This window comes from Azolla caroliniana, unplaced genomic scaffold, assembly GCF_043228905.1.
Source record: "Azolla caroliniana isolate FFs.n. ecotype wild unplaced genomic scaffold, voAzoCaro1.0.p SCAF_15, whole genome shotgun sequence".
Classification (NCBI taxonomy): Eukaryota; Viridiplantae; Streptophyta; class Polypodiopsida; order Salviniales; family Salviniaceae; genus Azolla; species Azolla caroliniana.
The window spans coordinates 10,548,092-10,608,206 of NW_028230450.1; the positions used below are offsets into that span (position 1 = coordinate 10,548,092).

At 41.3% G+C, this 60,115-nt stretch overlaps 2 protein-coding genes across 2 annotated transcripts; one reads left to right on the forward strand and one right to left on the reverse strand.

Moving 5' to 3' along the window:
* The first annotated feature begins 8,208 nt into the window (after positions 1-8,208).
* Positions 8,209-10,083, forward strand: LOC147854584 (uncharacterized). The gene is made up of 3 exons (XM_087331260.1): positions 8,209-8,610; positions 8,779-8,993; positions 9,207-10,083. Exons 1-3 carry the CDS (start codon positions 8,481-8,483, stop codon positions 9,741-9,743), a joined length of 882 nt encoding a protein of 293 aa, XP_087187386.1. The 5' UTR covers positions 8,209-8,480; the 3' UTR covers positions 9,744-10,083.
* Positions 10,084-25,505: 15,422 nt separating this feature from the next.
* On the reverse strand, positions 25,506-28,201 carry LOC147854585 (putative glycerol-3-phosphate transporter 1). Its single transcript, XM_087331373.1, has 3 exons — positions 26,944-28,201; positions 26,237-26,847; positions 25,506-26,063 (listed from the first exon to the last, which is right to left on the reverse strand). The coding sequence occupies exons 1-2, from the start codon at positions 28,028-28,030 to the stop codon at positions 26,297-26,299; spliced, it is 1,638 nt and encodes a 545-aa protein (XP_087187499.1). The 5' UTR covers positions 28,031-28,201; the 3' UTR covers positions 25,506-26,063; positions 26,237-26,296.
* Between the last annotated feature and the right edge of the window lie 31,914 nt (positions 28,202-60,115).

Genomic DNA, 60,115 nt, shown 5'->3' on the forward strand with positions numbered 1-60,115 from the left:
CCCCTCAACATTACTTCGGTGATCTTGTGAACCCCCGAGTATGGCTTCTTTCTCTATTGGGGTTGTTTTCTGTGACCAAGGATTTATGGTCATTTAAGTTGGACTCATGCTCCTTTCATCGTGCTTCTTTATGTAGAAGACTCGACTTAAGCATGTCCAATGTCAACTCTTTTTGTTGTGTTGTAGTCCCAAGTGTCACAACAAGGGTTTCCCAATTATCTAGGAAAGAGCCTAACAATAACAAGGTCAACACCTCATTTGCTAGAGGTAATATAAAGAGAGAGTTTGATTTATTAGTCCTTGAAACGTATTTAGATGCTCTGGCATACTAGAGCCATCTTGATATCTAAGTCTTACAAGTTTCCTAAACACGGATACTCTATTTAAGGCATTTTTGGTTTGAAACATATTCTTGATTTTCCTCCATAACTCGTTTGCTTTGGTTTCATCATCGAAGTTGTTATATGGACTCATGTCTATAAAACAGTGTATGTATGTTGTTGTTTTTAGATGCATTGCTTCCCAAGTCAATTCATCTATTTTATCCGGTTTGCCCTCACCATATTGTACGAGCAAACACAAATCCTTACATAACAGCATGTCCCTCATTTTGGACTTCCATATGAGATAGTTGGATCTAGTTAGCTTAATCATCCCACCTAATGATTCATCCATATTCCAAATTTTGCGAAGGGTATGAACCACAACCCTGATACCACTTGTTAGGAATATGGGACTAAATCGGGATGAGCTTTAGACTTCCAACACGATATAAGATAGACACAACGGAAACAAAAATCAGAGTACACCAAATTTTAATGTGGAAACCCCAAATAGGGAAAAACCACGGGAACTGTAGGTTCTAAATAGCTTCACTATGTTCTAAGTACAACTGAATACAACCTCCAAACAACTTGACTATGTTTTGAATACAATTGAATTTGCAAGGCTTTAATCTTGCTTATGATGAACTAAGTGATGCAAGAATTGTTCACTTGAAAGGTATGTTTGTTATCAGACTACACATTCCTATAGAAGCAACTTTAGATGTCAAGGATGCGGAGAGAGGTAAACACAAGTCTTATTTCAGTGTCATACAAGTTGCATTGTGTGTATACATGTATTTTTCTAAGAATGTGAATGAAGGTGAAAGAGTGACAATTATGGTCATTGTGATTGATGTCCATGGTAGAGCAAACCTCGTGATGGTAGGTTTAGTACTTCCACTCTAAAATATAGATTTTGTGTTTGGATTCTTTCATTGTTTAAAAATCGCGTTCACATCTCCAAGTTTTGATTCTAGAAATCTATAGTAAAATCTGTAATTCATTTTCAAATTAAGTTCATGTACCAATACCATGGTTGTAACTTCAGATATGTACACAAGAGAGTAAAATTCAACAAATTAAATTCTGTTAATTATGTTTATTTGACCACACTTATTGCATGGTTTTTTTGGTTATATGGCTACATCAATATCGATGAGTTGGGAGTTCCTTGGAGTATTGTTTTGAATATGACATCGAGAAACTGGGACGCCATACGCAATAGATAAAGGCATGTACCAATCAACAAACTTACATTCACGTAAAAACCAAATTAAAATTCAAAAGTTCCAATTTTAAAAACAATTATTGAAAAAAAGTTTCAAAAAGTTTATTTCATTTTTTTTATCGTAACACATAAAAATGCATCAAGAATGGCATCACACACTGATAATACATAAGCGATGCAATTAGTGATGCCCATAGCAACGTGTTTTTGTTGGTAAGCCCCTATTCTATATAAATATTAGTTGTTTCAGCTGACATTTTGGTTGTGAACAAGAGCGTGAGTAGAGAATGTGAGTTGAAGAGTCGGAAAATACATTGAGAGTGAGTTTCGGAGAGTGTGAGCAAGTTGAACAACAAAAGTGTGAGTATGAGCGCGAGAGAGAGAGCATCAATTCAACAAACATTGGTCTTTGTAGGGTGTTGCTTGCAACGCTTCAACAAAAGTTGCACTACAATGCGCATGCTTTGTTGTGTGACATACAAATAATGTCACACAATGATGTCATTGTTGCATAGTGTGAGCATTTGTTTTGTCGATAATTGTGTCATATAGAGACAATATGGAAATAGAGCAATAAACAACGTGTTTTTGGGTTGCTAACGCCCTATTTTGGAGTAGTGTAGCTAGGTTAGAATATATGGTTGGGTTAGTTTGGCCAGATTATATAATTATAGCTGGTTAGAATATGGTTACCACATTAGAAGATCATCAAGTTAGAAAATATTAACCGGGTTCGAAATAAGATGCCTACGTTTGCACTTTTTCAAGCCAACTTTGATTTAATGGTTCAAATTTCACACGAATCCCGATGCAAACTTCAAACCGTCCAAGGCACATATCACCTCGCTACCCCTAATTATTATCTAGTTACAACTTACATATAAACATGAGTGATTTTGCATGGATTGGTGAGTGTGGTTTACAAATTCAAAGAATTATAATAGTTATGTAGTTTGCATGAACCTTCAACATGTACTCCAGAACCCTCTACATCGCATGCTTTTATTTGGGAGTGATCTGGTCTCAAGATGTAGCAACATGTATGATGTTTGAATATTGACTTCAACATAGATGTTACACTATTCCCCACACATTTGATTCACATGCGAGGTTAGATATAGTTATGACAATGCACACATATGAGATGGTGCTATCAACCAAACAATTAGTAGTAAAAAAATCTTTGAATTGTTTAGGTTGCGCAAGTGAGATGTAGATATTGTTCCTTTTCCACAATGTAGACATACCGACCCTAAGGAAATATTTAGTGTCCCCACTAAACCTGTAATTGGAAAAACTTTGAAGTTCTTTCTTAGCAACTTGTAGCTTGGTTCATTCTTTAAGAGATTACACCTACTACAATGAAGGGGCTTATCAATGTCTCGTTTCTTTACAAAATGTTCCGCAAAGAAATGCAAAAGGTGGGTGTCACTAATATGTTGCTTATTGATGCTTGCAAAATGTATGCAATGTTTGCACACTTGAACACGTCACATAACAATTTTTTTATAAAACGTGTCCCTATGCAATGACCTTTTCAATTTCATTAAAATAAATATAAGGAAACGTGCAATTCATAATGTGAAATGCACAATAATCCCTCTTTTCTTATTTCTATTTCCCTACTGCGATCGAGATGCAATGAGCAGAGTGATGTTTTCAAAGATCGAATGTGATTCATCTTGATTTCGAACTACATGGTCTTTACACATATTAAAGTATCTCAAACAAATGCTTTCATTTTATAGGCAAAAACAAATCATTACAACATAACATCTAGGTTTCAATGGTTTAGTTTAAAGTCATAGCTTAAATTATCTAGGATAACTTACACCCTATAACATTAAGGTTGTCAAGCAAAGGCTTGAACAATGGGTTTTGTTGTTATGGCCATTATAAATTTCTTCATAAGTTAGTTAGAGATTATGCACACTAATTGGTCACTTGTGAGAATTTCTTTACATCTTTGATATTTTCACATTTCCACAATCCAAAGTATGAAGATAATCACATCACTCTCGTCTTGGTAAGCAAACCGAGTTTTTGGAATACCCACAATCTAATCTCTAGCAAATCAGAACTATGATGTTGAATGTGGTGCTTTGTAGGTTGACATCATGAGCAATTTATTTATTTATTTCCAAAAAAAACTCTTTCCATTAGTTATAAAATTTTACAGATGAGATTAGTATATACAAATCCCTATAGGGACACGATAGGTCCATCTTATGTGGATGCCCATCGACTCAATAAAGGGGGAGGACGACCATTGTTGGATGAAGGCTAGTCGTTGTCTTTCAGCTCCATCGAAGTCACCCTTGAGGCCATCATATTGGCTCTTTAGAGTGGCTACCACTTAACTCCATATCTCTTGCATTAACACTATTGGTTGCACGGTTTGGTTAGAAAAGACCCGTCTACACCGTTGTTTCCATAGAATCCAAAGAATTATTGGGCTGGCCAATTCCAACACCTCTTGAGATTTGTCATTAAGAGGAGTGGAGTGGACATTGCCGCTGGAGGAGAAAAAGACCTCTTGTGCTTGTATCACCAAAGTCATCCCCTCCTCTTGATGCTCATAATTGCCAATTGCGGTCTGCCATAATAGCCAATATATATTTCCCCACTTGATTGAGCCTTGCACCTGGCATAATTGCAACAAGCGGCCAACCCCCCGCCATATTCGATGGGATCTCCATAACACTCTTCTCCTTTTTTATTCCCCTCGCTCTTTTAATTTTTTGGTTTCCCGTGTATTTCTTCTCTCTCTCTCTCTCTCTTCCTCTATCTTTCTTGCTTTTATATCCTCTTTTCTCTCTCTCTCTCTCTCTCTCTCTCTCTCTTCCTCTATCTTTCTTGCTTTTATATCCTCTTTTCTCTCTCTCTCTCTCTCTCTCTCTCTCCTACCTCTACCCCTCCCTTTACTTAATTACAACCCTACCCCTACCCCTACCCCTACCTAGCTCACACCAAGTGTATCAAATGATTTGGTTGCGCTCAAATCGTTCTTGGTGATCTTTTCACTTCACCCCCACTTTGTCAATTTACCCCCGCTACCCCCCCCCCCCCCCTTACCTTCCTAAATTACTTTTCCTAAATTACCCTCCTACCCTTCCCCTTAATTTTTTCAAAATTACCTTTCTACTCCACTCCTCCCACTTTTTCCTATTACCACCCTACCCCTCCCCTAAACCCCCCCCTCATTTCTTAAAAACTAAACACCTTACCCCCACCTCTCCTCTCTCTAAATCTTTTCCCTTTTATTTCTCTCTCACACTTAAGCTATCACTTCTCCCTCTCTTAGTTTTTCCTTCTCTCTCAAAATCTTTTCCTATCCTATTTTATCCCCCTTTCTATTTTTGTTTTTCTACCCTCACCCATGTTTTACTTTTTCTTACCCTACCCCTCCCCATCCTCTTCCTAAATCAATAGCCTTCATCTTTATCTTTTCCTCTTTCCCCACATTTGTCTCTCTCCCTTACCTCTCTCCTCCTTCCTTTCTCTCTCTTACTTTGTCTAGTTTACACACGCATCTCTCTCCTCTCTCGCTAGTTCCCACCCTTGATCTTCGTAGATCTACTGACTCCCCTTATGTCTCTACTCATTCCCCCCCCCCCCCCCCCCTCTCTCTCTCTCTCTCCTCTTTCCTTCCCTTCTTATCATCTCACATATTTTCCTTATTTCCCCCTCTCTCTTGAGTCTTAACTGGCCTTTTAATATTTCCCCTCTTATTACATTTCATTATCCTAACTCTCCCTTTTCTTCCTCTCTCTTGAGTCTTAACTGCCCTTTTAATATTTCCCCTCTTATTACATTTCATATCCTAACTCTCCCTTTTCTTCTTATCCCTCTTTTACATTATAACCTCTTTTTACTTATACCCAAACCCCCCCCTTGTCACATTAAAACCCATAATCTCCTTTTTCTTCTTCTCCAAATCTTCCCCTTTTCAAATCATATCCATAAGAACACACCCCCACTCCATATTGTCTTTTCTCTAAAGCCTCTCCTAAAACTCCTTATATAAACCTATCCACCCTTAATGGTCATTTTCGCACTAATGAGCCCCGTAGGGGGCGAAACTACTTTGCTCATGATCATATCCCCATATAATTTCTTTTCCAATCTTAATGATAATTAGTAATAGCTTTGCTCTTAATCACTCTCTCTCTCTCTTAACATGTTAGTAACATTTGTTTTAGTCTTTTTAAGTAATACTTAATGAGTAGCCCTCTCTCCCTTTCTCACTATATTTTTAGATTTTTTAGTTATATTTAAGTTTTTAATCACTATAGTAATTTAAGTTATCAAGGTTTAATCTCTCTCTATCTCGTGCTCTCTAAGCCATGCACCAAAGACACACCATTCGCACTCCTTGTCAACGATTGTATGATCAACATAACTCATAAAGTCATAGCTTAAATTATCTAGGATAACTTATACCCTATAACATTAAGGTTGTCGAGCCAAGGCTTGAACAATGGGTTTTGTTGTTATGGCCATTATAAATTTCTTCATAAGTTAAGTTAGAGATGATGCACACTAATTGGTCACTTGTGAGAATTTCTTTACATCTTTGATATTTTCACAATTCCACAATCCAAAGTATGAAGATAATCACATCACTCTCATCTTTGTAAGCAAACCAAGTTTTTGGAATACCCACAATCTAATCTCTAGCAAATCAGAACTATGATGTTGAATGTGGTGCTTTGTAGATTGACATCATGAGCAATTGATTTGATGTTTTGTGCATTCAAATTAATTTCATAATTTTTCTTGGGTGTGCATTACTTTGGTTATAAAGAATTTACTTACTTCATTTGAATGGCCAAATGTTTTAGAACACAGAGAAAGACAGCAAAGGTAGCCTAGATTGGGATCATGATTCACCCCATTGGTGGTTTAATATAACTTTCATGAAGCATTCAATTCAAATATGGGAAAGAGAAAGACAGCAAAGGTAGCCTAGATTGGGATCATGATTCACCCCATTGGTGGTTTAATATAACTTTCATGAAGCATTCAATTCAAATATGGGAACCTTCAAATGAATTTCAAACATGATGTATTTTTAATAAATATTAATATCATTGTTATGCCTTAATGATTCAATTGGTCAAATACTATGCCACAAAAAGACTTGGTCGGTCATCATGAGAAATCATTGTCATTCTATGAGCCCAAGATTCAATTCACAAGATCAACAAATATATAAAACACATAATGCAACAGTTTGGGAACTTGGAAGTGTTTATATTGGATTGAATATAAGCATAACATCGTTGCAGTTGATAGATATTGGAGGAAAACGTCTAAAGAGTCAAATCAGTTATGAATCCAATATTTGATCTGAGACGCTTTTTGGAGCTACGAAAGTACCAGCATTCCATGAGAGCAAAGTTACCCGCATGTCAAGGATAATGAGACTCTCTGTCATTTATTTGTTTTATTTTAAAAAACAGATTATTCATAAGTTACGAACATGGTAATATTTGGTTCTCAAAAGCAAGTTGTGGATCTTTAGGCGAATGGTTTGCAATGATGAGTAAGTAAACGACGAAGAAATGTAGAATGCAGTGAGTTGTTGTTTTCGTGCTCTCGAACAGAAAAAGGAGAGGATGAAGGATCGATTGGCTAGGTTACACACTCTTTCCCTGAAATTCCAATCGGGAGCCGGCAAAGACGAAGGATTTGGTATGTATAGCCGAATGTGTATGTGTGTGTGTGTGTAGGTAAAGTAGGATGGGGGTGGTAAAGCAGTTGATGTGGGTGGTTGGGAGATCCTGCCATCAAAATAAGAGCGTGTTCCAAAAAAAGAACGTGTTCAAAAGAACAAGTCAGACCCATCCATCCCATCATGTATGTAGAAGTTGTACATACATATATATATATATATAGATAGATAGATAGATAGATAGAGAGTTTATGTATGTATGCATGCTTTTTTTCTCAATCATCATCATCATTGTCGTCATCGTGAGTGAATGAGTCGTCGTCATTCATTCGATCGTAAAGAGGAGGAGGACTCAGGAGGATGAGGAAAAGGAAAGGGAAGGGAAGGGACTTTCTTAGTGTCTTACCTTTGGCCGCGTGGGAACATAACATACATACATACATACATACGCACGCTGCAACCAAAATCTCACTCACTCACTCACTCACTCAATATGTTTATATGTATGTATGTATGTATCCAATAATCCAAACCTCTAAAAACGAAAGGAAGAAAAAGAGAGAGAAATAAAAAGGCCATCGATGACGTGGCGGCCCTCGCCCGCTGCTACCACGCACGCTTCGAGTGCCTGCGGGCGCTGGCGCGTGCCCTGCCCCTTCTCCCGCCCCTCCTGACCAATCGCGCCTCCCCACGTCAGCCAGAAACTGGCCACATCAGCAGTCCCTGCTGGAAAAGCACAGCCACGTCGGCATCCCCCCCCCCCCTTCTTGTAAAATAAATAAATAAATATAACGCACCCAGAAAAACCACCCCCGCCCCCCCCCTCCCTTCCTTCCTCTCTGCGTCTCCATAACTTCAATCCTTCTGCACGTTTTCTCTCTGATCCTCCATCTCCATCTCCATCTCTCTGTTCTCTCTCTGCCTCTGCCTCTGCCTCTGCCTCTGTCTGTGTATACCCCACCTCGCTTCCCTTCAGTCGCAGCAGAGGGGTGGATTGACCTTCCCCCACCTCCTCCTGCTCACGCAGTCAAAAGGGAAATTTACTCTTCCATCCGTCGAATCACACACACACACACACACAGAGTTAATTATTCTGCTTCCATTCATCGATTCCGAAGGTCTCCAAAATTTCTTGCTCGTTCGTTGGGTTCCCTCCTCATCGGAATAACCCCGAGTCAGGGTTTGCTGAGAGTGCTTTCCTTCTCCTCATCTCTGTTATATCAAACTCGTCGAAATATAATACCAAATCATGTCAGAATCTCTTCTCCATCAATATGGATCTTCCACGATGGGGATGTCTTCTGTTTCTTGTCATTACCACATCAAACCTCGTCAGTCTTCTCCTTGCTCGTTCTGCTTCATTCCGAATTCTTCAAAAGGTAGTAACTGTCTGACGTCTCTAATTCTTTTTTCTTTTCTTTTTTGTATTTTTAATACATTCATGCTTCTCCAAATCGTTGATTGCGAACACGATGGCATAGTTATTTTTCATTGTTATATTCTATCTTCATTATGGCTTATCCCCTTTGGTTTCGGTATCTGCTCAGGATTGAAAAACTGTATAGCTTTGCACACTACTCCCAATGTTTCTCCTGGACGAACTAATGCACTGGCCACTGTGCGTCAGATGACCTCCTGGAAGTCTGGCTATGCCCAAAGCGATGCTTTGGCTATGTTCAAAAAGTATGAGAATGACGCAAAGAATGTTAACATCCAAGATGCCAGGTCTCCTGATCGATGGATGGAAGAATTTGCATGCGATGTAAGCTTTTGTTTTCCCTCGTCTTTACTAACACACACACACACACACACAATCATATAGTAATAGTGCCCTGCAGTAGCGTTAGTTTCAAGCTCTGTATTTACTGTTTGTACATAGTCCTAGCTAGTTAAATTATGATCGTCAGAAACGTATTGCGGTCTCCTAGCCATCTCCTTCATGGTCATTAAATGTCTCTTTCTCTTTTTTCCGCAGATCGTGAGGAACATAAATGAAGCTCCGTTCTTGCACATGCTATTTGATTCGGACGGCAACAAGACAACGGAGTTATCTCAGAGACATAGAGTGAGTCCTTCTGCTGAGGATGATCTTACCAGTGCAGACGAGAAATGGAAAGGTATGAAAGATTGTGTGAGCAAAGCTGCACCTGATGGAATGATTCTGGTTCATCATCTGGATGATGAATCTATTTTGGATCGCGGCTTCTATCTTGGATCATCAATATTGGATAAGACAAAGGTTAAAACAAATTCTGATGATACGGAAACGAAACAAAGATACGAAAGTATTGGTAATAGTAGTGGTAAAACAGATTTTTGGGGGATTTTAGTTCTTGGAAAAACCATAACGAGAAGTGCATGCTATATACTGAAGACAACCTCGGTAGCATCATCTTTTGGCACCATTACGGGATTCTGCTTGACCAAAGCTAAGTGTTTTGGGCCTTCTTGGCATGATCAGATGCAAAACAGTTGGTTGTTAGATGCTGAAAAACGCCAGGATGATAGGTAGGTACGGTGACATGACATCTCGGCAATGGTTGCATGACATCTCGGCAATGATTATTTGATGAACTGGCAAATGATTATATTTTGAATTTGGGACAACCAAATGATCAATTGGCTATGACTATATGCTGAATTGGCAAAGGTGATATCATATGATTCGGCATTGATGTCGTTGATGGATGAAAAACATCATGGGATGTTGTTTATCACGTGATTTGTATTTTTTTGGAAGTCCCTCCAAGGTATACATATGGGGGGTCTTATAGAGAAACAAAATCCATACAGAAGTGAAATCTTACATGTAATATGATTCTGGTTTAATGTAAATACAAACAATTGCTGTCCATATTGATAAAGTGGAAGGTATTGCTTTGCTCAAACCAAAATCCATACAGAAGTGAAATCTTACACGTATATGATTCTGGTTTAATGTAAATAGAAACAATTGCTCTCCATATTTATAAGTGGAAAGTATTGCTTTGCCCAAACCAACCACAATCTTCTTTATTCTTATATGCATGAAAGTACGCTGAATATGTAAACTATGACAGTTTATCGTAGTGCCAACCATTCTAGTGGATGATTAGTGGGACTAGTAACACGCAAGAATCTAATTTATCCAAGTATTCCCTGATATTCTAAATCTATTCTGAAGCGTGGTTTTTGCCCCCCTCTCATTGACAAGGGTAGGACATGTGGGTGTGTTGTAGCTTCATTACGGATTTTTGAAATTTGGCAAATACTTTCTCAAGAGTTTTGTGTTCCGTGACGCAATTTATTCATAGATTAAGTGTCATAGGTCAATGGCAGTTCCATGAGCTCAATTGATCATCAGAGTTCCACAGCCTATTAACATTTGTCAAATGAAAGCAATCTGTTGTACATATATTCAATTACCAAATTCAGTTATGAGTAGGAAAAGATGAAGGGCGAGGGAAAGGTTGAAAAGGTGTCTTTGTGTTTGGCGTGTCTCCATTTTTTCAGTACATATATGAAGGCCAATAAAGTCATAAGTGGGATAGTTCTTTCTCAGTTAACCTTAGCACTATATGAAGGCAAAGGTCTTCCTTTCTTATGTAACTTCAATATAGGATATACAATCTTTGGATAGTCTTCTAGATGTGATCTTGTCCATCCCGTACTATCAAGAAGTCCTCTTAAGTTCTCAAGGGTTCTTGGGAATTTGCCATTTATCACTAATTTGGCTATAGCAAGATCAAGATTTACACCTTGTGATTAGGTTATCATTCACAAAATCCTAAAGAGGTAATTGTTGATTTGCATCAGTTTTTCCTGGAAAATGTGCTATGGGCTTCTCATCTCCACACGAAGGAATTTCTTTGTAGAGAGTGATTAAGCTTGAGTTTTGGCAAGCAACAATGCAATTTGTTCCCCATCACTATATAAGAAGACAAGGATATGAATACCTTTGCGCTAATCACTTGCAATAATTCTCTTTTCTAACCTCCATCTCTTGATCCTAGGTTCAGTGCCAAACCTTTTCAACCTTCCCCTCGCCCTTCACCTCTATCTCTTACACACTGAACACAAAGAGGCGGGGTGGACTTCACGTTTTGTGAAATCCATGTAAGAATCCACTATAGTTCTCCCATTCCTTGGACAGTTGTAACATGAATTATATGTAGCCGCCCTCCCAAGGATGGGGTATGAATTCTTCCTTCAATTGTAAGTTGGGGCCTTTAACTTTGTCCTTGGGAATATTGACCCCTTCTAAGCCATTGATGTGATAATCGGCTTCCCATGTCTCCACGTAGAAGCTGTATCTGACATTCGACGGAGAGGTAGCAATTTGAAAGTACTTGTCTGCAAATTCTTCCACATGTTCACCCTCACCTTGGCTACTACATGAGGGGAGAGAGAGAGAAGGCCACGCGATCCAGGTTCTCTTCTGTCTGTCTGACTCTGTCTCATATACAAATAGCATCTAGGTTCCTTTATATGTTGTTTCGTCAATCCATCAGCCATTCCTTTTTGGCCATGGCTGATTGTTCTATTTTTCCAAGGTCGTCATCCTCGGTGATGGAGGAACGGGTTAAAAAACTTTCGTCAAGATGCACTTGATACGAGATATGAGGCGATGATAGAGTGTTGGGGGACGAGGAAGTAGCGACCGAATTGCTGTTTTTCCTGCAGTAGACAACAGAGAACAAGAAAGACATAGAAAAACACAGAGCTCACGTAAAAACTTTTTTGGGCTGCAATTTACACCAAAAATCCTTTTCTCAATATGTTGACCTATATATATTATGTATACACCCTAACATTAGTGGGAACTACGGTGTTGGCCTTTCACATTATGTGTCAATCTCCCACTAAAGGCGAAAAGAATCGTGAAACTGATGGGAAGATTGTATAAGACTTCAACCTCCCACCTAATAAACATGTTACACAATCTATATAAGACAAATTGTGTAATATGAAGATCTAAGCAATTCCCATAAAGTGACAACAATGCTCTAGCGCATCATGCAGCAGAGCTTTGGTTAATGGATCTGCAACATTTTCTCAAGAAACAACCTTCTCAAGGTTGATGCAACATTTTCGTATGAAATGGTATCCCACTCTAATATGCTTGGTCTTTGCATGGTAGAGTGGGTTTTTAGCCAATGTAATGGCACTCTGACTATCGTGTCACAATACAATATGGGTACAAGCTAAGGTATGCTCATGTCACAAGCTAGTCTAGAAAGCAATATAGCTTCCTTACATGCCTCACTAGCTACAAAATACTTTGTTTCTGTAGTAGACAGACTAGTACACTCTTGGAGACGTGATCTCCACAATATGGCACTTCCCATAAATTTAAAAATTTACCTCAAAGTAGACTTTCTGCCACCCAAACATAGATCTAGTGCCACTTAGATACCTTAGTATCATTTTACTAAGGTGCTCACAGCTCCAAGTGCAAATGCAACATCTGGTCCATCGCTACCATAGCGTACATGAGACTACCAACAACAAACCGGTAAGGAATTATTCTCATAAACTCCTTTTCATCATCAGATTTGGGATATTCATTGTTGCTCAAGTTTACATGCATAGACAATATTGTGCTCAAAGGTTTTGCACTTTCAATATTAAACCTCTTGAGTATTTTGGATACATACGTAGATTGAGACAAATACATTCATCCACTACTATCACGAGTAATACACATGCCAAGGATGTATTTTGCATTTCCCAAATTTTTCATGCGGAAAGTTTGACTCAAAGTTTTCTTTAGCTTCGATAACTCACCCTTGTTTTTATCTGCGATGAGCATCTCATCTACATAGAGTACCAAAATTACATATGAATCATCTAGACATTTCTTCATATATAGACACGAGTCTTCTTTGCACCTATTATAATTTTGGGACCTCATAAAAGCATCGTATTTTTTATACCACTTTTGAGGAGATTGCTTAAGACCCCATATAAACTTTTGAGGAAGTAGCGGCCGAATAACAGTTTTTCCTGCAATAGACAAAAGGTAGAGAATAGAGAACAAGAAAGACGGAAAAAACATAGAAAGGTCATGTAGGATTTTTTTGGGGTTGCGCACACTAAAAACCCTTTCTCATATCTTCATTTATATGCATCCTAACATTAGTGGGAATTATGGATTTGACCTTTTACATTATGTATCAATTGAGGAGATAATGGGAGGGGCTGACTCGAGCAAACACCTTAGTTTCCAAGTTAGAGCTTACCAAATTGGCTCAATCTCGCGACGAAGAAATTCAATTCATTCCTGATGCCCCTTAGAGAGTAACTTTCTCTCAAGGCACATATGGACTGATGTTCTATTATATCCTTGTCGAAGCATTGGCCCTATGAATATGGCAAGACAAGTGATGTATTAGTGTTGGTTTCTTCCCGTGACAGCAAGTTACAAGAACTGGAAGAGGCCTATGAAAAAGAAGAGCTTTTCTTTGTATTCATCCTTGTGAGTGTTTGTAACTTATCTTGTATATGTACAATACATGTGGTCTTTGAAAAATAGGTTGAGGTAATCAATACTGGAAATAAATGAACAAGAACTCGTGTTAGTGGCCTGAAATAGTGAGAGAGGCCATGGGAAGATCCATATACACCCTCCTCTAAAAGCTCCCATAAGGAACACTTCTCCAAATCATAGTTTTTGGAGGTTTTGAATTTGGTCTATCATTATATCAAAGTTTCTATGGACTTTTTTGTGTATTGGTGATTAGTAGTATATATTCAAGTGAACTGATTGATTTCGGTCTTGGATGTGTTTTAGTTAAAGTTGGCGATTATTCGTCCAAACACGGTACAAGGAGTGAATGGACTGACAAATGACCCCAAAGAGGTAGTGCATAATTATTTACAAAGTTGCTTCACCCTAGACATTATTGTCGTGTTGCCTATGCCTCAAGTTGGATTACTGGAACCATTTTTTGTAGTTTATGTGCAATTTCCATTGATGTTTTCAATTTTGAGATGAATTCCATTATCACAAGTGCAATGTGCTTGAGCCTCTTTACAAAACTAACAAAATGTAGGGTTCTTGAGGTTTTCATAGAATCAATAAGCCATGAGTGTTTCAAATTTCCAACGAGTGATCACTAATGTTGATGATATAGGCATCAAGTAAAAGTGTAAGGAACATTAAGATAGTGAAAAAAAAAACCTTCTAAATGCGTGTTATAAATCAAACTATCATATATTGATTAGATAGTTAGAGCCAAAATCCTAACATTGACATATTGATATTAGTCCATACAAAGATGGCAAAATGTATAGATCCCAAAAAACACAAACATGTCATATCTATGGCTTTATGCATGGCATTATGTCTTGCTTTCATTAGATGATGGCTTCTGTTAATATATGTGTGCATATGTAAATGTTTACACATTTGATCTATTCTTCCTTGGGTGGTGTTTTAAAAGTGAATTAGTAAGTGTTTGTGAACACACTATAAAGACCACATTGACAAGTTTCAACAAGGGAGAGAAGAATTGGAATAGATCGGTTAGATTATATAAAAATTTGACAGAGGCTTGTTAATATAAGGTGTATTTAGTGTGAGAAGACTTAAGCAAGAAAATATAATGTCTCCAAATTTTCAAAAGACTATAATAACTTACGAGACTCTAGCTTCCTAAAACTATTAACTTTATTGATATATATCATGAAGTGTTTTTTTGCCTACTTACTCTAAAGAAGGTTAGCATTCTTGAGTTTGGATGTAGTGTTTTGTATCACACATGCATTCACTATCCCTCGTTAATTGTCATATTTAGATTGGATGATACAAATTATTTGACATATTTCATGAACTTCATTTGTTTGGTTCAATAAAAAGGATAGTTTCTTATCTATATGTTGCATTGTCGCGAAGTTACGCATGTACATAACCATAAGCCATTAAGTCATTTCAATTGTTTAAACTATAAACCATTAAGTTGATAAAGGCCCAAACTAAATGGAAGCAAAACTAGACCATAATAAATATTCAAACTTAAATAGAACAGAATCAAACCATTTGCATTATTAAGATGTTAAATCGTGATACTAGGTTACCTTTGACTTTGCATAATCTTTGACTCTACATTACCTTTGAGTCTAAGAAGGCTTGACTTCAAGTCACTTAACACCCCATCCTCTCTTGTTAAAATCCCTAGTGGTCTAGCTCAAGTAGCACATGAATACTTAATTTTAATAATTCTTGAACATTTTCATATAAGGATCATGTATATGATTCCATATAGGATAAGGGGTGAAAACTCATATAAGTGTTGGTGTTAGATCAAGAGATTTGGTCCTCAGGAGCGATGCCAAATGGCTTGGTGGAGGGAATGATCTATCTCATCCCTAAAGCGGCAGGGCGAAGCCTCGAGCTGCACCAATGGCGTCCAATCGCGATCCTTAACACGATATACAAGATACTCGCAAAAGTCCTAGCTAGGTGAATAGCAAGCTTCCTACCGGATATCATACATGAGAACCAAACAGGGTTTATCAGGGGTAGGTGTATCTTTGATAATGTGCTGCTTCTCTGGGAAGTTATGGCATTGGCAGATCGCACCGCATTGAGCTCGGCTATTCTGATGTTAGACTTTGAGAAGGCCTACGACAGGGTGTTATGACCCTTTTTGGAAAGAGTGATGAGAGCTATGGGCCTTCCCCAGTAATGGAGGAATTTCACTTCTGCACTCTATCGGACTGCTACCAGTAGCGTGTTGGTATCTGGTGCTAGGGGCCCCGCCTTCCAACTACATCGCTCAATGAGGCAAGGTTGTCCTCTAGCCCCATATCTCTATCTATTTGTAACCGAGGCTTTCTCGGCCTACTTACAAGCACCAAGCAACAGACTGAGGGGATTGCCCATCCCCAATGTGACTGAGGATCTTATGTTATCTTAATATGCCGACGATATGGTTCTTTTCTTGCAGGGCGATGATGTAAATTTACAACGAGTTGAACATCTTGTTGAAGACTTTTGTCAGGTTGTTGGTGCCAAGATCAATTGGGATAAAACCCAAGGCCTCTAGTTCAACGAACAAGAGAAGCCAAGGTAGCATCCCCATGCTAAGTTTGCATGGGTCCCTGATGGGACGACATTCAAGTACCTCGGATTTACGATGGGGAGGGCAATCCCCAAGGGAGCGCAATTGTCCCATGTGCAAGCCAAACTAAGCAAGAAGTTGAACCAATGGAGCAGGTCTAAACTATCCTTCACTGGTAGGGTTCTTATTGCGAACCAAGTGATGCTCGCCACCATGTGGCACTCAATCTCGTGCTAGATTATGGACCCTTCAGGCTTGCACGCGATTAAGGCTACCATCATGGGTTTTATATGGTCAAGTAAGGACAACCCGATGGTTGCCGCCAGAGTGTCATGGCATTGGTTAACACAACCGCGGGCCAAAGGGGGGGGCTTGGCCTCATAGACCCCCTAATGCAGAGCTGAGCATTGCTAGCCAAAATGGTGGTTCGTTGCCTCCTGCCAGGTGAGGGGTGTTGGAAGGTTCTACTTCGCAATAGGTTGCAGGCAGGGACTCCCAAGTATGGTAGGCCTTGGCCCGACTCCTTGAATTGGTGTTGTACGAGCGGAGTTCCTCCCAAGATGGCTTTTCTTCCAGAGGAGAGGGTCACGAACTCCATCTTGCGGGCATGGTGTCACATACGACATCATTTGGTCAAGCACACGCCAGAGACACTAATCGAGTGGTCTAGACAACCATTATTTTGGAACCCTCAGGTGCGAACAAGTGACGACATGATGTTAGGCCAGCTTAAGGGCCTAGCATGGGGAAAGCTGGCGCAAATAGGGCTTCACTCTTTAGATGATTGGAGACGCACGATGGCTTTAGGAGGAGCCTAGGGGGTCCCACTTCCTCCCCTCAAGGGAGCCATGAAAATGCGGAGATTGATAGCTGAGGCAGTTGATGAGGTTCCGATGGGGGAGGTGAGAGAAGATGCTTGGTTCGGTCTCTTTGATGAGGCCGGAAGGGTTAAGGCGCTGAAGGGCATGAGCGGATCGGGAAGAGATAGGATTTTTGGGGAGAGTCAGAGTAGAGGCTCTTGGCACCCAATCCGCGTGGTGGCGCATGTTGGTAACATTTGGAAGACAGACCCGGATGTTGCTAAGGTGGAACCCCATTGGAAGTTATGGGTATATGGTTGTCGTCCCCTCATCGAACTAGAATGGAACCCAGGAGATTTCAGGTGGAAACATGATGGCAGATTTCGCCATTTCTTCGAGTACAACACTAAACTGGGTCAGACTTTTCAATTGCAGCTAGACGGCCCCTTGTTGGAGACGAGGCAGTCTCTGCGGAAGATCAAGAAGCATTCGATTCTTCTGAGTACCTGCGTATGACAGATTGTAGGTCGTTGCACAGAGAGAGAGAAAGAGAGAGAGAGAGAGAGAGAGAGACACAAAAGACTCTTTATTTCTCAAAGCAATAATACAACAAGCCAACCTTACAAAAAGGTTACAAGGTCACTATATATAGTGACCGACTTAGGGCAACTGCCCTTTATGCTAATTACATAAATGGCCAAAACGGGATAATGTGAATACGTCCATTATACACGTGTATTCGACACTCCCCCGTAATGGGCGTATACATGGGTTATCTAAGATTACAGGTATAGACTTAGGTTCTTGGACATATCAGCTTTGTTCGAGTCGGCAGGGTCCGAAGGCAGAAGACCGAACTGGTCGGGTCGGAACAGTTGAAGCCGATCATTAAGGAACTGATGTCGGTTGTCGGGAACCATCCTGCTCTGTGTCCGGCTCTAACCGGACTGGTTTGTCGTTACGCCCATCTGATGCCGAAGAGACCGAAAACGGTCTGCCGAAAGACACTTGGTCATTCCATCTGCGACATTGTCGGTTGTGGATATTTTCTCTAGACCGATTTTCCCTGAAATGACGCAGTCCCGAACGAAGTGATATCGAACGTCGATATGTTTGGAGGCGTTGTGGTGAACCGGATTTTTCGACAAGGCAACAGCACCTTGACTGTCGCTGTAGACAACTGGAGCCGAGTCATGGTCGACTTGTCGAAACGTGTGCGCCAGCCGACCGAGCCACAAAGCTTCTTTTGCTGCGTCGGACGCAGCTACATATTCTGCTTCGGTCGTTGAGGTTGCTGTGCACTCCTGAAGTTTCGACTTCCACGAGATTGCTCCATTGCCGAATTTGAAGTAGTATCCGGTTGTTGATTTCCGACTGTCTATACAGCCGGCGAAATCCGAGTCGGTGTAACCGACTACGCCTGAGGTTCGGTTCGGACCGAAAAGAATGCCGTGTTCTTTTGTGCCAGCCAGATATCTGAACACATGCTTGACTGCGTTCCAATGCGATCGGCCAGGATTGTGCATAAATCTGCTGACGACTCCTACGGCATGAGAGATATCAGGCCGTGTCGCGACCATCAGGTACATAAGGGAGCCGACTGCCGGTGCATACGGTACCGACTTCATATTTTCCCCCTCCGGGCCGGATGTCGGGCAGTCTCGCTGAGAGAGCCGAAGATTCATTGGGAGCGGGGTTGAAGCAGATTTGGCTGATTGCATGTTGAAGCGTTCTAAGACACGTCGGATATAGTCGGTCTGAGACAAAAAAAGATGTCGTTTATCGCGATGCCGACTAATCTTCATGCCGAGTATGTGTCGTGCCGGACCGAGGTCCTTCATGGCAAACTTCAACCGCAGTTGCCGAACGAGATCGGCAAGTTCGCCCGCGTGGCGTCCAGAAATTAGCATGTCGTCCACGTAGATGATGAGGAAGATGGGTGATCCATCTTGAGCTGTATTGGTGAAGAGACAATGGTCCTCATCGCTTTTGGAGAAGCCGATCGATTGGATGAAGTCGTCGAACTTCTTGTACCATTGTCGTGGTGCCTGTTTGAGGCCGTATAGACTCTTCCTGAGTCGGCAGACTAGATGTTCTTGGCCGGTTGCCACGAAGCCTTTTGGCTGCTCCATATAAATTTCCTCCTCGAGATCACCATGGAGGAAGGCTGTTTTGACATCTAGCTGAATCAGCTCCAAGTTGTCGGTTGCCACTACGCCGAGTAGAAAACGAAGGGTTGTCATTTTCACCACTGGTGAAAAAATCTCGTCGAAGTCGACGCCATATTCTTGTCGGAAGCCCTTCGCAACTAATCTGGCCTTGTACTTTGGGGTGGTAGAGTCAGACGTCTCTTTTAGTCGATAAACCCACTTGCAAGGAAGAGCACGTCGGTTCTTAGGTAATTCGACCAGATCCCAAGTCTTGTTTGCCCGAATGGAGTGCATTTCCGACTCCATCGCCAGATGCCAGGTGGCTGAATCGACAGAAGTCGATGCTTCTTCGTAAGACGTCGGTGAAGAAAATTCCAGGAGAGTACCTCTCCGGAGGTTGCGACAGTCTCTCGGATCGTCGAGGTATGATGGGACTGGTCGCATCGGGTATCGAGGTCGGATGGTCCGAAAGCGGATTGTTCTGCTGTGCCGAGTCGGAGTTGTCCGAGTCGGTAGTGTAAGGTTCAGCTACCCGTGAAGCTGACCGTGTGTTAAGAGCGGGGCCTTCTTGAAGGGTCGGCACATCGGAGAATGTTACCCTTCGGACTTCGATCGGTTTTTCGACTGATGGATTCATAGCCGACTCGTTGAACACAACGTCCGAACTTCGAACGATTTGTCTGCGTTCGGGGTCCCAGAGTCGGTATCCCATTTCGCCGTCGGATCCATATCCGAGGAAAATGCATTTCCTGGACCGAGGTGCAAGTTTTCGGCGATCATCTTTCGGAATGAGGGCGTACGCCTCGCATCCGAAGATCCTCAGCTTGTCGTAATTCGGCTTACTGCCGATCCATAGTTCCTGAGGAATTTGAAGTCCTAGAGGTCTACTTGGCGACATATTGATTATGTGTACTGCCGTGAGTAGAGCCTCTGCCCAGAAGCCATCCGACAGTCCGGAGTGTTGGAGCATGGAAACTATCCGTTCTTGGATTGTCCGATTCATTCGTTCTGCAATCCCGTTTTGCTCCGGACTGTGTGGTGCCGTAAATTCACGTCGGATGCCGCGTTGTCGGCAGAATTTGACGAATTCGTCGGATTTGAACTCTCCCCCATTGTCGGTCCGAAGGCATTTCAGCTTTCGGTCGGTTTGATTTTCTACCATAGCGAGCCAATCGGAGAAGATCGAGAAGACACGATCTTTGGTGCGAATCGGATAAGCCCACACCTTTCGAGTCGAATCGTCAATAAAACTGACGAAGTAAGAGGCACCGCCAAGAGACTGATGCGGCATTGGGCCACAGACGTCCGAATGGACCAAATCGAGAGGTCTTGTTTCTCTTGGTGCTGATGTCGGGTGTGATGCGGCTGCTTGTTTGCCATACTGGCAATGCTCGCAAAATTGATGGTCGGAGAAGGAGAGTTTGGGGATGTATCCGGCTCTAGATAGATGCGTAATGCCGGCCTTGCTGAGGTGTCCTAATCTTCGGTGCCATAGTGATGACACAGGAATATCCACCAAAAACAGGTTACCCTCTCTGAGCGTAACATGTAACGGATACAGTGAGTGTATCTTGGGTCCTCTAGCAAGCAGGAGGTTCCCCCTGTGGAGTGTCCACCCTCCCGAAGAAAAACCGGCACGAATGCCGTCTTCATCTAGTTGTCCGACTGAGATCAATGGCCTTGAGAGCTCGGGTACATGTCGGACATTGTGGAGTACAAGTGTAGAGCCACCTGCAAGGTTGAGCTCTACTGTGCCGATTCCGATGATGTCACAGTGTTGTGAGTTGCCGACCCGAACTGAGTCGGAGTGACGGATCGTATATTGCCGAAATTGGGACCGATGAGGAGTCACATGAAATGACGCGCCCGAATCCAAGAGCCATGTGCTCGATTCTTCAGTCGTGAGTAGAACTTCTGATCCGACTGGATTTTCGATTGATAGTATATTCGGTTCGTCCGGTAGTACATCAGCTGAGAAGCTGACGTAATTGATCTCCTCATGCCGGCCACTCTTCTTGTTGTTCTTGTTCTTGAGTGCGCGGCAGTCGGCTTTGATGTGTCCGGGTTTCTTGCAATAGTTGCAGGTTCGGTTATCCCGTGACTGGCTCCGTCTTCGCTGATTGTTCGGCGGTCGTGAGGAATCTCTTCCTCGTATGTTCGATCGGTTTGTCGAACCTTGTACTATGTAAGCGTCTTCTGTTGAGTCTTTGGCGAAAGACTTTCTCCGAGCTGCTTCGGTCAGGATTGCGCTCGTGACTTCGGAGTATTTAACAGCCGTGGTTGACGCGTTGCACACGGTTGTGACGAAAGTTTCCCATGATGAGGGAAGGCTACTCATGAGTATCATTGCTCTGAGTTCATCCTCGATTGCCGTCCCCTGTGACGAGATTTGGGAGCTTATGCTTTCGTACTCATTGAGGTGTGCTTGAACCGAGTCGGATTCTTTCATCCGCAAGTTGTAGAGGCGCCGGATCAGAAACATCTTCGTTGCGGCGACCTTTTCGTAAGTGTCCGACAGTGTTTTCCACAATTCGAATGCTGTCGTACACGATTGCACCGTAAAGTATACCGATTCCGATAGGTGCATCCGAATCGTGGCGCGGACGATTCTGTCCAGCTTCTGCCACTCAATTGGTTTGTATCCTTCTGGAGGTTCTTCATTTTCGATGGGATCGATTTGCCCCTTGACTATGAGATAGTCCTGCATTTGTTCCTTCCAGAAGTTGAAGTTCGATCCATCGAACTTTCGGAGACTCATTTCTGACGAGCCGGATGTTGATGCCATCATATTCGGTTTCGGTTGACGAAGCTCGGTTCGGAGTTGACTACGAACCTTGTTGGGGTGCAGCCGGTTGGCTCACCCGATATCGTTCTAGTCGGATTTGAACCCGAGTCGGTTCGGCTTCGGAACTTGCTCGAATTGACTTCGGTAGCTTGAGGGACAGAACCGACTGGTCTTCCCGAATGTTGCCGAGTCGGAGTGAGCCCGGTTCGCTTCGGGTATATATATATATATGCCGAATACCGATTATTGAAACCGATTTTGCTTCGGTTGACTGCAGCAACGAGAGAGACGGATCCAACTAATCCTCCCGAATGTTGATCAGCCAGATGAAGCACGAATTTGGGGTTGTTGTCTTAAGACCGATCTGCACCGAGTGGTTACAACGAGCAGCGAGCAGCGTTTAATGACCTTTTCGGATGCCGTTTAACCGAATGGATCACGATCGTGTCAATGATGCACAAGGGGATTTCACCTCGAGCGGTTACGATCACAAGGAACAGAGTACAACCTGATGGTTTACTCCAAGCAAGAGGATCTAACGCGATGGGGTGCAAACCTCGTTTTTGTTCTTCTTCTCTCTTTCTTCGAATGACGCGAATGCTGTGCAGGCCGTGATGAAGTGAAGAACCGAATGCTGTGCAGGCGGCCGACAGCGGATTGAAGGACCGACTACTGTGCAAGCTCTGATACCAGATGTTGGAGACGAGGCAGTCTCTGCGGAAGATCAAGAAGCATTCGATTCTTCTGAGTACCTGCGTATGACAGATTGTAGGTCGTTGCACAGAGAGAGAGAAAGAGAGAGAGAGAGAGAGAGAGAGACACAAAAGACTCTTTATTTCTCAAAGCAATAATACAACAAGCCAACCTTACAAAAAGGTTACAAGGTCACTATATATAGTGACCGACTTAGGGCAACTGCCCTTTATGCTAATTACATAAATGGCCAAAACGGGATAATGTGAATACGTCCATTATACACGTGTATTCGACACCCCTTACGCAATGGCTGGCGTAGAGTGGGCATCCCTGATGAGGTGCTCATTACCTTTGGGAAGGGTCTCTCGCTCTCCACTTGCCGAAAAAGATAAAGTTCTTTTGGTGGCAAATCGGTCATAATGTGGTTCCTGTTGGCAAATGGCTAGGTAAACGTGGCGGCCCGTTTGGCTGCTCACTTTGCCATTCACTTATTGAAACTCTGAGGGATTGCCGTCACGCTCAAAAGGTATGGGTTAGTGTGACTCGCCTCCTTGCGGCATGTGAAGTGGAAGGAACAACATCGTGGAGTGTTGCGACATGGCTTGATCACTCCGTTGATAGGTGGACAGATGCCTTCAATGCGGATAGTTGGTGCTACGTATGCATGAGAGGCAAAATTGCCAAGATTCGATTTGAGAGAGGCTTGCAGTCCGCATCCCCTAGGTTCTCGGACATTTGGATGCTGATCGCAGGCTTCACCCTGTGGTATGTATGGAAAGCGTGTTGCCTAAAGGTCTTCCAGGATCTGGTGCGGCCCCCAAAGAAAGTGATCATGGACATATGGTTTGCACTTATTAGCTGCCTACGAGGGCAATTGGACGAGGTTTGCAACCATTCCATTGACGTGGGCACTGCCCGTTTGCGCTTTTGGCAGAAATGGCGAAACACGCCTATGGTGACACACGGAGGAAGTGGCCCGAGGTGGAACCACCAGCCCCCACGTTGGTTGTTTCCGGCTCACTTACCACCCTCCCTTTGCTGTCAACCCCAAGAGTTGTCTCCTACTAGTCATCACTGAAGGGCACCGTTTTAGCTGTAGATACTTACATTAAGTAGTCAGTCCGAAAGGCGATGTAACTAGTCTCATTTTCTTGAACTTGATCAGAGGGAGATTCCCTGATCTAAGTTTAAGCCTCCTTGTACAGTCTCTTTGTAATAATCCTTCCTAACTAATGGGAAAGTAGCTTCATTTTGGGAAAAAAAAAAGTGCTTGTTAATAAAAGAATATATCTTTGAAAAATTGAGTGTACATTTGTCAAGCCTATGATAATTTGGTATAGAGTGAAACCAAAACGAAACTGTGAAATCACGGCTTAATAGTTTGTAATCTCTAGAACTATTTGGTTCGACCTTGGAAATTCCTATAACGCTTTCATTTGAATTTAAAGAATTTTGTGACTTGGTTCAGTTTTTAGTTTCAAAATGGTTTTTAGTTTGTAATCTCTAGAACTATTTGGTTTGAAACATTTTGTATTTGAAGCTCCCAAAATAAATCGAGCCAACCATTACTGATTGTTAGTGGGGCCATTGAAGGCATAGTTTTCTCAATATTAGGATTGACAAATGCCTTTCATCATTGTTGAAGGTGCTTTAATCACAATAGGCTTTTGTAACACCTTTGCTTAATTAGAGCAAAGTGATCATATGATATTGTAGCAATTGGTCACCATCTAGTCATCTTGCAAATTAAAGTTGTAGACTTTGTACTTATTACTTGATTGGTAATGGCCTAAATGCCAAATTCCAAACAAAACAAGGTGGCCTCGATGTTATTCATGAAGTCAGCAACACCTAGCTTTCACATTTGTTCGCATACCACTTGCGAGGTAACTCCTTCATGTTAATGTATCAAGGTGTAAATTCCTTGTTTCCACACAGTTTCAATCCTTAGTTCAAAGAGACTATATTCACCTAGATCCCAAGGGGTTCATCATCTCACAAATAAATTTATTCTCCTACATGATGTGAATCATGTGGGGTCCTGGATCATAAGTTCGAATTAAACAAACATGTAAAAATCCAAACTAACATGTTACTACACATGAGAAAAATTACCACATAGGAAAACTAAAGAAAGTGAATTAACGAGAAACAAACACAATATCAAGTTTTGAGTGACCAAAGAGAGGATTTTGACAATTTCATAACGGGTTTTCAACATGAAAAGAAACATTCATTTTTGGAAAAGGGTCCCTAATAATTTTAAACTAAAATTCCATTGGCTGTCATTGGCTGTCCATCTTTCAAGTGAACAATGAGCATGGTCCAATTTCTATATACTTAATTTGGCACCTTGAAAGTACAAATAAGAATGAGAATATGTTGCATTGCATTATCGAATAATAAATATACAACTTGGCAAATGACTCATATGTGATGAACAACATAATCATGGAAAGGCTGACATTATCTGATAATATTCTGTTGGCTGTAAAATCCTACTTTAGCAAAACTCACACTTATCTTCATGTATAGCTTAGATCTGGAGTAGCATCCCTAGATGGTGATACCATATTTGGTAGATTGATTGCATCTACTATATAGATATCAATGGACTTCCTAACTCGCCCTAATTCCCATAGCCACACAAACCATGATGGCATCTGATGTAATGGCTAGACTATATCAGGAATGAGGACAATAGCGAAAACACATTGAATAAAATTAGCAACTAGCCATAAACTTTTTAGAACACACAACTATCATTAACCCTACATTGTACTACTATCAAGAAGACAATGAGAGCAATAAGAAATTATGGTTTTTCAATCTTTACGATTCTGAATGATGAGAGAGATGTTTATTTTCATCACACAACACATTTTCCTCTCATTTATCATTCTATCTAATCAACTGAACCCATGGCTTGAATTTTCAGCATTACAGAATTGTTCACATATCATTCCATATTCTGGTTATTATTTCGCCTCCATACATATTATGAAGTGCATGAAAAAAATGAATGCTCATTTGTAGGATTCGATACATATAGACACCTAAATCTCAAGACTAACTGAACATATACTTCGTGATGTACACACTTGGTGTGTATCAAACATATCATTCTCATAACAAGATAACACACAAAAACCTATTCCGATTTGATTCTTTCCCGATTATGCGAATGTCTTATCATCGCACTCATATCTTCAGATACCACCATCGAAACCCTAGTTTCATCACCAACAAATCTATTCCACATTATTACAGCACCATATATAGCCCTCATATAGTGTGCCCTTGATCTTCATGACTATAATACCATTGTCATTATTGAGCATCCAGAAACGAAAGAGCCTGCAAGGGTTCAAACATTAGATGAAATAAGAACAGCCCTATCACAACGCAAAATCTATACACTTTGTAAATGTAACAACAATATATGTATATATACATATAAGTAGAGGTGGTTTTCCACACAACGCCTCACAAATGAGATACCGTGATATTTAAAGAGTTTGATTAAGTACCTGACTAACATGGGGTTATTTGCTCCTTGTTTAATCCTAGACTCTCTTGCTAATTCCACATCACGACGATGAGGTGAAGGATCCGGAAGATGAATCTTTGGCTCGTGTCATGAGTTCTCTCACTTCGCCAATCACAAGCTTCGTCAGTAGGAGCCCCGCAAAGAGAGCTGACATCATGAGCATGATGAAAACTGAATCCCAACCAGTGGACGAAATATAGCCAGTGAGTAAGGGCCCCACGGCTGCCCCGACTGACCCTGTCCCATCTATGATGGCAGTTACAGTGGCTAATGCTTTTGAGTTACCTTTGAGAGATTTATGTGTTCCGAGATCAGCCGAGACAGCTGTTGTGATGAGAGCATATGGCCCATTCACAAACATCCCAGCCACAAACATTAGCACCAAGTTAAGCCATAGCGAAACCGAGCTGCACACATGGTACACAAATAGTGCCGGTATGGAGAAATACATGAAGCTCGCTGCCGTTATGGCTCTCGCTCTCATTCTATCTGATATGTATCCAGCTAGTATGCCTCCAAACACACCACCAATATCGAACACTGTGGACAAGTTCCCAGAGGTGGAATCAGAGAGATATTTACCTCCAATCTCTGCAAAACACGTGCCATAATTTAATTAGACACAAAGTGAATACTAAGATGTTGAAATCGACCACATAAATAAATCCAAAGTAAGCCCTTTTGTACCAGTATGGCTGATGTAGTAGGGGAGCCAATAGAGGAATGTGTATGCAACAAGCTTGGTGAAGAACAAGCATAAGGCAAACGGTGCCACACCTGGTATTGCCCAGGCCTTCAGGAAGCTCACAGCACTATGTCCATCTGAATCGCTAGCTTCGGAGCCACTAAGCAACGGGTCATCCGATTTTGAATAGCATGTTGTGTCAGGATTGACTGCAGCCTCGTGATCCCTGGCTTTGCTGGATCCTTCGGCAGTAGCTTCATGTGCAGGTGGGAAGCCAACAATAACAGGATCCACCACCAAGAAGAAGAAGATGACCAAGCCACCAAAAGCCATGGTTATGCCAGGGATGAGGAAGGCCCATCCCCATCCGTAGGAGAGCATGGCCGAACAAATCAAGGAGCCCAAGATGTTGCCTACAGATGTATGCGCATTCCATATCCCCATGATGAGGCCTCGCTTCCGCTTCCCAAACCACCGTGCCACCACTGTGACAACTGAGGGCCAACCAGTGGCTTGGAAGAAGCCGGCAATGATCTGGACAATGAAGAAGTAGCCAATCCAGTGAATGTCCCACCAGTAGGCCATGCCGAAGAGGGAGACGCAGATACCACTGCCAATCATGCCGACAGTGAGGAACCATCGGTTGCAGAGGCGGTCACCAAGATGACCGGCAAAGTACATACCGATGGCATAAGAAGCCAGGAAGGCAACATCTACCTCACCTAGGAGGGCAGTGCCGGAGGCCGTGTTGAAGGGCGCCCAACCTGTGCCTGTGCCTGTGCCTGTGCCTGTGCCTACCCCTGTGCCTGTGCCGGTGTCCATGATCGACTGCGACTGCGAGGAGACATGATGGTGCAGAGGACGAGGAGGACCACCACGGCTGAGCCCAAGCCCAACAGCATCAGATTGAAGGGTGTCCTTCACGATGCTTGTGGGTTTCCGAGACGCGTGGTAGAGGGTATAGGCCATGAAGGTGAGGAGGAGCACTGACGTCCGGTACTCATGGAAGCTCGCCTCTTTCCTGGTGATCCGCCTTAGGAATGAGATTCCGGGTGGGATCGCTGATCGGCTTAAGGATATACAGCCCATTCTGTTATTATGCCGATGCCTATGGCTGTGGCTATGGCTATGGCTATGGCTATCTCTCTCCCTCTCCCTCTCTCTCAACAACACCGAACAGAACAGAACAGAACAGAACAGAACAGAGGAGAGAATTGAGATGCTAAAAAATACCGCTGCGTGAAGGAGAAGAAGAATGGAACTTCCTTTCTTCTTCTTTCTTCTTTCTTCTTCTTCTTCTTTCTTCTTCGATTGTAGTAGTAGTAGTAGAGTAGTAGCCTGGTATTGTTGTGTTTCTTGGAGGAAGTTTCCCAAAAAAAAAGACTTCCCAATCCTAAAAACCACAAGAAGAAGGACATGTTTTTCCTTTCCTCATCTTCTTCGCCCAAAAACATTTGCTTTCGGCTTTCGGCTTTTTCGCTTTTTTGTATTCGCTCTTCTCGCATTTTTTTCTTTTTGCTTTTGCCTTCTTTCTTTATGAACTTTTTGGATTTTGCATTTTGATTTAAGCGTTTTTCCCTTTTGCCTCCTTTTATTGTTCTTCGCTTTTTTTTTTGCCTTTTTGCCTCCTTTGCTCTTCGCTTTTTGCCTTTTGCTCTGTTACGGCTTTTGGCCGCTTGCTATGCTGTTGGCCGCTTGCCTTTGTCTGCACCTCATCCATTGGGTGGGAATCATCACTTCACGAGTCGGATGGCCAGCCACTCTTCCCTTCTTCATGATGTTATCATCACTCCAAATAGATTCCGAAAACACCTTTGCATATATGTACAAAAGATTGCTTCGTAATGTATTGTATTTTATCGATAATAAGCATTAAACCCCATTAAAGATCCACAATTTCAATAAATCACAACTTGAACATTATACGAAGTGTCCATAAAGAGGCCAATTTTGACCCATAGCGCCTACTTACACAAGTTTTCTTAATGTGTGTCTTCTTCATAAGGGGGAAGGGAGAGACAAAGAGAAGGGAGATCAATTCAATTTTGTTTGTATGGACAATAAACAAGTGGCATCATATACATATTTATACACATCTCTTTGAAAATAAAAAGGTCCACGAGCTTTTGCCGAGTTGTATTCAAATTTGTTTATATAGCTTGTCTTTCTTTGTAACATGGGAAAAACATTGACAGCTTCACATGACAGTGAACAACCATTCATTTTAGGTCAACTTTCGTAAGTTTATGCTCTTCCTTTTATGTGCCATCACTCATTTCTTTTATTTTAATCTCTTATAATTTATCATTATCTTCTTCTTTATGGTAGAAATGATTGAGCGTGTCACTTTTTTGTGAAGATATGTTGTGTTAATCTCCACAATTATCCAATACGCTCGATTGGAAAAGGCATTACACCTTGAACAATTTCCAAATTTGTTTAGATATGATAGAATGTGTAGAATATTAATAAACCATTCAAGAGATATGAGGACCAAGAAGTAAGTAAGCACTTAGTTTGATGGCAACTTCATCATACTCAAATGATAAACCATTAGAATTGAGCATGGTAAGATCAAAATATGTTCAAGTAGTAATTTAATTGGTGTCGAGTTCTTTTTCGGGAATACATAAATAAGAGTGAGGTCAACATGCGTTTTTGAAAAGGAACAAACTATATGCAACAACCAGTCTCCTCGCAAAGTTAAAGACATACACTCTTTGATGGAGGAACAAGAAGGTGTATGTACTTTTTAATCTGAGAACGACAACAAGAACGGAATTTATGGAAGTAAAACCCACTCACTCCTCAAGAATGGAATTTCTAGAAGTAAAACCCACTCACTCCTCCTTGCGATGCCCAGTGCCCACAGCCAACCAAGGTTTGTTTCCCAAGTGTATTAGAGTTGGAAGGTAAGAAGTTGCAATGTTGTGGCTCCCAGGAAACATTACTTAAAATAATTGGAAAAAAGAAGATTCGTGGGAATATTCTTCACATGATTCTCCCATATGCTTTTCTTGGCATACATATCTCATTCTAAAAGTAGAATCTTCTCATCATAACTTTTTTATTTGAGGCGTTCATAGATGCTACGCGCTTGCCTCCAAAACAGAAATAGAATGTATTTTCATACATAAGGAGCTACAAATTAGCACATATTACAAAGGTGACCTCGCTACCCTTGCTCCAATTTCAAACATGTGTAGACATTTTGGTCTAGCTTTTGTGAATAGAAAAAACTGTAATTCATCACTTCGCCAATGTAAAACATTTTGGTCTAGCTTTGGTTAATAGATAAAAGTGACACCAACAAATGTAGCATTTTCTTGTTGGCCGATGTTTCAGCGATGACATGAGAAATCAAAGGGATTTTTGCTATTAGTAATAACTTGTGACATGAACTGAAACCCTCAAGATGAAGTGAAAGGGGGTTATTAATAATGTCCGAATGTAAGCACACCATTGTCCATTTGACAAATTCAGATAATGTTTGTACAAGTAACCATCCAAATGAATCCGTAAAAATAGAGACGCTATTATATATCTAAACTTGGTGACGATGTTTTGACACTTGGCATTTTCAACAAACATTAACTCCTTTGAGCACCCAACTTATTTAACACATATTGTGTCTTAAGAATGCACAACTAATGCCACGTGAATTTATATCCATGATTGATTTACTTTTGGTGGTTAACACTACATACTTCTTTCAAACTCTATTTGCAAAGCACAAGATGACCAATGAGGTTTTATTTTCAAAACCTTCAACTCCATACTCTATGTGATGTGAACCTCCGAGCTATAAATCATCCTCAAAGAACAAGTTTCAATGACCATTTTATGCAAACTTCGTCAACTACTTTGGCTATTACATAATCATCACATGGGGAATGTTTCATAAATTTAACAGAACATCAATTCTAGTTCCTTCAAATTTAATGCATGGCTTAATTTAAGAATACTAGTATGAGGACTACATTAACAAACATTAATACCCCTTGTATTTTGGGTAATTATCAATTGCACTCATGCAGTATATATTGAATGTATCGATTGTTTCCTGGGTAAAAAATGTGTCATTAAGGCTCATATAGATATAAATCTTCTTCACACTCAACATCCAAGGACTATTACCAACATCTCTCTTGGAGAAGATAAGGATTGGAAAGGGTATTGCGTGCAATAACTTCTTGGCGTAGCTTTTAGAACCCAATATTTTAGAATAACTTGATTGCAAGTGAATTAAGAAAGTAAAAAATTGACGCCATGTTAAGGACAATGAGAAGTGGAAGGCACCCAAATATAATCAATGCTTTTACAAAGCACATGATTTGTCTATGGAGAATTTTGTGAGTTTGAAATTCATCGAGGTTACCATAGTGAAATATAAATTGTTGCTGAAACCATATAGAGAGTATGTGATAAGGTTGGGAGTGCGTAGAAAATTGAAGATGAATAAAGAAAGATTAGCAAGGATAAATAGAAGAAAAAGCAAGGGAAAGAAAAGGAGAAAGTGAGCTAGTCTAAGGCCTTCTTAAAGTATACTTTTAAATAGCTATTTTGTTATGCTTAATATTAAAATAGTATATACAATTATGTCTTAGTTAATATAGTTTTGAGTCTTGACCATGTACTAGCTATTAGTTTCTCGTTGATAAGTTTCCTCTTCTTATATGGGCGGCTGCTAGGCTGGATGAATCCGGCCAAAGACAAGGACAAGCGAAAGATCCACGATTCATGCTTACTTGCTACCGTTGTATATCACCGCGTGGAGGCCTAGAAATCCACATGAAGCAAGCACAATGAACCACTTCTTCCGCATGAACCGTCTTCTTGGTTGCTTGATGAAGTCACACAGTTCAACGCCTCTTCATATTTCATATGTTCCCAATTGATTAAGAAACCACAAATCCATTTGGAATTGATATGAATTTAATTGGTCCTTCTCGCCATTTTTTTCATTGTGTCATCATATAAAAGATCAATATTCACCAACAATAAATGGCCCTCCTTGCAAAGTAAATCCATCAAACTTACACATCTCAAGATGATCCTTTACATGAAACAAATAGTTCCCCTCGAACGTAAGAGAACCAACATAGAATCACCATGTAAATCACTTTAAACCTCGAAATATTGTTGTAGAATACTATCATACAATACACGTAGAACACGTATGCTAAGTATTATACAAGTATTCTAACTTTTTTCAAAATACTTAGAATACATATTTTACAAATTTAAAAGTTGTGTAACATACTTCTCATAAGTTGTTTTTGGACCTATATTCAAACAATGGCATGATGGAGTGTAGTTATTTTTTTTAGCAGAAAATAGGGATTTCTATTTGCCTTCTTTGAATATCCACGAATATCATGTTATAGTTTCTGCACGAATAATATTATTATATTTGCCTTGGGAATGCCTTTTTTCTATCTTCCAAAAAAGGAACTACTTTCCCATTAGTTGGGAAAGATTTGTATAGAAAGGCTATACAAGGTGGCTTATATATATATGGGGGAATCACTCATCAACCGAGTTCCAGAATATTAGAAAGCAACTATGGCTACGTACATACCCTCTCATATTTTCTACTTAATGTAAGCATGCGCCTAAAAAGTTATAAACATATTTTTAAATCCATTGTCAACTAGTCGGAGCCCGATTCCCCGTCCTTCAATGGAGGGAGGTGTCTTACTCATAACCTATCAAGGGAGGTGTCTTTTCACAACCTAGAGGTTGTCAAAAGTGTCTCCATGGTAGGTCGAGGTGTGGAAGGCATTGGAATGGGTGGTTGGTTCGGGACATGGTAGAGTCTCTCGATATATGTGTGCCAAATATTGGGATCCTCGATGGGTGTTTTTGGTTGCGGTTCCCGTAGTCTCTTCCATGCAAGGGCGCAGTCCCTACTCATGAGCATATGGTAGAGTTCCCAATATTGAGATATTTCCCAAGTTCATCTTTTACGACGTATCATCTTGCGCACCTCTTTGCGAGCCTGTACCGAGGAAATAGTACCACTAAGTCGCGACACTTTAAGTTGTCTATACAACTCTCTACAATCCTCATCATACCACTTTTTCTGTGGCATAGACCCTATTCTATTATGATTGGAGTGTTTCATGTATGGGAAGCTACTAATTTTTGCTGAGTGAAGGATGTGTGCGAGTTCTGTAGTGAGGTTCTCTAAAGGCAAGGAAGAATCAAAAGAGGAGAGATGGGCTTGAACATGTTGGGAGTAGATGTCAGTGAGCTCATGTGTGAAATGTATTATGGTGTGATGGTTTGGTTGACTAGAGTTGGTGGCGTGGGAGGTGTCGCATTTTCGCTCAAAGTATAAGAAGTTATGGTCTGCACCAATGGGGCATGGGGCCACCCAGATGGAGTTAACGATGTGGGTAACTTCAGGGCGTCCTATTAGATAATCAACTGTGCTTTCCCCTCCTCCATGTGGAAAACATGCGAGCTCTTCCGAGTCCGACCACTTGGCTAAGCCATTATATATGATCATTTGGTGTCGGCTTCCAAGTTCAAGCAAATGATGGCCAAAGCTTGTGGCGTCCGCACCTTGACCCTTTGATGTACGTGTTATGTCTAAGGCTAAAGGGTCGGCATTCACCATTTCTAGGTTTCTATCTATCTAAAATATTGTGCATTGTGAGGATTGGGTTCTCACATTGAAATCTCCTACAAGGAAGACTCCCCCTTGAGAAGAATATCAGATTATGTCATCCGATAAAGGTTCGTATGGAGAAGGCCCATGTGGCATTCCTTCATCAACTATACTCGCCTCTCCAACCATATTATACTGGGATCCTTTCAGGGGGAATTAACAAACGACGATAAATATCGCTTGATCCTTGCTAGTGAGGACTTTCACCCACATAAAACGGGCTTCTAGGTCTGTCTTTAGTATTTCTATCCTATTATGTATCTCTCTCCGAAATAGTATCGCAACCCCTCCAGACCCTCTAGTAGTGTGTCAACGTGAGGTTTGTCTAAAGACAGATTCCCAACGAAAACTGTCAACTCATGGCAATCCTCGATTTGGACTCTAATGTGTTTCTACTAAAAAAAGTATGTCAGATACCTTCAAAATGTCCTCTAGACGGCCAGGGTGTGTCCAAAGTGCACCGTTACAATTCCATAAAGTCATCCTAAGTTTATTGTCTGTCACATGGGCCACACGCCATCAATTGGCGGCGCGATCATTTATTATCACACGTCCATCTCGGTAAAAAGCACAATGCCCCTCTTTACGAGCTTGTATGAATCGCGACATACAAGTTTTACGATGCTCAATTTGCATCTTCGTCAGGTCTTCATCGAGGTAGATAGGGTTCCCGCCCAATCCTTGAAGAATTGGTCTCTTTTTAAAAAATGTGATTCTAGATTCTGAGTCCTTAAACTGAAGGACCAAAGCTCTTTTCCTAGTGGTATCATGTCCTACCCTCCAAGTTTTAGTGATTGGTAAGGCTTCATACCCCAACATTTTACCTAATGTTTGTGCATCTTCGTCGAGAGATGCCCCTTCCTTGAGCCCAATAACTCATATATTTAGGCGTCGAGCTTGACACATTTTTTCCTCCTCAAGGGTAGTGTTTACAATATTTTCATCCTTTAGTTCCTTTTTAATATTACGTTTTACTACATCAACCCACCTAGTTTTTGCTAATTCCATATCACGTTTAACCTCTTCCTTAACCTTTTTGATCTCATCCTTAATATCCTCTAGGGAAGATATTTCACCATCTTCCCTAGATGTCTCAAGGTCCTTAACTTGTTTATGAAGGTTCGTGTAGTCTACTTTAAGTTTCGCTATTTCAGCAATAAGCACTTCTTTTTCTTCCTTGTCTTTTTGTTTTTCAGTTTCAATCTCTTTCGCGCATTTTTCTATTTTAACTAAACGGTTAAGGACATCTAAAAATTCTTCCTTACATATAATTTCTTTGTGTGTTTCCTTATGGTTTCGTCTAGAAGTCATGTTGTAATTCAAAAGATAAAAGAAAGAAAAGACAAAAATAATAGAAAACTTAGTCGAGCATCAGTGCCTTGCGTGATAGGTACAAGTGTAGAAGCACATTTATACTCTCTCGTTTACTCAACCGACGACGTCTTCAGAAGCGTAGGTGATAGTGGCGGTCGACAACGACAACGACTACAAACCAAACAACGGTGATGGCAAACGATGACAACGACAACACCAACGTCAAACGATGGCAGCAATGGTGACGACAGCGGTGGCAGCAACGACATCAAACGATGGCGGCAGTGGTGACGACGACAGGCAACAAAAAGAGCCGTTGGCAGCAGCGTTACATAGAGAGAGAGAGAGAGAGAGAGAGAGAGAGAGAGAGAGAGAGAGTTTGAACATTTTATGGGAATTAGTGGGGACATGAGTAGTGGTGAAGGTAAGGATTTCAAGGGTGATTATGAAAAGTAGGGGGAAGGATTTTATAGTGATTATAAAAAGTTGGGGGGCGTGATGGAGGAAAGAGGGGTAAAAATGATTTTAAGAGAGGTGGAGAGAGAAAGGGTAGAAGGTAAAACAAAAGTGATTTTTGGAGAGGGGGTAGGAGGAAGAAAAAAAAATTGAAAAAGAGAGGGGGAGGGGTAGAGCGAGAATAAGGACAAACAAGAGAAAGAAAGGGTAGGAGAAAAGGTTTCAAAAGTGAAGGGAGGGGTAGGTGAGTTCATGTTCGAAGTAAACCTACATTTTGGTTCTACCTTGATACATGCATAAACTTTTCTTGATTTTAGAGCATCAAACTTCAATACAATGCTCTTTGCTTTTGATCACATTCAATTATGCTTTCTGTTAAGTAATTAGGTAATTAACTAGGGTTAATTAGAGATTAATTATATGGTTACGTTAAGCAACGGAAGATTAGTATGATATGCACGTGAGAGTGTGTGAGAGGAAGAGAGAGAAAGAGAGAGAGGAAGTTACACTTATGAACATGAAGATAAATGGGGGATGATTGACTATATTGAAAAGTGTCATCAACATACAAAAATACCCACAATGAGGTATATATACAACCCATGTGCAAAGGTGCACATGTGTGGGTAGAACATAGGTACTTATGTGTAAGTCCTACATTAAATGTACTAAGGAGTGGAGGATCTAGAATATCCCACTTAAGTACAAGGTCCTATTTAAAGACTTAAGGTCAACACATTAACTAGATTCGATCTAGGTAACTACTAAGTTACATGTGTTGACTAACTAGATTAAACTAGTTGAGCTTGATATCTCAACACTTTCCACACAACTTCGATTAAACCTAATCTTTGTATGAATTTCTCTCACAATCATATTGTGCACTCTCGATTGCAACATTTGCTACTCATTTTCACATGTATTATGTGAAAATGTAATATGTATTCTTGGTTTCATTGGTAATATTCGACCTCCAAACCCAATGATAAAATTTATTTGTATATCTCTCGTTATGTACGCCTGAAACTTTGCATGCTATCCCCACCCTTTGCTTGCCGAATTCGTCTTTTCTCGCCCCTCACTCTCTTCCATTTCCATATTCGTGAAAAGAAGCTATTGATATCGGATTCGTTCTACGTTGCAAATCTAAAAGATCTCGATTGTGGTCCATGTACCTGGTTTTTTAGGGACAATATTGTTGAATCTACACGTACGACTCTCATCGAATACAACTTTCCATACGATTGAATAGAAACTACTGAAGTGACTTTCCCTAGTTTGAGTTTAGGTGTCGCCTACTAAAAGTCTCAGTGGTATTCGTCAAGTAGAGGTTTTTAAGAGAGGCCTAGGACAACTCTCTTTCACGGAGGCGGCGGGGATTCGAATTCCACTGGGGGTAGCACTCATTCGGCAAGATGAGGCTGTTCGCAAGGGCCAACCCGATTCTCTTCCCCGGGGATACGCATTGGATTGAGTAGCCCCGGGAGAATCAATAGAATTTTTCTGTAAGTGCTAAAGAGGACTCGGAAATTTATCAATTGGTTTGGCCGGTTCGGAGCTATCTTTTATTATTGTCAATTTGGCGTCTTGTTCTTTTCTTTGTGCGGAGGGCATTTTTGGTAAATAACCTAAATGATTCTAAACTTGACCTAAGCCCTAATGTCTCGAAAGGCCTCCAACCTCTTTATGTATTTATCATGGATAAGATCAACGTCTTCTGAAGCCCTAATTCACAACACACAGACACCTGATTCTGAAAGGCCAGAGAGAGAAGAGAGCCGAATTCTACCTGATCTCGTGGGGACGGAATAGATTCTGTCTGATTTACACAGCATGGCTTGCATAGTTGATCAAACTGTTTATTTTTAAAGACACTTGCTCTGTACCTGTTCACAAGGCTCGCATTTCTTTCTATTGTTCTCATTCCTATGTCTTGTCCATTATAAATTCGGGTTTCGTTTCTGTGTGGTTGCTTCTATGACTGATATTCATCTTAACTGTTAATGTTTGTAATTCAGTTTTCTTTGATGTTTTTTTTCCCTCAGTTACATTCTCGCTCTTAATTTTCTTTCTGGTCATCTGTCAAAGTCTAATGAGATGACACTCCAAACTTTATCTCTCCCTTGCTGAGGGAGATTTAACGATCGAATTAGTTCCCGTCTGACAATACAGCGTTCTGCCCATCTAAGAAGTAAGGCTCAATGTCTTGTATTACTTATCGGCGGTCCTATTAATAACTAGAAGCATTTTTAGAAATTTACCTCGATAGATAAATCTAGCTACATAAAGCACGTATTTCTGTTTCCATGATAATTATGTTTTCCCTGATGTTTCTTTTCAAAGTAATGAATGTATAGAGTGTAGTGTTATATTCCTTCCTATGAAAAATGTAGAGTGTAATGTTGAAGTGGGTTTGACACAGCATCAGGTCTTTCAAGATGCTTATTTATTGTCCCTTACTTCTCTCAATGGGCATCTTGGGACGGACTCCCATGCTTACTAGTAGCACCATTGGTTAGCTTCTTGAAGTTCTTATTTTATGTTTCTTGGTTGCTATTTCATGGTGCTCAGAGAAATTCCTCGTGATAGAGAAGCGTGTGTAGAGTGTTCTTTTCAGGGTTTTGCAATGGTTCTGTTTGCTGTGCCCTTACTCTCTCTCACACACATTACATATGTATGACATGTTGCACCATATCTCTATGGAAACTCTGGATGAAACTGCACACGATTGTGGTCATGCATGATTTAGCAATCTCAAACGTTCTTCTAATTCTGCTTTGACCACTTTTGCTATTCATGCTCAATCATGTCTCTGGCTTTGTCATGTCAGCAACTACATGGTTGCAACATGAGTTGTTTAGCATCCATGCCATGTTGAACTCCTCGAATGTGTAGTCTGAAGAAGATAATTTAGACAAAATCAAACATCAAATGGAAACAACTACATCCCAATAACTGTTGTCTGAACATTGACTTCTTTAGTAGTAATTCGATTTGTTTGAGAATTCATAACATGAAGTTGCTTGGAATTGATCATCCCATACCAGTTCCATCAGAAGCTATGGTGATCAATAGACTATTACCAAAATTGTCTAGTGCAATATATGGTATAGTTTTCTATTTGTAGCTATCTGTGTTTTGGATATCACTGTGTCGTTGGGGCAGTTCATTGTATTGAAACTTGTGGCCAGATGCACTAATGTCCTTCCTTTAATGTCATTGTGAACCCTTTTCAATTCCACTACATTATTGTACTTCTTGTGGAGCCAAAGCTTTGTAGTTTGTACTAATTGTCCTTGACTTGAAGATATACAAATAAGATGAAAAGCATGTCAAAATATCCAAACTTACAAGAGTCTAGATTGTAAGTGTCTCTTAATAGTTAGACCAATAATTGTGCTTTCCATAAAGCAACAAGATCTAGGTTTCCATGGATTATATTCAGCTCAATTTAGACACTTGTGTTCCCTCTTCACGGATATTAGTTGGATGTCACAATTACCAAATATTGTCACTCAATCCACTAGAAGAGCCAAGTGTTTTTTTCTAGTAAACACTACTTTGCATTAGTTAGCAAACAAAATACAAGAAAGGTTGTCAAGCATTTGGAATGCAAAACACATTGGTCGTGAAGAAGAGTGCATCAACAAAGGATGCCACCAAGCGACTAATAAGATATACAAAAGGGGAGTAGAAATAGCTAATTTGTAGCCTAGTGTGAAATGGCCACACTTATGATGTAAAGGCTATTTAAGCCACCTTGTGGTGACTTTTAAGCTTCTTCTTTATTCTTAAGAAGCTCCTAGTGATTAAAACTCGCCTCCTCTCCTTTGTAATCAAAAGCTCAAGAGAGATTAATGATAGTGTTTAGTAGACAAACGCTAATTTCTCCTCGTTGTTGGTGTTAGACCTCTTTGTAAGAGTGGTGTAATAAAATATATTCTTTGTTCCTACTTTGTTTGAGAAAGTAAGCGTGAGAGAGATTAATACTAATCAAATAATATTGAGTTAGTGGCTCAGAGGTATTTGACAACTACCTCTACCCGGTTCGTCATCAATAGGGTATATGCTAGTCTGATCCCCAAGCAAACATTGACGGAAGGGAGAACCTCATCAATTGATAGAGATGGTTTTGTGAGACTCATGGAATCGACAGAAAGATCGAGCTAGAGGATCCACAAGGGCTAACGGTAACCAGAACTGCCAAGTCTATCTCAGTAACTAAAGTCATAAAAGAGTTTCTGAAAAGAGATTATAAGGATCTTCAAGCTTTGTTACCTAAGTTCGGACTCAAATAAGAGAAGAATGTTGTGCACAATTATAGTTAGAGTGCAATAAACTTATTATAGTTAGAGTGCAATAAACTTATCAAAGAATTCAGTATTTCGTTCTAGAGTTGAGAATCTCAAAAAAAAAAACAAGCAAGAATCCAATGCATATGTTGTCAAAGACGATATTGACCAAAAAACCGAGGTTGTACAAATTAAGTTTTGTCTTCAAGTTCAATTGGCTTGTAGTAGCAAGAGCAGGAAGATTTATTGCATAGATTGGGTTGTGATGATAGATTGAAATAAGTGCACAAGTAGGAGATTATCAAGGAAATGAGCCCCAACCACTTTTGGTTAAAATTAAAGGGTAATAAACTTTGGGAATTTTCAATGGAGTGCATAACATCTGCCTTGTTTTCTTGCCTCAATTTCACCAACCCATGTTATTTTCAAGCCTATATAGGTATTCTTAAAAATTAGGGAACTAGAGTGCCTTTGAGAGACAAGCTTGTGAGGGTTCTAAGTTGTAAAACAATCATATATAACAAAACAAGTAGCACCAAGTTTGAAGGTTATACGGAAATTTACATCATTTTATGAACACTTCCTTCTCTATAGTATTGAGGTAAGGATTTGTTTGCACTTCGGTTTCAGTGTACTTGTCTTAAAGAATATATGCGTAAGAAGATGAGCACGGAATAATATAACCACTCACGAGGATCTAGATTCCAAGGGTCTCTCTTCATATCAGCAAACATGCTTGACTTAAAACAACAAGATGTAGGTTACCGTTTCATATGAACCTCTCAATATCAAGGTTGTTAGAAAAGAGATCATTAAACTAATCTAACTTGATTAGTAAAAAGATTAGAGTTATAAAAGTTTAATAACGAAGAAAACAAGTGATTATAAAACATCAATTAAAACAACAATAGAAAGAATATTTCTACAAAAGATGAAGCTAAGTAATAAGCTCATTCACACAATATGAGCTTTAAAAGATTAATACACAACCTCTATATGCTAAGGACTGAAAATGGAAGTTTCTAAAAATCGAGTTTCTAAAAATAGACACTTCTTCTACCCCATAGATTTTGCATGTCTATCCTCTTTTACAATAATTATGAACGCTTTATGTACTATCTATTATTTAATAGTATCAAATTGAACCTAGAAGACTAACATCCTCCTCTTCAGGTGCAATTTGATGAAGAACCAATGTATTGACATGCCTTCAATAATTGTTTACCATTTAATGCTTTGGTAAGAATATTTGCTTGATTCTCTTTTTATTGAAAATATTCCAATTACATTATGTTGAGAGACAAGCTCAACATCGGCCGGATTGACTGAAGAAGCCGAGGACCGGATCGGTTGGGACCGATCGGTTAGGCCAAGTGCGTAAACCGGGAGGTCGTTAGGAAAGATATTCCGTGAGGAATATATTTGGGAGTTAGTGTAGGAGCTCTTAATGAGCATTGAAGTACTTTCAGTACTTCTGTCAGTCCTTCTAGGACTTGTATAAAAGTGTTCATTGAACACACATATGTATAGAGAGTGGTGAATAGAGATTGTGTACTTTTGTTATATATTTTTGGTGTGTCTTCTCTCTCACTCTCTTTGTCTCTCCCGTGTATACCGTGTAAGCTCAAGCTCTCCATTGAACCTGAGTTTCCTTCCTTCTGTTCGGTCTTCATACTTGCTTCCGCACGTTACTTTCTACATGGTATCAGAGCGCGAGGGTTGAGAACCTCTCTGCAGCCGACACAACTTGACGAAGAAGAACAAGAAGAACGATGGATAGAGGCATGGCGAGCTCGCTTCCAACAGAGAAGCTTGACAGAACCAACTACGCGTCTTGGTCCTACAAGATGCACCAGTACCTGCTCGGGCACAACTACTGGAGTTATGTCGAAGGAGCTAATGACGCGGCACCCGAATCGACACACAGAGACTTCCCGTCGTGGGAGCAATCAGCGAGCAGGGTATTGTACTGCTTCGCGTCGTGTGTGGGCGAACAACTATTGAGCTATGTTCGGGATGCAAAGACGCCGAAGGGTGCGTGGGAAAATCTGAAGAAGATTTTCGCCGCGAGCACCACAGCCAGGAAGCTTCAGCTCCGACAGGAGTTGAGCAACCTACGACAACGCGACTTGTCGGTGGCGGACTATACCTCGAAGATCAAGGATATCTGCGACTCCCTCGCCTCCATAGAGGTGAACATCGAGGAGAGCGAGATGGTCCAGATCTGTCTCGGAGGTTTGGCGTCGAAGTTTGGAGCGTTCCGAACGGCTGTGTGTACCCGGGAGAATACGCCATCCTTTTTCGACTTACAGTCGATGCTCCTGGTAGAGGAGAACCACGTGGGTGCGTCTATAAGCACGCACGCCAACAACAGAATGCTGTACACGGACTTCCTTTCCCCAACGAGCGAAACCAGAGCCGGAACAAGCTCGACCTTATACACTCCGATGTATGGGGGCCGGCACAAAACGTTAGTCTTGGCGGGAGCCGATATTTCGTCTCCTTCATCGATGACCACACGCGGCACACGTGGATCTACCTCATTGAGAGGAAGAGCGAAGTCTTCGACTGTTTTCGGGACCTCAAAGGGTTTGTGGAAACGGAAACGGGACGAAAGATCAAGTGCCTGCGGTCGGATGGCGGGAAAGAGTACTTCTCCAACCAATTCAACGGTTATCTACAACAAATGGGAATTCGGCGCGAATTCAGTTGTAGATACACGCCGGAGCAGAACGGCGTGGCCGAGAGGAAGAATCGGTCAGTTGTGGAAGCGGCACGAGCAATGATGGAGGAAAAGAGCTTGCCCAAGTTCTGCTGGGCCGAGGCGGTAAGGACCGCGGTATACATCCAAAACTGGATCGGAGACAAAGTGTCGGCGCATGAGCTGTATTTCGGAACGAAGCCGAACCTGCGACACTTGAGGGTGTTCGGTAGCATTGCGTATGTGCATGTACCGAAAGAGAAGAGGAGGAAGCTGGACGCAAAGGCCGAGAAATGCATCTTGGTCGGTTACTCGGAGGAGCAGAAGGGTTATAAGTGCTACAACCCTTGCACCCAACAAGCACGTGTCAGCCGCGACGTTGTGTTTGACGAGTCCGCGTCCTGGTACCAACCCTCGACTCCAAACCCCGGCTCCAATTTGAGCTCTGACGATGAGGTCAACGAGGCCGAGATGCCTCCGGATGAGCCCGAAATCGACCCGCGAAGAGAGTTCGATTTCACTCTGCTTAAGTGGACCAATTGGACGACTGAGTCGGTACGATCAGTCCGATAAAGAGCCGGCGAGTAGTGGAGACTCGGCCGTGCATTCCTCGTGCAGGAAGCCGAGGAGACGGCTTACATGCAAAGAGAAAGGGAAGAAGAAGGTGTCGGATTCCGGCACGGATAAGAACGAGTCAGACCGACGCGAGTCCGACTCCGAGGGAACCAGTGACGGGTCTTTAAAGGTGAAGTCCGCGTCGACCGAGAAGGCCTCGACATCGGCTAATACGAGATTACGCCGATCTACCTGCCAGAAGAACCCTGTTCTGCGGTTCGGATACAACGAGTACATGGCGCATCATTATGCGTACATGACCCGTGTAGCGGAAGTGCGTGAGCCGGAGAGCTACGCAGAAGCGGCTAAAGACGCGAATTGGCGTGCCGCGATGGAGGAAGAGATGCACGCATTGGCGGAGAACGAGACCTGGGACCTGGTTGACGCACCAACAGGGGTAAAACCGATCGGGTGTAGGTGGGTGTACAAGGTCAAGTACAACACCGATGGCTCGGTCAACCGGTACAAGGCTCGGCTAGTGGCAAAGGGCTACGCGCAGAAACACGGCATCGACTACGATGAGACGTTTGCGCCGGTCGCGAAAATGACGATTGTCTGTGTTTTGCTCGTAGTAGCTGCGGCGAAGGGGTGGCACTTACATCAAATGGATGTAAAGAATGCGTTCCTGCAAGGTGACCTTGAGGAACAGGTGTACATGGTACAACCCCCCGAATTCCACTCCGGAACGAACTCCTCGGCAGTATGCCGACTGAAGAAGTCCCTTTACGGACTGAAGCAAGCCCCGCGTGCCTGGAACACGAAGATCACGCAACAACTGCGTCGAATGGGCTTCGTCACGTCAAAATCGGACTCTTCCCTGTTCATCCGGAAAGGTCGACTCGGACCGGTTAGTATTTTACTATATGTTGATGACTTGGTCATCACTGGCGTCGACCTAGGTGAAATCGACCGCGTGAAACTCCAGCTTGCGGCATCGTTCGACATGAAGGATCTGGGGGACCTTCATTACTTCCTCGGGATCGAAGTGATCCGTACCCCCGAAGGCATATTGATCAGCCAACGTCATTACGTGCTGGGTATGCTCTTCAAACTCGGGATGGCTGACTGTAAGTCCGTCTCGACTCCTCTGGACAGAACCGTCAAGCTTCGTCCCGATACAGGAAAGGTATGCGACCCGACGAGGTTCCGACAAATTGTCGGAAGCCTCATATACTTGACCATCACCCGACCCGACCTCAGTTATCCGGTCGGGGTGATCAGTCAGTTCATGGCGCGACCTACCGAGGAGCACCTTCAGTGTGCGCAACGCATACTTCGGTATGTCAACGACACTAAGGACCGGGGACTGCTATATCGGACCGGTGCAGCCGTGCAGTTAGTCGGCTACACCGATGCTGATTGGGCTGGCAACGCCGCCAATCGCCGATCCACATCCGGATACGCGTTCTCTCTCGGGAGTGCCGCGATCGCATGGAGCAGTAAGAAGCAGTCGATAGTTGCACTGTCGAGCACCGAAGCTGAGTACCGAGGAGCGGCTGTCGCGACATGCGAAGCCATATGGTTGAAGCGGCTACTTAAGGACCTGCAAGAGGAGGTGTCCGATCCGACGACGATCTACTGCGACAACCTCAACATCATCCAACTCGCGAAGAACCCCGTCTTCCACGCACGGACCAAGCACATTGAGGTGCACTACCATTTCGTTTGTGAGCGTGTCCTTTTCGGTGAAGTCGAACTTTAGTACGTTCCGACGGATCAGCAGACTGCCGACATCTTCACCAAGCCTCTTGGTCTGGACAAGTTGCAGCAATTCTCAGGTGCGCTTGGATTGCGTCACCTCGACGTGCCGAACTTGAGGGGGAGAACAGTCCCGAATGACCAAGCAAAGCAGCAGGAAAGGAGTGGAGGCCGCGACACCGAGTCGGTTGACTCGGCTGTTGACTCGGTTGTCGAGTTCGACTTCGGATCACCCGCGGAAAAGTCCGGAAGCGGACAGAAGGGGAGCAGCCGAAGGAGAGAGCCGAAGCCAACCATGGATGGGGAAGATGACGCCATCGAGGGCGAGAAGACCGAAGACGAGTTGGAGACAACCAACTCGGATGAGAGCGAAAACCGATTGGAGGTAGCCGAGTCGGTTCGGATGTTTGATTCAGATACGTTGAATCAACCGAGGCCCAAGCGGAAGAAAAGGCAGGAGGAGAAGCGTCAACACCGCAACAGCAGAAGAGATGATAAGGGCCGCATGAGCATACAAGCCGACCGGAAGGGTCGAAGCGCGCGGAGTCGAACAGGTCGAGGAGCGCGAGCGAGGCGTGAAGCCAGGAGGAACCGGATCCGTGAGCCCGAGGATCCCGAAGAGCCTCGAGTTGAGCTTGAGGGGGAGTGTTGAGAGACAAGCTCAACATCGGCCGGATCGGCTGAAGAAGCCAAGGACCGGATCGGTTGGGACCGATCGGTTAGGCCGAGTGCGTAAACCGGGAGGTCGTTAGGAAAGATATTCCGTGAGGAATATATTTGGGAGTTAGTGTAGGAGCTCTTAATGAGCATTGAAGTACTTTCAGTACTTCTGTCAGTCCTTCTAGGACTTGTATAAAAGTGTTCATTGAACACACATATGTATAGAGAGTGGTGAATAGAGATTGTGTACTTTTGTTATATATTTTTGGTGTGTCTTCTCTCTCACTCTCTCTGTCTCTCCCGTGTATACCGTGTAAGCTCAAGCTCTCCATTGAACCTGAGTTTCCTTCCTTCTGTTCGGTCTTCATACTTGCTTCTGCACGTTACTTTCTACACATTATACCTAGATTTACTTGTTCTCTTGTAAAATGATCAGTAATGTCAATATGCTTGGCCTTTGTATGATATATCGGATTTTTAGATAAGCCAATAGTAGTTTGACTATCTGTAAATATTGTCATGGCCAAATTGAATGTATTAAGTAAATCTTTCATCAATTGTATTAGCCATAATGTTTCAGATGTTGCAAAATGATACGCTTTGTATTCAACTTCAGTTGATGATGAAGAAACAGAAGATTGTTTCTTACTTGACCATGAAGTCCACCACCATAAATGAAACAGTAACCATATATTGATTTTATATCATCAATACATTGAGCCCAATCAGCACTTGAATAGCCATACATGTAGGCTCCACTTGAGTAAGTAATTCCTTAGTCCATAGTAGAATATGAATACTTGAGAACTCACAATGCTTCTCTCCTATGCAAGAGATGTGGTTTACTGTTAAATTGACTCAAAACATCCACTGAAAAACAAATATCTGGTCTACTGTGATAAATACCAAAGAGATCAAAATTTGGAAGCATCTACAAATTCTGGAGTATCATCAAATTTGCTAAGTGTTGCATGAGACAGAAGAGGACAAGTGATGCGCTTTGGTTTCTCCATTCTATAATCTGTTGAGCAATGTTTTAAACCCTTAAACTGGGTTATGACTATGCAATCTTTTAATAGTCATAGTTCCATGCCAATATAATAATGAAGAAGACCCATATCAGTCATCTCAAATTGAGATGTAAGCATTTCCTTAAGAGAATTTATATTTGAATGATTCATAAGAACCTGAAAATAAGTAGATCAACAACCATTGTCTTGTAGTAGATAAAGATTTGGATTTGCTAAAGAACAAATGCAACCACAATTGATGAGAAATTCATGAATTTTCAAATACCAAGCTCTTGGCGCTTGCTTCAATCCATATAAAGCCTTCCTTAACATATATATTTTATTGTTTGGATCTGCAACTTCAAAATCTTCAGATTGTTCCACATAAATCTCTTCATTTAGATCATCATTTAAAAATGCAAATTTAACATCCATTTGATATATTTTCCATTTGTGGTTAGCACAAAATGCTAACGTGAATCTAATTGTTGTGAATTTTGAAATAGGTGAGAAGGTCTCATTATAGTCAATAACTTCTAGTTGTTCATATCCTTTGACAACTAATCAAACCTTATACTTATCCAAACTTCCATCTGTATTATACTTTATTTTAAAGATCCACTTGACCTTAATTACCTTCTTATCAAGAGGTCTATCTACGAGAACCCAAGTTCCATTCTTCTCAATTGAGAAAATTTCAGCTTCCATTGCCTTTTTCCAAATTGGATTTCCAAGAGCTTCCACCAACTTTGGTACTTTCTCACAATCATTATTGATAATACTAATTAATGTAAGATTAACCTCTGCAATTCATAACTTTGACTTACTTCTTGTGTACCTTTCTTGATTATCACTTTCTTGTTACTTTGTAGATCTCAACCACTTTAATTTTGTATCATCTAAAGTCTTCAACCATCTTGGTGGAGGAAGTTGTGATTGAGAATCAGTGTAAATAAGATTTTGAGAAGTAGATGGACTAAAATGGGTTATAATATCTTTTTCAAAAATAGGAGATTTAGAAATACCAGATGGAGATGGTGAAATAGAGTCAATTAGAGAAGGAAAAGTAACGTCTAAATCATCTTCATCTCCACACTTAAGGATTGTCTCATCACAGACAACATCCCTACTTATTACGATATCTTTCTTTGCTGGGTTCCACAATCTATAAGATTTACTATAAGAACTATATCCAACAAATATCATATTTTGGGATTATGAATCCACCTTTCTTAGATCGTCTGAAATATGCACATAAGCAACACAACCAAAGACTTTAAAATAAGAAACTTATGGCATATGACCAGAGAATACTTCCCAAGGAGCTTTATCTAGTAAAGCTTTAATTGGAATATGGTTCAACATATGCACTAAAGTATTTACAACTTCACTCCAAAACTCTTTTCAAAGTTGTGCCTAACAAATCAAAGATCTTGCCATTTCCATAACTATTCTGTTCTTCCTTTCCACAACTCCATTTTGTTGAAGAGATTATGGAGTTGTAAATTGTCTTCTGATTCCCTTTCTCTTGCAAAATTTATTGAATCTATTATTTACAAACCCCTTTCCATTATCTACTCTTATTAACTTCAAACTAGAATTAGTTTGAGTTTCTACCATGGAACACCATTCTTAAAAGCAATCAAACACTTCAAACTTTGCTTTTAGCATAAAAACCCAAGTCATTCTAGAAAATTATCGATCACTAACATGAAATAGTTATGACCACCAACCGACTTAGGAGAAATTGAACCACATATATCCATATGAACCAAATTTTAAATATCTTTTGCTTTGAACTGAGCTTCATGAGGGAAAGAAGCATGATGTTGTTTCCCTTCTTGGCAAGCCTCACAAGGTTTGCTTACCTTAGAGCACTATTGAAGTCCGTTTACCATATGCTTCATTTATTGGAGAGTTAAATATGGTACATGCCCTAACCTTGCATACCACAAAAAAGATTCTTGGATGTCCATTGAATTTATAGAATTAAGATAACTTGCAAATCTCCAAAAATTTCAAGAATCCTTTGATTGCATATTGAAATTCTTCATATAATATATGTTTCCCTTTCGCTGCCTTTTGCAACAACAGAACCTGTATCTTTAGAAATAAACTCTACTGATTTATTATCAAACTAACCCACCATACTCTTTATCTATGATTTGTGCTACTAATAACGAGCTTTTAGATAGTTAAAGCACATATATGATATCCCTAATTTTAACATTAGAATTTTCTGATGGAATATTAGCATCACCTTGAGACCCTTATTTAATAATTATATTATTAGCCGCAACAATTGGAGTACATGACTCCTTTTTATTTTATAATATACTATTATCATTAGTCATATAGTTGGTAACTCCATTATCCACCATCTATTCAACTTTATATAAATTTTTAGATGTATGATTAGTTTCCTCAATCAATTCAATGGGGAATATGATTTCCTCTATAATCTTATTTCTCATAATTAATGAAACTTTACCTTTACCATCATTGATTTGTACATCCCTCTTTTTTGTTAAAGCAATTTGGAGCTCTGTTACTTTCCTTACCACAATAGTGACAGGCAAGATCCCTATGTGGATTCTTCTATTTGGAATCCTTTTGTGAAAAGGATTTTGTTTATTGCAATAGACAATTCTCCAGTAGAGTGTTTTTCTTTCTTTTTCCTTGCATCTTTAGAAGTAAACACTTATTCTAAACTGTTATTCTTCAGTCCTTACTTATTTCTCTAGATTCAATGTTACTACAGGTTCGAAAGATGGCATAGACTTTTTAAGTGTTATGGTACAAAAGTCTCCCATGAGGATGGAAGCTTAGCAAGCAATCACAACGATACCTCACGATTAGAAAGCAGGTTTCCTATTGCCGCCATCTTATCTCTTAAAGAAATAAACTCAATAAGCTTATCAGAAATAAATTCAAATCCATTTATTTTCAAATCTTTGAATTGCATTTTGCAAATGAGTAAGTCTTTGTTCACATGACCATTCATACCTTGAATGCAATGCTCCCCAAAGCTCCCTTAATAATTCTTTCGACCTGAATTGCATAACCATCTTAGGTGTGAGTGAGTTCATATCCCAAGCTTCTTCTTCAGGACAGAGATTGTCGTCATCATCCTTTGACACTCCTTCCATTGAACTAGAGACTTTTACTGGTCTCTCCTTGTAACATAAAGCCAACAACGGCAAGTATACAAGATTGGTTGGATCAAATTCTTCCATGCCAAAAAGTTGTCTTCACTAACAAGCTTCGCTTGTTTATCAATCGTCCACAAGCTTCTTTGGATAATAGTAGAAGGCCTAGTTGAAAAGAAGAACATTGACAAGGCTAGATTTAATACCAATGTTAGAAAAAAACGTAATTAAACTAATCTAAGTTCACTAGCAAAAAATTAGAGTTATATAAGTTTAATTAAGGAAGAAAACAAGTGATTATAAAAGATCAATTATGAACTCCCTATGTAATATCTATTATTCTAGATTATCAAATTGAGCCTAGAATACTAATAGAGACAATTGTGCTCCTTTTCATTACATCTTGACATAGATAGCCTTCTCGTAGCTCCAAGGAACATACCCATTCTTAACATAGATTGCAAATCGTCAATATCTTTGAAACGTATAATGTAGATGAACAAATTTAGAACCCTAAACATGACATAGTCAAAACTACATGCCAATGTTGCCACAAGCAACACGGTATTATTTTATCTTTTATTTGCCATTGTTGGGACATTATTAAGTATGGCATGAGTAAGACTATCGAAGCCATTTTCCAGTGCCCATGTCAACCTCCTTGCTTGGCTTCGTTCACTCGGCATCCTGCCATATAGACAATGCCAAAGCTCCTCGCGCCCTAGTTTAAATTTTTACAATAACTCTAATTCCCTCTAAGCATACCAAACCCTAATTCCCTCTAACCCTAATCATTCACTTGTCTTAACGAAGCTTCATACCTTTCACTACGAAGTCTAGACCCACCTTGATTGAGCCATATACCATGGTAGGAACATCCCATGCCGGAGTGAAGGGGGAGATTGTTGGGATTTCGGTCCCTCCGGATGGGATCCCGGAAAGGGATAAAGAGGACTTGGATGAGATCTGAAAACCGGATCGGATGGACCCGGTGAGAACCAAAACATGGGACATATTTTTAAATATGTTAGAGTATTGAGGCTATATTTGTAAATAGCCTAAAAGTCATATAAGTATAAATATGACTTAGGGCAATCATTTAGTTGTTGTTGTAAATTGTTGTTGAGACCATATTGTATAGAGAGCGACTGAGAGAGAGAGAGAGAGAGAGAGAGAGAGAGAGAGAGAGAGAGTAGATTGGGTTTGGTAAGAGTTAAGGATGCTATGTTGGTTTCACAAAGAAGATTAATGCATTTTCGAACAATAAGATCAACATTTTGTATTCCAAAAGGTTATAACTTTATTTGGGATAAGTTGCAACAAACACTATCTTCGCATGAGCCAATTCCTGATTTAGATGGGCGATCTGAAGAGCTTGATTGGAGGTTTGTTGGAAATAAGAGATTGACTATGATCTCAATGAATATTGCTTATCACAAGTTGATTGACAAACATAAGTGGTTGGAAGAAAGGGTTATAAAGATATGGGGTTTTCATAAGCCCATTACTTGGTGGTTTCATGTGATCAAGGCAGGTTGGTGTTCTCGATTGATGCTATGAGCCAAGGTATTTATTTGGAGAGTTATGGTTGGAGCTTTACCATTAGGGGATGCATTAAAAAGAAGAAACATTACTAAAGGATTGTGTTTCTTTTGTTCGGTGGAATTGGAACATAGTAGGCATCGATTTATTTCATGCCCGATGGCAAGGATGGTTTGGAGGTGTATCAGTTTAGTGTGGATGTCTCTAATAGGAGTAAGTCTATCTTCCTTCAGTTGGGTTTTTGCACATATGGAGAACAATCAACCGATGCCTCATTTTCAAATTATTTTTGAGTTCTTGAGGTATTGGGGGCTATGGTTCAATTGGAATATGCGGAATGCCTTCATTTTTTATTTGCAAGTTGGGGTGAGAAAATATGTTCTAAAGTTAAAAGGACTTCTTTTGTGGCAATTGACAGTGCTAGAGAAGTCACAAAATCTCAACCAAGAAGAGAGAGAACTCTGCAAGGTCACATATCATCATATTCGCCATTTGAATTGGTGTGTAGGGTGGCATTGAGTTTGGTGTCGTAGTTTTCTTTAGATCCCTAGATAGAAGGGGTTCTATAGTTACGGAAAGAGAGAGAGAGAGAGAGAGAGATACAGAGTAATGAAAGCCATTATTTACGGAAAGAGAGAGAGAGAGAGAGAGAGAGAGATACAAAGTAATAGTCTGTTGTAACCGCCGCTTGACAAAGAAACAGAGTTCGAGGTCGTTGCCTCCGAGTCTCTGATTGTACCTTTCTCATATAGTGATAGTTTGGAGTCTATGGGCCCCCGTGGATTTTCTCTATTAGGGTTTTCCACGTAAATATCATGTGTCCTCTATCGGTGTTTGTGGGTGTACGTGCATCATCCCTACTTCCCACTTCTGTGTTTGATTCTCATCAAAGTGATTTAAGACACGGTGTCACGTATCCACGCGTATGTGTGAGAAACGAAGGCGGGACCGTAGGGGTCTTGGACCAAAGAGCGTGATAAGAAGAGGGAGAGAAACAATGAAAACGTGTCGTGCAAGACGTTGGGTGCCACGAACACAGAGCTCGTCCGGCTCGGACGAAACTAGAGCGATGTGAGAGACAATTAGAAGAGAAAAGGGGACCACAATCAATTAAGAAAAACAGGTTACAATCGGCACGCCGGTAACCGAGCCACGACTCAGTCAACAACGCACACACCCCAACTCAGAAATACAATGTGGAGCCTCTGTCGGGAGCACACGGGCTTCCTGCACAAACAGAGGCATCTGGTAAAGAGCTCCTGCAAAGAATGATTTAACAGAGAACAACGCTCGGTTCCCAGTCCAACAACACTTCATTCTCCTAAATCCTGAGATCCCTAACTCAGTCCTCTCTCCCTCCTTTTATAGACCAAGGAGAGAGAGGGGGTTGTTACATCAAGTAGTTATTCTCTGCTGTTTCGGACAGAGATTCGCCTAGATTTATTCATCCTATTAAAGTTTCCTACGTCATGCCAACTCAGCCTAGTCCTAGGTTATTTACAAGCATAGTTTATAATTAGCGTGCATACGTGCACGTTGTGGTTCACACGCCTTTGGTCTCCGTTTCTTCTTGTAGCCGGTTTTCCCCACGACATCCACCCCCACCAAACCGCACGTCCACCGGTATGTGCCGAGAGAGAGAGAGAGAGGAGAGAGAGGAGGAAAAACGCGATGACGTTTCAAGAATAGTGTTGAAACATGTTTTTGATGTAACTTTGTCCTCAGAACTCCGTTTTTTATGATTTTTGGCTTGTTGCGAAGCTCATTCAGAGGGATTTCTAAGGATTATTTGGGTGTTGCGTTTCATTATCGATACAAGAAGCTACAAGCAAAAGTGCCATCGTCTCAGGTTAGTTCTCTCAATCTCTATTAGGATGGCTGACACAACAACATGAAGTGAGTTGATGATTGTTGATGGATGTCAGGAATAGTACTAAAGCAAAGATGGAATTAGTACTAAGAAGAGTAGTACTATTAGTACTAAGAGGACGGGATTGCGTAAGATTCCCGAGAGAGAGGAAGTGAGAAGAGGAGAGAGAGAGTTAGGATGATGACAGCAGCTCTTATATTATATGAAAGATAAGTACAAATCGGCTAAGAGGCTTAAGATTGGTGTTGAACCAATTTGGTTCAAAACAATGCCTTGTGCCTCCTTTTATAGTGTTTTTAGGAATAATCCTGAAGCTTCTAGAATGTTCCAGACAGATCTGGAATATACATCAATTTTCTATGATAAAGCATAAATGAAAATAATATCCTACAAATTACAATTCATAGTCTAATGGTAAGAGCTCGACCCATGTAGTATAAGGTCATGGGTTCGAGTCTTGCCATATCATGACACTATCTCCCCCTTAAAGACAACGAGTGGAACGAGTCGGCGCTAATTGCGGACCGGGTTTGTCCGGATACTTTCGGTGGAAATCAACAAGAAGATCCTGTGCATTGGCAACATGCTCGACGGGTTCCCAAGTACGTTCGCTCGGACTATAACCGAGCCAATCGACCAAGTAATAAAGTTTGTTGCGAACAAGTTTGGAATCAAGGATGGCAGCAACTTCATACTCCGGGCCGGCGGTGGTGTCACACGATCGGGAATGGTGTTTGCTTTATAAGGTTCCAGAAGAGAACAATGGAAAACCGGATGTATCTGAAGCTGCGGAGGGAGATCAAGGCGGAAGGTGACATCATTAATCTTACCTGTAATACAGAAGGGACCGAGTCGTCGATAATCCAACTTGTCGCACGGTCGAGTAGTCTTGATGTGACGACGTAAGAGCCATACTCGATCTCCGATGGCAAAAGAGGAGGGAATCCGATGACGATCCGCATAAGTCTTCTGTGTGTGTTGAGCATGACGAAGGTGAGTAGAGAGATCCATCTGGATCTTGCATAGCCTCTCCAAATGATCCTCGGCACGAGGGTTGGTAGGTAGCTCCGGAGTGTCGATCACCGACCAGCGAGGATGGAAACCGGTATAAGCGAAAAATGGGGAGACCCGAGTCGAGGAGTGAATAACATTATTATACGCAAACTCCGTAAAGTGGAGAATCTCGGCCCAATCGTCCTGTTGATAACTCAGGAAACACCGGAGATATTGCTCCAACGTTTGGTTTGTTCGTTCCGTCTGCCCGTCAGTCTGAGGATGGTAGCCGGAGGAGAGGTTGCAGGAGACCTTGAGCATCTTGAAGAGATGCTGCCAAAATTTGGAGACAAATTGCGGGCCTCGGTCATTGATAATACTGTCTGGGAGGCCATGATGCCGAAATACCTCACGCATAACAAGAGCGACGGTTTCCTCGCTAGTGATGGCTTTAGTACACGGCACAAAATGTGCCATCTTCGTGTATCGATCGACGACAGTTAGGATAGCATCGAACCCCTTCGAGACCGGCAGATCTGTGATAAAATCAAGACAAATAGACTGCCACGGCTTACTTGGAATCGGTAAGGGTTCCAACAAGCCATATGGATGGTGTCGTGGCATCTTTGCTCGGCAGCAAGCATCACAGGTCCGAACTTAGTCGTCGACAAAACGGCGCATGTGGGGCCACCAAAAAGATCGTTGCACTAGCTCCAACGTCTTAGTACTACCGAAATGTCCCGCCGTATGGGTGTCGTGACAATGTTGGACGATTTGAAGGCGACAAGAGCAATCGGGGACATATACGCGCTTTTTGAAGAATAACAAACCATCATGATATTCGAATTGTCGGTAGTCAATACCTGGTTGTTGAGACCGAGAACAGGATGCCCGAGAAGTATCAATGTGCGCCAGGATGTCTTGAGCAAAACTATCCGTCTTCAAGGTTGCACGTATGTCATCGGTAATCCGTGAATCCATCGAGGTGTGAAAAATCTGCGTTGTGTGCAATCGTGTTGGTCCCAAGATTACTTGCTTTTGATTATCAAATGTTGTGTCACCAGGACGAGGTGCAAGATATGAACGCCGTGATAGTGCATCTGCTTTTCCTTGCTGCTTCCCTGATCGATATGTGATTTTGAAGTCGAAACGCGTGAGGAATTGCGCCCACCGAGCTTGCCGTCGATTTAGTACGCGAGCGTTCTGAAAATAAGCAAGATTTTTATGATCGCTAAAGACAATGACCTGATGTGGAGAGCCCTCTAAGAAATGCCGCCATTGTACAAATGAATCCACGATGGCTAATAACTCCTTGTCATGTATTTCGTAGTTGATTTCTGCGACATCGAATTTGCGTGAATGGAAAGCCACCGGATGCAACTCTTCTTTATCGCCTTGTTGAGAAAGGATGCTACCGAGGGCGAAATCTGATGCGTTGGCCTCCATGATGAATGGTTTGCTTGTATCCACATGAGCTAGAATCGGTGCTGATGTAAAGGCTTTCTTAAGATGCTGAAAAGCCATATTTGCTTCTATGGACCAAAGAAATGCTTGGCCCTTCTTCGTAAGTTGTGTGAGAGGTAAAATAATCTTCGAGTAATCCTGTATAAACTTACGGTAGAAGTTAGCAAAACCTAGAAAACATTGTACATCTCGTACCGACCGTGGAATTTGCCACTCTAGTACAGTTTGGATTTTAGCTGGATCCATGGCGATGCTCTCTAAGGAGATGACGTAGCCTAGAAATTCCACTTGCTTGCAGTCAAAGCTACATTTTTCTAGCTTGGCATAAAGACCATTCTCGCGGAGTTGCTTTAGTACTAATAGTACATGAGAATCGTGCTCTTCCTGGGTCTTCGAATAAATCAATAGATCATCCAGATAAATGATCAAACAGATATCCAAGAGATCTCTGAATATATCATTTGCCATGTGTTGGAAGACTGCAGGTGCATTGGTTAGGCCAAACGGCATAACAGTATACTCGAAAGGACCATACCGCGTGCGAAAAGCGGTCTTCCACTCATCTCCCGGTCGGATCCGCACGAGGTTATACGCTCCTCGTAGGTCGATTTTAGTAAAAAACTTGGCACCATTAACTCGCTCTAAAAGACTTGATATAAGAGGAAGTGCATACCTATTCCGGATGGTGACTTTATTCAATCCGCCGTAATCAACGACAAGACGAAGTGACCCATCTTTCTTCTTCACAAAGAAGATGGGTGCACCGGCCGGAGATTTCGAATGGCGAATGAACCCGCTTGCCAAGTTCTCCTCTATGTAGGCTCGAAGGACTTCTAACTCGGTGGGTGACAAGTTGTAAATTGGTCCCCATGGTGGCTTGGTTCCTGGTTGTAAATCGATGGGACAGTCATAGGGACGGTGATGAGGAAGGGTACCGGCTTTTACCTTGTCAAATACATCGGCATAAGGATGATATTTTGCTGGAAGTTGTACTGAGGAGTCCTTCTTAATAGTGCTGGAAGGATGTACTGATATTGCAAATAGGAACATGGCCTCCTTGGGTCCTTCTTCGCGTAGTTGATGGAGTGAAATGGTCGAAACTTGGTGAGTTAATTCTTGGGGTGGTCAATGTCGGACTTCTCTTGTTCTCCAATCTATGGCTGGATTATGTAATTCAAACCAAGGTAATCCTAGGACAATGGGATGCTCTGGACTACTAATTATATTAAATGATATTACACACACAAAACTACCTAGGACAACTTGAATGGGTTCTGATTCTTCTACAATATTCCCGGAAGCAATGGGACGACCATCAATGACTACTACAGATGCGGGACAAGGAAGTTTTCTTAAGGATATCTGAGAAGCTTGGGCAAAATTTCAATCCATGAAACAGGAATTAGCTCCGGAATCTAAAAGTGCTAGGACGGGTACTGGGGGAGTACTTTTAGTACTAACAATGACTTGGGCTAGGAACACATTGCTAACTTGCTTGGAAGGAATGGAACCACTAATGGGCTGTACAGATCTAGGGCTGCTGTCTGTGAAAGTGTTTTTAGAATTCAAGGTATTGAAGTCTACAAGAATATAAGGTATAGTGCGTTCACATCCGGAGGGCAAGATCACGAGCTAAGGTCTTGAGGATAAGTCAAACAAAAAGCAAGTCACGTGGAGAAAAGTAAAAGAAGAAAAAAGCGGGCACCAAAATACAGTCTACAACGAACGCCCATAACTCTCTCTTTTGACACCCAAATATCACGTGTAAATATGGGTTAGAAAGCTTATGACGAGAGCTATCCGTAGCTTTTTAAAACTCTAAATTTGGAGCATGGACGAGGGAGATATGACGATTAGAAGATCGTTGTGTCATAGCTAAGAATAGGAGATGGAACAGCTCTAAAAAAAGCGTGGAAAAGAAAGCAAGCGAAACTTATCTACTAGAGGAGAACTTCATATAAAGCAAGAAGAGTGAGGTGGTGAGGGAGAGCCTTTTTCTTGTGGTGTTTTTCTTGCCTATTCATGTAGTGTGTTTTTCTAGTGATCAATTCATCTTTGTAGGCTTGAGTTTATGTATCTTCTTTCTCTTGTTTCTATGATCATCACTCCTTATTAATATATCTTTGTAGATTTGGGTTTCTATATCTTCCTTCTCTCTCTTTTCTATCATCATCTCTCTTTTCACTGTCCAACCAAACGGCTCCTATTTTGGCTGGACTCAATCGTTTAACTCTTCATCTAATTGACTAAGGATTTCAAATTTATTTGAGATACTTGGGCTATTAGTACTATGAATACTATCAAACACTCTATTAGTACTATTAATACCATCAGACACTCCTAAGGGAAGAATTGACTCGGGTTTAGTACAAGCTACAATTTGATTTACCTGTCTTCTTGGCCTATGGGGACAATTGATTGCGATATGCCCTGGTCCACCGCAATAAAGACATAATCGATTTGCACGTCGTCGTTGCTTTTCTTCTTCCGATAACGGGCCGCGTCGACGCATGGTATCGATCTCCATCGGTGTCGAAGTATTTGCTTGAGGTATGTCTCGTGCAAACGGTCTAGCCGCGACTGCAGCGTAAGTGGGCTCCGGCCTAGCGCGTGGTATCTGTAATTGACGTTCCGAACGCCATTCGAAAAGGCAGTTGTCACATCGGACTGGTCGACTGATTGCCTCCGTAAGAGACTTTGGTTCTTCGGGGAAGGTTAGAAGTAGATCTTTGACATCATTTTGCAGGCCATAGCGAAACTACTCCATTAGTGCTTGATCATCCCAGGGTATGTCGGAAGCGAGTAGGCGGAAATCCGCCGCGTAGGCAGAGGCTGGACGATCGCCTTGACGCAATCCCCGGATCTTGTTGATTGCCGTCCTGATGCTGTCGGTGTCTCCAAAGCAGGCTTTGAACTCACTAATAAAATCTTCAAAGTTATTAAGCAAGGGCGATTGTTTTTCTAGAAGTGGAGCGAACCATGCTAAGGTTGAGCCGCTAAGCAACGTGCCTATTAAGCCGACTCGGGATGCATCAGTGGGGTATCGGGAAGGATGCATTTGGAAGACTAATCGTACCTGATTAAGGAATCCCCTGAATTGCGATCGCGTTCCATCAAATTTCACAGGAAGTCCAATCTTCGGCTCTTTATGAAATCCTTGGGGACTTGATCCTTATTGTTGCAATGCCGCTTCAAGTTGTTGCACCCGTAACGCTAACTCCCCATGTTGTTGCTGCGTTTGTTGCTTTTCTAGAGCGATTTGTTGCAGATCCCCTATTAGCCGTTGGTTTTCTTGTTCCAGGGCAACAAACTTTTCTTTTAGGCACTGTAACTCAGAGAAAACGGATTGATATTCTTGGGCGCTAACAATAGCCATAGTAGAGGGAAAAGGGTAGGAGGATGAGGGAGAACGACAAGTAGGCTGGAGGAAAGAGAAAATTGGTTCAAATTGTCAGGAATAGTACTAAAGCAGAGATGGAATTAGTACTAAGAAGAGCAGTACTATTAGTACTAAGAGGACGTGACTGCGTAAGATTCCCGAGAGAGAGGAAGTGAGAAGAGGAGAGGGAGAGTTAGGATGATGACAACAGCTCTTATATTATATGAAAGATAAGTACAAATTGGCTAAGAGGCTTAAGATTGGTGTTGAACCAATTTGGTTCAAAACAATGCCTTGTGCCTCCTTTTATAGTGTTTTTAGGAATAATCCCGAAGCTTCTAGAATGTTCCAGAGAGATCTGGAATATACATCAATTTTCTATGATAAAACATAAATGAAAATAATATCTTACAAATTACAATTCATAGTCTAATGGTAAGAGCTCGACCCATGTAGTATAAGGTCATGGGTTCGAGTCTTGCCATATCATGACAATGGATGTGGTAGTGATGATGGTTATGAAAATTACAAGAGGCAAAAGTGTATTGATTCTACAAAAAATGAGAGAACATCATATGCTGATATTATTGGTGGGAAAGATGTTATTGGAGATGATTATGATATTGACAATCGTTGTGATTTTGTTAAGGCTTTGCTTTCCAATTTTATGGAAAAAAATGAGAAAGATGCTAAAGATTGTGTGGAGGAAGATGTTGTCGAGGTGGTGATGGAGACCAACTCTATGTTAGCAACTTTTGCCAGGTTCTATGATCATGGTGTTATTTTGTATTTCACTAGCAAACTTCCTTTGGTATCATGGATTAAGCATTGGTTGAATTCATTCATAATGCCTAATTGTGTTGAGGATGTGTATGTGGGTCTAAGAGGTTTCTATGATGTAGTTTTTCGATCGTTAGAACACCGTACGACTTTGATGGCAAAGGTACCAATATTTTTTTATAGAAGATTAGTGCATGTGATGGAATGGGTTCCGGTGGTGGATTATAAAGATTTATTAAAACAACAATGTCCAATTTGGGTGACCGTTGATTGTAGTAACTTATTCTTTTGGGATTTACTATCGGGATTGATGTCCCAAATTGGTAAAGTTTTGGTTGCACCTCATGTTAATTCGTTGAACAAATGTAGATTTTGCACGTTATGGGATACAAGCTGTAAACTTCCAGGATGGTCGAGTATCGATACATCTCGATTTGGTCGATTTCGTTTTAAGCTTCAATGGGAAACTTTTGCAGGACATTGTTTTAAATGTGGTAAATTGGGGCATTTTATGGCTGAATGCCAATATCATGGTGAACTATCCCTAGAAAATAATGTCAAAGGGAAAAATAAGG

Excerpts from the sequence above, each read along its gene's own strand:
- LOC147854585 (XM_087331373.1), bottom strand. The coding sequence starts at position 28,030 with ATGGGCTGTATATCCTTAAGCCGATCAGCGATCCCACCCGGAATCTCA. Across the intron at positions 26,848-26,943 it reads CTACTACATCAGCCATACTG|AGATTGGAGGTAAATATCTC; the intron begins GTACAAAAGGGC and ends CGTGTTTTGCAG.
- LOC147854584 (XM_087331260.1), top strand. The coding sequence starts at position 8,481 with ATGTCAGAATCTCTTCTCCATCAATATGGATCTTCCACGATGGGGATG. Across the intron at positions 8,611-8,778 it reads CATTCCGAATTCTTCAAAAG|GATTGAAAAACTGTATAGCT; the intron begins GTAGTAACTGTC and ends GTATCTGCTCAG. Across the intron at positions 8,994-9,206 it reads TGGAAGAATTTGCATGCGAT|ATCGTGAGGAACATAAATGA; the intron begins GTAAGCTTTTGT and ends TTTTTTCCGCAG.